We start from the raw sequence: 72,089 nt of genomic DNA, 5'->3' as shown, positions 1-72,089 counted from the left end.
TCAAGAATGCAAACAGTTGTATGCGTTGAAAAGATCCCACATATCAATGACTCTCAGCAGTAGGATTAATGAATTGTGATGCAAGATGGAAAACATTTCAGCGACAGGGCCTACAAAACTGTGGATGAAATGATTGGTTTGTTTGAGCCCCCACACAAAAAAAAAAAATCATATCTCCCTGTATAAACTGGCTCTACAGCGACAATATGTCATCGTCACTCTTCATCATCCTCTGATACCTCGCCCCCTTCAGTGTGTACTTCCTCATCCTCACAGATTATCAATTCGTCCCCGCTGGACTCCACAATCACAGGTCCCGTTATAATCTCTGGAGGCAATTCCTGGTCTTCATTGAATAATTGATCATTCATTTTTATAAACATCATGTTCTCCAAATTTTTCGGAAGCAACCTCCTTCGCCGCTCACTGACCAGGTGCCCTGCTGCACTAAAAACTCTTTCGGAGTACACACTGGAGGGGGACAACTCAGGTAAAATAGAGCCAGTTTGTACAGGGGTTTCCAAACTGCCTTTTTTCCTGCCAGTACAGGTATGGACTGTCTGACATGTCTACTTGGATGCTGTCACCAAAGTAATCCTACACTATTTTTTCAATGGTGACAGCATCCAATGCAGCGACAGTAGACATGTCAGCAATCGTTGCTATGTCCTTTAGTCCGGACCAGATGTCCAAACTACCTCCTGCCTGCCCTGCATCCCCGCCAACAGGTTGTGTGGAAAATCACAGCACAGGTGTGGGAGAAAATGAAGGAGGAGCTGGGGCAGTGTCATGGTCCCCTTCAGATGACAATCTCCTGACCAGCAGGTCTTTTGTACCTTTGTAGACTTGTGTCCGCCGGAAACAGAGACATAACATATGCTTTAAAAGAAGGATCGAGCACGGTGGCCCAAATGTATTCCTCTGACTTTAACAGCCTGACCACCCTTGTATCCTGGCAAAGCAGATGGAGAGCTTCATCCACAAGAGCATCATGCTTTGTGGAATCACTACGATTTAGCTCCTCCTTCACTTTCTCCAGCTGCTTCTGCAACAACCTGATCAGGGGAATCACCTGACTAATGCTGGCAGTGTCGCAACTGACTTCATGCGTGGCTAGTTCAAACGGCTGTAGAACCTTGCACAAAACGGAAATCAGCCTCCACTGTGCTTGAGTCAGGTGCAGCCCCGCTCCTCTGCCTATGTCGTAGGTGGCCATGTAGGCTTGAATGGCCTTTTGCTGCTCCTCCATCCTCTGCAGCATATAGAGGGTGGAGTTCCAGCGTGTCACCACCTCTTGTTTAAGCTGATAGCAGGGCAGATTGAGGATTTTTTGCTGCCTCTCCAGCCTTCGGCGGGCAGTGGCAGAATGCCGAAAGAGTCCGCAAATTTTGCTGGCCACGGCAAGCATCTCCTGCACGCTCCTGTCACTTCTGATGAAATGCTGCACCACCAAAATTATTATTTATTTAAATCCCCAGGAGAGTCTAAGGGGGGTAAGCCACTGGGAGATGATTTCCCTCAGTTTCTCTAAGGTTGTCTGCATTGTGCCTCTTCCTGAAACCAGTTATTCCTGCCTTGGAAGGAGCTGGCTTGCAGGAGATGCTGCTGCTGCTGCTGCTGCAAAAGGCGATGCATCTACCCAGTGAGCTGTCACATAGTTAAGTGGACAGTGGGTACAGCCGCATTTTTCAGGGCACTGAGGACACTTTTACCGACATCCCTGTACATCGCAGGTATCGCCTGCCTAGTGAAGTGGACACAATACCTCCATCTGAATCCCACTCCACTGATGGCTGACACCGGACGCACGTCTAACACCAACATAGCTGTCAAGGCCGCAGTTATCTGCTTTGCCATAGGATGACTGCTTTTCCTCATGGCAAATGACTGTTGGACGGTCAACTGCTTAGTGAAAGACGTAGCGGTGTTACGACTTCCCCTCTGGGATGATGACCGACTCCCAGCAGCAGGAACAGCAGTATTAGGCATAGCGCTGCAGGATCCTCTGGAGAAATCTTGGATAGAAGACAAGTCAGTCATGCTGGTGCCATGGCCTGTAGGACTCCCCCCGATCTGGACCAAGGAGGAATTTGACGAGGAGGGAGTTGGTGGTGTGCTTTTCAGGCGCTTGGCTCCAATAGGAAGACCAAGAGATTTAAGTATCCCTGGACTGCTAGCCACAGTTCCTGAACTAAACACTGATTTATGAAGGGTGTTCAGGTGACATAGAAGGGAGGATGTCCCTAGGTGGGCAAGATCCTTACCCCTGCTTATTGGAGCTTTACATAAGCTACATATGGCAATACATATGTTGTCCAGATTCAGATAAAAGAACTTCCAGACCGTAAAGGTGGATTTATTGGTCCTCTGCCCAGGCATGACGATTGGCTTTTTCATCCCATGGACAACAGCTCCCCCCCCCCCCCCCCCTGGTGCCTCATTCCCCCCTGGTGCCTCATTTAAGCAAACCGCCTCTGCATCCCCCTCTTTAACTTCCTCCTCAGCGCCAGCTACATCAATATCCTCCTCTTTGTGTACAACATCACCTTCATTATTAAAATCTAGAACTAGACTGTGAGTGATCCCTCCAGCATATGAAGAGGGCATACTGCAAATGGTTGAAGGAGCCACCTCTTCACATTCAGTGATGGAAAGGTCTGGCATCTCAACCACCGACACCCTTGGACTCTCCTTGGGGATTTGGGATATGTCTTTAGAAGGCAGAGTTGTTTTCTGAGTTTTTTTAGTCTGTGTCAGCCTAACTCTCTTAAATTTACTATAGGGCAGGGGGAGAGGAGGACTTTGATCGTCATGTGAAGCTGAACCACTAGTCATGAACTTAGGCCATGGCATTAGCCGTTCCTTGCCACTCCGTGACGTAAATGGCATATTACCAAGTTTACATTTCTCTTCCAACGATTTAAATTTACATTTTTAAATCCTTTTACCAAACTTTGGGTTCGATTTTACATGCCCTCTGCTGTCACACTGAGCATCGGCCTTGGCAGACGACGTTGATGGCATTTCATCGTCTATGTCATGACTAGTGGCAGCAGCTTCAGAACAATGAGGAAGTGGATCTTCATCTTTCCCTATTTTTTTATCCTCCATATTTTGGATCTCCATTATTTTTGTGGAGTTATGTCACAGGACAGCACCACTGTAGTGCAATTATATACGTCAGTAGTTATGCACCAGCAGGCAGGTATTACAGATACGACAGTACTAGGGACCAGACGGTAGATACTGCAGTACTAGGCAGTGGGCACCAGACGGTAGATATGGCAGTACTAGGCACCAGACAGGTAGATACGGCAGTACTAGGCACCAGACATGTAGATACGGCAGTAATAGGCACCAGACGGTAGATACGGCAGTACTAGGCACCAGACAGGTAGATACGGCAGTACTGGGCACCAGACAGGTAGATACGGCAGTACTAGGCACCAGACAGGTAGATACGGCAGTACTAGGCACCAGACAGGTAGATACGGCAGTACTAGGCACCAGAAAGGTAGATACAGCAGTACTAGGCACCAGACAGGTAGATACGGCAGTACTAGACATCAGACAGGTAGATACGGCAGTACTAGGAACCAGACAGGTAGATACGGCAGTACTAGGCACCAGACAGGTAGATACAGCAGTACTAGGCACCAGACAGGTAGATACGGCAGTACTAGGCACCAGACAGGTAGATACGGCAGTACTAGGCACCAGAAAGGTAGATACAGCAGTACTAGGCACCAGACAGGTAGATACGGCAGTACTAGACATCAGACAGGTAGATACTGCAGTACTAGGAACCAGACAGGTAGATACGGCAGTACTAGGCACCAGACAGGTAGATACAGCAGTACTAGGCACCAGACAGGTAGATACAGCAGTACTAGGCACCAGACAGGTAGATACGGCAGTACTAGGCACCAGACAGGTAGATACGGCAGTAATAGGCACCAGACGGTAGATACGGCAGTACTAGGCACCAGACAGGTAGATACGGCAGTACTGGGCACCAGACAGGTAGATACGGCAGTACTAGGCACCAGACAGGTAGATACGGCAGTACTAGGCACCAGACAGGTAGATACGGCAGTACTAGGCACCAGAAAGGTAGATACAGCAGTACTAGGCACCAGACAGGTAGATACGGCAGTACTAGACATCAGACAGGTAGATACGGCAGTACTAGGAACCAGACAGGTAGATACGGCAGTACTAGGCACCAGACAGGTAGATACAGCAGTACTAGGCACCAGACAGGTAGATACGGCAGTACTAGGCACCAGACAGGTAGATACGGCAGTGCTAGGCATCAGACAGGTAGATACGGCAGTACTATGCACAAGACAGGTAGATACGGCAGTACTATGCACAAGACAGGTAGATACGGCAGTACTACTAGGGTTACCACCTAGTCCCTTTAATTCCGGACACATGTTAATTACACAGGTTCTGTGGCAGTCTAAAGTGGAGTCTTGAAGTCAGCCAGCCACAGAACCTGTGTAATTAATATGTGTCCGGAATTAAAGGGACTAGGTGGTAACCCTAAGTACTACGCACCAGACAGGTAGATACGGCAGTAATAGGCACCAGACGGTAGATACGGCAGTACTAGGCACCAGACAGGTAGATACGGCAGTACTGGGCACCAGACAGGTAGATACGGCAGTAATAGGCACCAGACGGCAAATACGGCAGTACTAGGCACCAGACAGGTAGATACGGCAGTACTGGGCACCAGACAGGTAGATACGGCAGTACTAGGCACCAGAAAGGTAAATACGGCAGTACTAGGCACCAGACAGGTAGATACGGCAGTACTAGGCACCAGGCAGGTAGATACGGCAGTACCAGTAAATAAACTCTACAGTGTTTATAATTATGAATGTAATGGCACACAGCATTGCCTTGAATACACAGACATTTTTTTATTTGCCTCCAAGAGTTTAGCCTCTGCATGGGAGGGACATATATTAAATCCAAAACACAGGTTCAAACACACTTATCAAGAGTACATGGTCTATTCAGCTTTCTTCACCAATATGAAACCACATATGTAATAATATTTTTCAACAATATTAATGTTATTTTCAGTGTGAAGACACCTGGAGATTTAAAATGTACCACAAATGGCAAACAAAAATCTTTATAAATCCAATGCTGAAGCTTGGCTTGAAGAGACCTGCACAGCAGCTTTGTAAGAATGGGCTGCTAGTCTCATACTTTGGCGCCACCAAGTGGAATTCTGGCAAAATTGTACATTTCCTTGACATTTATAGGCTTAATTCACTAAAGGTCGATTTTTGATTGATTTTATTCATTGGACGATTTAGTGTCTTTTCGGCGAATCAGAGATTTACTAAGATCTAGACCAAAAATGAATATTTCTTCATAATTGTTATCATCATCAATATCATAATTATCATCATCATCAATTGTTATCTGTCATAATTACAGAAATCAGTGGCAAAAAAGGACAAAGCAATAAACCTTTAATTGACATGTGTGTTTCACTTAAACCTATACCATATTCTGTTGGGCCAAACTATGGGCCTTATTCTGGTTCACTCTTAGAGGAAAATTCCTTCTCAAATGGACAAAACCATGTGCACTGCAGGGGGGCAGATATAACATGTGCAGTCAGAATTAGATTTGGGTGGTTTTTTTTTTCAAAGTGAGATCTATATTGCAGTGTAATAATAAAGCAACAATTAGCCCGAAGGCTAGAATAGAAGCGCTGGTAATATGTATCAAAAGATCCCCTGTTGCTATACACGTTTGCAGCCCCTTGTTAGAGGGTGTGTACCTCAAACAAAACAGAGAAAGAGAAATAAAGCTCATGCAGTTTACACTGACAGGAGCTTCCAAGGGGCGCAGCAGTGTTCTAGCACAATAATGAGTCAGTTCATTCAAAAATCAATATTTTTTATTTTCTAAAAAATAGTAATAATATGATTACAATATCAAAATATCAAAAAGCGAAGTGCACTTCAATATTTAAAAACAAGACAATACAAGACTTACAACATAAAGACAACAGAGGCTATTAATTTGTATATCCCATATGAGGCTTAAATCAACCCGGCATCTTTTGTGAGAACAAACACCCGCAGCATATAATTACCAGTCCCGTAGTATGAGAATGCCTGCTGTTTAGGGTAACTCCAACCTCCTTATACGGACAGTTCGACCTCTAATTCAATGGAGGTATTCCCCTGGTGTAAGGGAGATAGGAGGGGATTCCTCAAATGTCCAGCAGTAGCCGTTTAGTATAGAGCTGTTTCTCCGGCAGTTCTCTTTCAGCAATCTCTGGGTGTGGATAAACAAGCAGGTGCAGGGTTTCTGGCACAGCAACAAATTGTTGCTGTGCCAGAAACCCTGCACCTGCTTGTTTATCCACACCCAGAGATTGCTGAAAGAGAACTGCCGGAGAAACAGCTCTATACTAAACGGCTACTGCTGGACATTTGAGGAATCCCCTCCTATCTCCCTTACACCAGGGGAATACCTCCATTGAATTAGAGGTCGAACTGTCCGTATAAGGAGGTTGGAGTTACCCTAAACAGCAGGCATTCTCATACTACGGGACTGGTAATTATATGCTGCGGGTGTTTGTTCTCACAAAAGATGCCGGGTTGATTTAAGCCTCATATGGGATATACAAATTAATAGCCTCTGTTGTCTTTATGTTGTAAGTCTTGTATTGTCTTGTTTTTAAATATTGAAGTGCACTTCGCTTTTTGATATTGTAATCATATTATTACTATTTTTTAGAAAATAAAAAATATTGATTTTTGAATGAACTGACTCATTATTGTGCTAGAACACAGCTGCGCCCCTTGGAAGCTCCTGTCAGTGTAAACTGCATGAGCTTTATTTCTCTTTCTCTAATAATAAAGCAGTCAGTATTTTCCATTGAAAAGAAACAAAATAACTCACCCCTATCTAATTCTCTCTGCACAATTTACATCTGCCCCCTGCACATGTTATACCTGCCCCCCCCCCCCCCCCTTGCAGTGCACATGGTTGTGTCCATCTGAGAAGGAATTTGCCTCTAAGAGTGAACCAGAATAAGGCCCTATTTGCCTTATTCTGGTTCACTCCTTCTGGCAAATTCCATCTTAGATGGACAAAACCATGGGGCCTTATTCTAGTTCACTCTTTCTGACAAAATCCTTCTTAGATGGACAAAACCATGTGCACTGCAGGGGGGCAGATGTTACTCTGTGCAGAGAGAATTAGATTTGGGTGAGTTATTTTGTTTCTGTGCAGGGTAAATACTGACTGCTTTATTTTTACACTGCAATATAGAGCTCACTTTGAAGTAAAACCCCACCCAAATCGAATTCTCTCTGCACAAGTAACATCTGCCCCCCTGCAGTGCACATGGTTTTGTCCATCTAAGAAGGATTTTGTCAGAAAGAGTGAACTAGAATAAGGCCCCATGTGCACTGCAGGTGGGGTAGACGCTACTTGTACAGAGAGAGTAATGGGCCCCATACATTAGAAATCACAATTAATAGTTTTCCAGATCCAGTGATCTTTTGGCCAGATAAATGGTTTCTACAATCTATTTGACTTGCCCACACATTACATCGGCAGATTGGCAGATTTTTCCCATCTAAAGATTGCATCTTCATATCTGGAAAGTGCCCATACCTCACCTCAATCGATTGTCATTTCAGATGTTACTTCTTTTCATAATGTAAATAGAAGAAGAAGATGAAACGGGAATGCCCACACATATAAAAAACAACCGCATATAATACCAGATTATTAAACGTGTTTAAAAATCTGATTCAGCAATCGATTGGCGATCCCTATTAATTGTTTATTGGGATTGCCAAAAGGGGGAGCCCACACATTAACGATTAATTATGACAATCATCTCCAGATCTGAGGATTGTCACAATTAATAGCTGATGTATGGGGTCCATTAGATTTGGGTGGGGTTTTACTTCAAAGTGAGATCTATATTGCAGTGTAAAAATAAAGCAGTCAGTATTTTCTCTGCACAGAAACAAAATAACTCACCCAAATCTATTTCTCTCTGCACAAGTAACATCTGCCCCCCCTGCAGTGCACATGGTTTTGTCCATCGAAGAAGGAATTTTCCAGAAGGAGTGAACCAGAATAAGGCCCTATATTATGATGCTTTAAAAAAGGGACACAAGCAGTGCCACACAGGGGAAACACCTGATGACCACTGTCTGTTTTCAGATTGTGCATTGGAATTATACAGTACATACTGTCATCATCTGAAGTTTTAGGACCCAGTTGTGACCTTGATGATTTGGTGGCAGATACTGGAGGAACACGTATGATAAAGTAACTTTATTCATAAACCAAGTTCAAAGATGATTCAGGTGAATTGCAGAAATTAAACAATGATACTGGAACTAGGAATATACAAGGACTGGACTGGAATGAGGATTCAGGCTTAAATTTTAACTCTTTGAATGCCAAAGGATTTTGTCAAAATACTGTAGGTGTAAAAATTGCGACGCAAACATATTTATTCATCATAATGACCTGTAATGTTTACCGTATGTAGGAAATATAATCTTTTTTTTACACAACATTTCTTATTTGAAGTTATATAGCAAATGTGAGTGATGCTGGCATTTTAGCGGATATTTAGCAAATATCTCACAGACATGTTGGCACTCAAAGGGTGAAGCAAAGTCAGACTTTAATATAAAAGTAACAGGAATAGGCTTGTATCAAAAACAGTGCTAGCGTTGTGGCAAAGCAGATTTAGGCAAAAACTAGGTACTTCACCAGACAGACTGGACTAGATTGGAAACACAACAGGTTTATAATACGGATGACCCAGGCTGAAGTTTAACAGAAAGCCGACTTGAATCGGATAATTTCATCAGGCTTACTGGACCGGATTCGGCAGAGAATTGTACCACCGGAGAATGCAGGCTGTGGTAACAGGAGAGGCAGGCTAATGACACAGAAGAATGCAGGTTGTGACAATAGCAGAGGCAGGCATGTATCACAGGAGACGTTACCAGGCACACTGGACCGGGTGGAACGGCTGAAGAAATGCAGGTATGTAAGCAGGACCGTAACTAGGGGGGGGGGGCTGGGCGGTCACGTGCCCCGGTCGCTGCATGGGGGGGGGGGGGGCGCTGTCAGGTCCAGGCAGAGGGGGTCCGGGGATGGGCAGCAGAGGTACGGGGATGGGCTGCGGGGGTCCAGGGGATGGGAGTAGCAGCAGCTGGAAGCAAGCTACGCCATTTGCCGGGCACGGGAAGCAGATTTTGAAAAGGAATTAGTGGAAGAACATCTAACAAATGGTACAATAACAAAGAGGGAAAAGGAATTTTTATGGGTTGATAACCCAAAAATACCAACCTTCAATGCCCTCCCAAAAGTTCACAAAAATCAAACTAAACCTCCGGGAAGACCGATTGTGTCAGGCATAGGGGGCTTGACAGAGAATGCCAGTATCTTTGTGGACAAACATCTTAGGAACTTTGAGGTGGACTACCCTCATACACGAGACACAATGGATGTCCTCAAAAAGATAGAGAATCTCACTGCCACCACAGACACATGGCTATGTACCTGCGATATTGAATCGTTATATACGAGTATCAGCCATGAATATGGGGTACAGGCCATCAACTAATTCCTGAACTTCAGAGAAAGAAATGAATTTGACGATTTCCTAATTTCCCTTCTACAGTTTGTCTTAACAAATAATTACTTTGTCTTTGATGGGAAGTTCTATCTCCAGACCCGAGGTACAGCTATGGGCAGTACGTGTGCTCCGACGTACGCCAATCTGTACCTCGGGTGGTGGGAGAAGGAGATAGTATTTGCACCCGAAAATGACAAGTATACCTGTCATGTCAATAGCTGGTTTAGGTACATAGATGATGTACTCATTATTTGGGAAGGTGACTGTGAACTATTCAAGGAGTTTATTCGGACCTTGAACATCAACCCATATAATCTGAAACTCACTATGGAGATGAGTCAAAAGAAAGTCACCTTTTTGGACCTTACAATAGAAGTAGATGAGGCTGGAAATATCACTTCAGATATGTATAGAAAGGAAACAGCTAGCAATAGCATTCTCCATGCCAAAAGCTCACACCTACCAGCAACTATACGGGGAATTTCTGCGTACTAGGAGAAACTGTACTAACAGGAATCAATTTGAGACAAGAGCAAAAGAACTCACGGAGAGATTACAACAGAGGGGTTATAGTCAGAGAACTATCAAGAAGGGCTACAAAAGGGCAAGCTCAAGTAATCGTGAATCCCTTATATCACCTAAAACAAAAACCCAAAATAGAGATGAACAGATCCGATATGTGGGAACCTTTTGTGATGAATGGCAGCAAATACAGGAGATACTGCAAAAACATTGGAATATACTTACCACAGATCATGAGCTGGCAAAGATCCTGGGGAACCGGGTACAAACCAGCTGGAGGAAATCTCCAAATTTAAGAGATGTATTGGTCCATAGCCATTTCGAGAAGAACAGACAGAGAAAAAGAAAATATACAGGAACTTTCAAATGTGGCGACTGCAATACACGCAGATATATTTTACCAACAAAGGAAATTACGGACAGATATGGAAAAACACATAAGATTTACGATTTTATCAACTGCAAAACGGTCTGAATAATATACTGTCTTCTCTGTCCATGTGGGATGCGATACATTGGGCTGACGAGTAGACAACTAAGGATAAGGCTAATGGAACACATTAGAAATATAAAAAATGCCGAAAAAGATCAAAAAAATTTCAAACAACTGACAAGTGTCGCGAGACACTTTTTGAGGAAACATGGAGGAAACCCAGACAAATTACAAGCATTTGTGATTGAGAGGCTACATCTAGGTATCAGAGGAGGAGATGTGATGAAGGAGCTTCATAAAAAAAGAGTCAAAATGGATATTTCTGATGAATAGTGTGGAACCAAGGGGCCTCAATGAGATGAATCAGTATACATCTTTTCTCTGAATTAAGAAACAAAACAATAATAATAAAAAATAAAAAATAGATGAATCTATTTTCCTCTCTTCACCAAAAATCTATTAAGCCTCCCCCCCTTCCCTTCTTCTCTTATAAAAATCCCAGGTACTTAAACAAACATATAGAATATACCCTTCGACATCTCCTAGGAGAGAAAATTAGTAAGGTCATGTGACAATTAGACCAAATGATATAATGGAACAAGATGTAATAATAGAGGTATGTATTACTCCAACATAATAGTATCTAAGGAACAAGAGGTATATATATACACACTTTTCATTGGAATAAATAAATATGATGATACTGTAGGTAACAAAAGACTAATAATTTTAGAGAACTCCCGTCTATACTTTATATTTAAAATACTAGATCGTTGTATCCAGTGTCCATCATGTTCACATTTTATATCACGTTTATTAGGGTTGTTTTAGAAAACATATATTTTTCACGTTTTTGCACAGATGCATTTTTCTTTGATAGACAAATATATAAGACACACACATATAAATGTGCACCTAGAAAGTCAAATTGATTTTTATTATTTTTTATCTCTTTAGTAGAATAAAAATTATACATTTTTTGTGATTTTTTTGATATTTCATAATGCTATAATTATAGCACACTCTTCTATCATAGTAATTAGATCTCTCCTAGGATAGGAGACACTATACGAATTATTTACACTTTCTGGCACACAACACAAACATTAAAAATGAGGATACAATGAACATGAGATAAACCTTTACCAATATTAATAAAAGAAGGAGATACACTAAGTATGGGATGACGATTAGGAGTGAATATATAAGACAACCTAACAGTTAAAATTATATATTAAGCCCCTTAGCACCTGAGAATAATAGCACAATCACAAAATATATAAAATACCAAATGACCACTAGTTATGATATATAAAAGGTATGGAATAATATAATACATTATCCAGGAAGGGACCTAGCTATAAGTACATGCTAGAATGAATATGCAGAGGAGATGAGTTTGAAATATATATTGCATTGTAAAAAACAACTAGATAAAACAGTGCAATATTATTTTACTTTCTACACATTTTTATAATTTTTTATATAATTTATAAATGCTTCCCTTCATCTCTCTATTATAATAAGAGGAAACAGGACGGCTGATTTGGAAGGACACGCTCAATTATTTTTTTATTATTATTATTAATCCTCTATAGTGACTTTCAGAGAAGGAATAAATAGAGAATATTCGAAAGGATTATAATAATACTTGAACTCCGTATTTGCGACAGTGGAGATTCTTTCTCCCTTTTTTTCAAAAATTCTGAACAACCAATCAGAAAGGTAGGCGGGGGATTTAAACCCGCCTGAGATGACAAACGGGTTGATGCCTTGACAAAGCAGGAGTGAAACGATCATAGGCTGTTAGAGAGGACAGACAAATGTGTTTATGTAGCTTAGTATAACATTGTAGCAACTGTTGAAATGTGTATATGAAGAGATTAGCGCTATTGGTAGTAAAGCGCACGAAATATAAGATACGAACAAACGGCTGCTATACACGCCGGGACACGCTTCCCGAGCGGACACTGACATAGCGGAAAACAGTGATAACAGTTATATATTTCAGCCAGCCTTATCTGTTTAAACTGTTGGAATATGTGTATAAAGAGATTAGCGCTATTGGTAGTGAAGCGCACATAATATAAAATACTGACAAACGGCTGCTATACACGCCAGGACATGCTTCCCGAGCGGGTACTGACATAGCGCTAAACAGTGATAACAGTTATATACCTGAGCAGTACTATATATGCCGAATGAACCCCGCATATGGGTAGCCAAAGTGGGCAGAATATGTATTAACATACAGACCCCTTGTGAGCTACAAGTATACGGAGGGATATGAAAGGTCTATTCGGCGTTGCCTGCAATGATATATGACAGGCGGCTCTGACCAGTGTAAAGCGATAGATCTGTGATATATCATATGTGTTAAATTACATCAATAGATTATGAGCATACATCTATTCTATAGGGGCAGATTAATGTAAGGATCATGTCATTGCAATGCCCGGCGGACATACCGCTTATTTACGGGTAATCTGCTTGTACAAATACGCCAGATAGGTCCAGTTATTGCTCTTCCTACACTGGATAATATCAACCTGCCTTTTAATATATGAGGCAATTCTCCTTTTCTGCTAAACCCTGCACACTGAAAGTGGCAGGGATGACTATACATTAATCCACACCCGGCAGTATTCTGCTAAATTTTCGGGTATAAGCAAGAAGCTAATAGGAGATCTGGAGAGCTCTGGTATTTAGTAGAGATGAGCGGGTCCAGATCCCCGAGATCCGACAGATCCGAATATCTGGGATCCGGGCCATATACGAGCCGGCTCGGGTGTTCCCGCCTGAATTCCGGACCAATAACGAGGCCGAACGTCATCATCGCGCTGTCGGATTCTCGCGGGAGCGGGATCTTATAAAAGACGCATGCGCGCCCGCCATCTTCACTCCAATCTTGGAGAGGGAAGAGGGTGGTTGGGAAGCTCCGTGTGCTCCGTGCTGTGCTCTGTGCCATCTGCTCCGTGACCTGACCTGTGCCCTCACTGCCCTGTGCTGTGCTCCGTGCCATGTGCTCCGTGCTGTGCTCTGTGACCTGCCCTCACTGCCCTGTGCTGTGCTCCGTGCCATGTGCTCCGTGCTGTGCTGTGCTCCGTGACCTGCCCTGTGTTGTAGACTTGTGGCCTGAGCCCTGTAGTGTGATTTAACTAACTAGGTGCTGCAGTGCTCACACGCAGGGGCTGCAGTGTCCACTGTCCAGGGGCTGTCCTGTGGCCCGTGCCCTGATGTGATTTATTTAGCCCTAAGCCCTGTGTTGTGATTTATTTTATTTAGCCCTGAACCCTGTGTTTTTTTTGTGATTTAACTAACTCAGTGCTGCAGTGCTCACACACAGGGGCTGCAGTGCTGCTGAGTAGTACACTGTGTACAGGGGCAGCATTAATACAAGGGGCTGTGTCCAGTGTGACGGCCTATATCTTATCCATTGTCCAGTGTCACAAGTCACTCACGACATATATCCTGTGTCCTGTCCTGTGTGACGACTGACGACATATCCTGTGTCCAGTGTGACGACATATATCCTGTGTCCACTGTGACGACATATATCCATTGTCCAGTGTGACGACATATATCCTGTGTCCAGTGTGACGACATATATCCTGTGTCCAGTGTGACGACATATCCATTGTCCAGTGTGACGACATATATCCTGTGTCCAGTGTGACGACATATATCCTGTGTCCAGTGTGACGACATATATCCTGTGTCCAGTGTGACGACATATATCCTGTGTCCAGTGTGACGACATATATCCTGTGTCCAGTGTGACGACATATATCCAGTGTCCAGTGTGACGACATATATCCTGTGTCCAGTGTGACGACATATATCCTGTGTCCAGTGTGACGACATATATCCTGTGTCCAGTGTGACGACATATATCCTGTGTCCAGTGTGACGACATATATCCTGTGTCCAGTGTGACATATATCCATTGTCCAGTGTGACGACATATATCCTGTGTCCATTGTGACGACATATATCCAGTGTCCAGTGTGACGACATATATCCTGTGTCCAGTGTGACGACATATATCCTGTGTCCAGTGTGACGACATATATCCTGTGTCCAGTGTGACGACATATATCCTGTGTCCAGTGTGACGACATATATCCTGTGTCCAGTGTGACGACATATATCCTGTGTCCAGTGTGACGACATATATCCTGTGTCCAGCGTGACATATATCCATTGTCCAGTGTGACGACATATATCCTGTGTCCAGTGTGACGACATATAACCAGTGTCCAGTGTGACGACATATATCCTGTGTCCAGTGTGACGACATATATCCTGTGTCCAGTGTGACGACATATATCCTGTGTCCAGTGTGACGACATATATCCTGTGTCCAGTGTGACGACATATATCCTGTGTCCAGTGTGACGACATATATCCTGTGTCCAGCGTGACATATATCCATTGTCCAGTGTCACAAGTCACTCACGACATATATCCTGTGTCCTGTCCTGTGTGACGACTGACGACATATATCCTGTGTCCAGTGTGACGACATATATCCTGTGTCGTGCTGCAGTGCTCACACGCAGGGGCTGCAGTGCTGCTGAGTAGTACACTGTGTACAGGGGCAGCATTAATACAAGGGGCTGTGTCCAGTGTGACGGCCTATATCTTATCCAGTGTCACAAGTCACTCATGACATACAGTATATCCTGTGTCCTGTCCTGTGTGACGACTGACGACATATCCTGTGTCCAGTGTGAAGACATATATCCTGTGTCCAGTGTGACGACATATATCCATTGTCCAGTGTGACGACATATATCCTGTGTCCAGTGTGACGACATATATCCTGTGTCCAGTGTGACGACATATATCCTGTGTCCAGTGTGACGACATATATCCTGTGTCCAGTGTGACGACATATATCCTGTGTCCAGTGTGACGACATATATCCTGTGTCCAGTGTGACGACATATATCCTGTGTCCAGTGTGACGACATATATCCAGTGTCCAGTGTGATGACATATATCCAGTGTCCAGTGTGACGACATATATCCTGTGTCCAGTGTGACGACATATATCCTGTGTCCAGTGTGACGACATATATCCTGTGTCCAGTGTGACGACATATATCCTGTGTCCAGTGTGACGACATATATCCAGTGTCCAGTGTGACGACATATATCCAGTGTCCAGTGTGACGACATATATCCAGTGTCCAGTGTGACGACATATATCCAGTGTCCAGTGTGACGACATATATCCAGTGTCCAGTGTGACGACATATATCCTGTGTCCAGTGTGACGACATATATCCAGTGTCCAGTGTGACGACATATATCCAGTGTCCAGTGTGACGACATATATCCTGTGTCCAGTGTGACGACATATATCCTGTGTCCAGTGTGACGACATATATCCTGTGTCCAGTGTGACGACATATATCCTGTGTCCAGTGTGACGACATATATCCTGTGTCCATTGTGACGACATATATCCAGTGTCCAGTGTGACGACATATATCCAGTGTCCAGTGTGACGACATATATCCAGTGTCCAGTGTGACGACATATATCCTGTGTCCAGTGTGACGACATATATCCAGTGTCCAGTGTGACGACATATATCCAGTGTCCAGTGTGACGACATATATCCTGTGTCCAGTGTGACGACATATATCCTGTGTCCAGTGTGACGACATATATCCTGTGTCCAGTGTGACGACATATATCCTGTGTCCAGTGTGACGACATATATCCTGTGTCCAGTGTGACGACATATATCCTGTGTCCAGTGTGACGACATATATCCAGTGTCCAGTGTGACGACATATATCCAGTGCCCAGTGTGACGACATATATCCTGTGTCCAGTGTGACGACATATATCCTGTGTCCAGTGTGACGACATATATCCTGTGTCCAGTGTGACGACATATATCCTGTGTCCAGTGTGACGACATATATCCAGTGTCCAGTGTGACGACATATATCCAGTGTCCAGTGTGACGACATATATCCATTGTCCAGTGTGACGACATATATCCTGTGTCCAGTGTGACGACATATATCCAGTGTCCAGTGTGATGACATATATCCAGTGTCCAGTGTGACGACATATATCCAGTGTCCAGTGTGACGACATATATCCTGTGTCCAGTGTGACGACATATATCCTGTGTCCAGTGTGACGACATATATCCTGTGTCCAGTGTGACGACATATATCCAGTGTCCAGTGTGACGACATATATCCAGTGTCCAGTGTGACGACATATATCCTGTGTCCAGTGTGACGACATATATCCTGTGTCCAGTGTGACGACATATATCCTGTGTCCAGTGTGACGACATATATCCTGTGTCCAGTGTGACGACATATATCCTGTGTCCAGTGTGACGACATATATCCTGTGTCCAGTGTGACGACATATATCCAGTGTCCAGTGTGACGACATATATCCAGTGTCCAGTGTGACGACATATATCCTGTGTCCAGTGTGACGACATATATCCTGTGTCCAGTGTGATGACATATATCCTGTGTCCAGTGTGACGACATATATCCTGTGTCCAGTGTGACGACATATATCCTGTGTCCAGTGTGACGACATATATCCAGTGTAACGGGCTGTGTCGTGCTGCAGTGTCCAGTGACCAGGGGCAGTGTCCAGTGTCACAGGCTGTGTCCAGTGTAAAAAATCAGAAAAATAAATAAAAGTATAAAAAAAATTTTTTGGGGGGAGGATGATGGAGGAGGAAATAGTGGGAGATCAGCAACCTGATAGAACTTCTTAAGCTGCTACCACCAGTCAGATTCATGATGGCAAGGCCGATGGTCAAAGGCCTAGAGGCCATGTAAAAGCAAAGCAGAAATTTTACAATGGTCCATAAAAAAAAATTAAGTCACGTGCGGAGAAAAATAAAATTGGCAATATGCCGTTCACCACACACAGTGGGAAGGAAAGGCTACGGCCTTGGCCTTTGTTTCTGACTGATGGTACAGCGTCTCAGAAGAATGATGGTAGCCCTTCTGCTACTACAAAAAAAAGAATGAAAGTTTTTAAGACAAAGGCGAGTTCACAAATGTCACAAATCCCAGAGGAGAGTCTAAGTGTGTCCGTGGATGCCATATGTGAGCCGGACCTTTCAAATACTGTTTGTGAAGAGGAGGTTCATTCCACCATTTGCATGCCCTCTGCAAGTGTGTGCAAGAGCATCCCCAGTCAAGATTTTGACCTGGTTATTGAGGATGCTTCTGAGGAATTGGATGTGGATTCTGTTGGTGAAGCTGGCACACAGAGGGATGCGGATGATGACGATGTTGGGGATGATGTTGTTTGTTTTAAGGCACCGACGGAGACAGTTGTTGTCCGGGGTGTGGAAAAGCCCATTGTCATGCCAGGGCAAAAGACCAAAAAATCCACCTCGTATGTATGGAATTATTTCTACCCAAATCCGGACAACAACTGTCAGGCCGTGTGTAGCGTTTGCAAAGCTATTGTAAGTAGAGGTAAGGACGTGCAGCACCTTGGGACCTCCTCACTGTTACGGCATTTGCAGCGCATCCATCAGAAGTTTTTGTCAAAAGAAACTGTGAACAAACATGTAGCAGCCCGCCCAGCGTCACCGTCCTGCTCCCCTTTCTCTGTTAAATCCAAGGTCCTGCAATCTCCTCAAACAACTGCATCATCCCCATCCTCAGAGATTATTGGATTGGGAAGTAGTCCTGCACCCAATGTCATGATCCTGACTGAATCCTCTCCTATCCTGGATTCCTCAGAAGCATCCTTATCAGGTACACCTGTTGCTTCTGCTGCTGCTGCTGGTGCTGCTGCTGCTGCTTCAAGGAAAGAGACCAGGAATGCTAGTCCTGATCACTTAGCCAAGCAACTGACTGTAAGTCAATCCTTTGAAAGGGGGATGAAGTATGCCAGCAGTCACCCCGTTGCACAGCGTATTACTGACGCCATAACAACTATGTTGGTAATAGACGTGCGTCCAGTATCCGCAATTAATTCTGTGGGTTTTACCCAGTTGCTAGAGATCCTGTGTCCCCGTTACCAAATTCCATCTAGGTTCCACTTCTCCAGGAAGGCAATACCCAGGCTGTACACGGACATTAAAAAAAGCGTTGTTACTGTCCTTAAAAATGCCTCTGTACCCACTGTCCACTTAACCACGGATATGTGGACAAGCGGAACAGGGCAAACAAAAGACTACATGTCTGTGACTGCTCACTGGGTGGATGTATTGCCTTCAGCAGCAGCACCAACAGCAGCAGCAGCAACAGCAACATCATCTCCCATTGCTATTCAGAGGCAGGCTACACTGTGTATCACCGGTTTCAGTAAAAGGCACACAGCGGAAAACCTCCTAGAAAAACTACGGGAAGTCATTGCGCAATGGCTTACCCCACTTGGACTCTCCTCGGGATTTGTGGTATCCGACAATGCCACCAATATTGTGAGTGCATTACATGTGGGCGAATTCCAACATGTCCCATGTTTTGCTCACACAGTAAATTTGGTGGTGCACCATTTCTTGAAAAAGGACAGGGGTGTTCAAGAAATGTTGTCCGTTGTTCGGAAAATTTGTGGACATTTTCGCCATTCTGCAAGTGCGTGCAGGAGATTGCAAGACTTGCAAGAAAAGCTAAATTTGCCCTGCCATCAGCTGAAGCAAGAGGTGGTCACGAGGTGGAATTCCACCCTCTATATGCTTCAGCGGATGGAGGAGCAGCAAAAGGCCATCCAAAGCTACACCTCGACCTATGACATAGGGAGAGGAACGGGAATGCACCTGAGCCAAGCTCAGTGGAGAATAATTTCCGTGGTGTGCAAGATCCTGCAGCCCTTTGAGGCTGCTACACGCGAAGTTAGTTCTGACACTGCCAGCTTGAGCCAGGTCATTCCCTTGATAGGTCTTTTGCAGAAGCAGTTGGAGAAATTGAAGGAGGAGTTGAAGTACACTGATTCTGCTAGATATGTTGGGCTAGTGGATCACGCCATTAGTTCCCTTTGCAACGATCCAAGGGTCGCGGATGTCTTACAATCAGATCTTTACATTTTGGGGACAATGCTGGATCCTAGATTTAAGTCTTACATCGTGTCTTTGTTACCAATGGGAACAAATCTGCAGAGGTGCAAAGACCTCTTGGTCCAAAAATTGTCAGCTGAAGCGGAACGTGGCAGGCGCACAACTTCTCCTTCAATTTCTACCACAGGGGTTGCGAGGAAAAAGCTAAATTTTCCTAAAAGACCGACTGCTATTCAGTCTGGAAATCTATTTGACATCTGGTCCGGACTGAAGGAGCTTCCTAGCATCATGGACACGTCGACTGCCACAGACTATGATGCTATCACCATTGAAAGAATGGTGGATGACTACTTTGCTGATAGCATCAATATAGGTATGTCAGACTGTCCATTCCATTACTGGCAGGAAAAAAAGGCAATGTGGCATCCTTTGCACAAACTGGCTTTGCTTTATTTAAGTTGTCCACCCTCCAGTGTCTATTCTGAGAGAGTCTTCAGCGCAGCTGGGAACCTTGTTAGCGATCGGCGTAGGAGGTTACTTCCACAAAACGTGGAGAAGATGCTCTTCATAAAAATGAATTTCAAATTCCACGAACTGGACCTCCTTCGCCAACACTTACGTCCTCCTACTGCACACAGTCCTCCTGTATTGGTTGATTCCAGCGACGACGAATTAATTGTGTGTCAAGAAGAGGATGAGGCTGAGGAATCTGACGCTGAGGATGACCTCTTGTAAAGCCAGTTTGTGCAATGCCCATTGCCTTTTATTTTTCGTGGGGGCCCAAACAAACCAATCATTTCAGCCACAGTTGACAGTCCCTCCCGCTGCAGTCCCTGTCGCTGAAATGATTGGTTTGTTAAACTGTGCATGTCCTGTATTCAACATAAGGGTGGGTGGGAGGGCCCAAGGACAATGTCATCTTGCACCTCTTTCTGCGTCGTTTTGTGGGCTCTTTGGAGCGTCATTAATTTTAAAATCTTTGATGGATGAATGGTGGGGAGATGGGCGATTTATCTCGCCACCTCATCTATTATAGATTCAATGATGTCATCGGGGACATCCATGAACTCACCCTAACTATTATTATCGTACTTCTTTTTGGATGGGATGTCCCGGATGGATGGCTGGGTCGGAGGGCCCCAGCAAATGTTTTTTTCTTCTTTTTTCATCTTTTTTGGGCTCTAGCCAGCCATACCAAACAAATTAACCTTAGCGGTAAATTGGGTGACAGATGTCGCAGACTCATTGACCTCACAAACACCACAGTCTAGGGTGGACTAGATCTCCAAACCTGGGGTCCTAGAGAGGTGGAGGAATTTGTTCATCTGCCACCAACTACCCCCCTCCCCTCCACCAATTAGGTGATAAATGAAGAGGCGACTGGAAATGTTCCCAGAGTTCACCGATCAGTTTATTATAGCAATTGATAATTAATTAATCACTAATCAGAAAATCAGGTCAGATAGGGGTCTTATTAGATTTTAAACTGATACAAACAGATACTAACTCGAGATGAGCGGGTCCTGATACCCGAGATCCGACAGATCAGAATAACGGGGATCCGATAACGAGCCCACACGTCATAATCGCACTGTCGGATTCTCGCGGGATCTTATAAAAGACGCACGCGCGCCCCGCCATCTTCACTCTTGGAGAGGGAAGAGGGTGGTTGGGAAGCTCCGTGTGCCCTGTGCTGTGCTGTGCTCCGTGCCATGTGCTCCCTGCTGTGCTGTGCTCCGTGACCTGCCATGTGCCCTCACTGCCCTGTGCTGTGCTCCGTGACCTGCCCTGTGCCCTCACTGCCCTGTGCTGTGCTCCGTGACCTGCCCTGTGCCCTCACTGCCCTGTGCTGTGCTCCGTGACCTGTCCTGTGCCCTCACTGCCCTGTGTTGTAGACTCGAGTCATTTAACTAACTAGGTGCTGCAGTGCTCCCACGCAGGGGCTGCAGTGACCACTGTCCAGGGGCTCACTTATTTACTGCAAGCAGAGGCGGATTAATCTTTAGAGGATGTAATACATAAATAACAAACTTTTGCAGCACTAAACATCACTATCTAATAGTAGGATCATTGTGACCAATACAAAAAAAAACACATCTTGCACTACAGTAAGCGATGACAAGCGATTCATACCTTACAAACAGTTCTCAATAACTTAAGTGATTTTACTGTAATGGGAGCTCCCTCCCAATAGTCTGAGTATTAATAAGCAACAACTTTATTAATAAGCAACAACCACCCTCTCCTCCACCAATTAGGTGATAAATGAAGAGGCGACTGGAAATGTTCCCCAGTACACCAATCAGTTTATTATATTATCAATTAATAATTAATCAGAAAATCAGGCCAGATAGGGGTCTTATTAGATTTTAAAGTGATACAAACAGATACTAAATATATCTTTTACATATTCTCGCCTTTTATTTTTTTGACTTGAATTGACAAGCGCTTTGCTTTCCTTTTGTGGTGAGTCTTTTGTAGGACTCTTGTACAGAATTTTTTGCAGGACTCTTTTTTACAGGACTTTGGTCGATACGTTGGAAAGCAGTTGGTGATTTTGCACTTAATCGACGTTTCACCCTGGTTTCCTCACTTTTCTTTTCGGAAGACTTTTCTGAAGACTTCATCACCTTTTGCTTTTTGGGCGTGGAGTAAGTTGTACTCTCTGCAGAGGTTCCATTGCAGATCCTTTTCCTGGGAGACTGATCATTTGGTAGATTTTTCTGTTGCATTTCTGTACTATGGCTTGGTCATTTTTCTTTCTGTTTTGTACAATCGGACATGTAAATGTCAGGCTGGGTGGTAGGGCCCTACCTCGTCTTTTGGTGCCTTTTGGCTCTTTGGAGCAGAGACATCCGTGGTCTTCGCCATTCCTCTAATTATCATATATATTTATTGGATGGGATGTCCCGGATGTCGGGCTGGGTGGGAGGGCCCCAGCCAATCTTTTTCTACCTCGTCTTTTGGTGTCTTTTGGCTCTTCGGAGCAAGAGTAAATATTTGGCCATCTGATGGATGAATGGTGGGGAGATGGGTGATTCGCTCTCCATCATCATCCATTATGAATGACAATATGTCCTCAGAGACATCCGTGGTCTTCGCCATTCCTCTAATTATTATATATATATTTATTGGGTGGGGGGGCCACAGCCAATCATTTCCTTCCTCGTCTTTTTGCGTCTTTTTTGGCTCTTCGGAGCAAGAAAGACTTTTTGGGCATCTGATGGATGAATGGTGGGGAGATGGGTGATTCGCTCTCCATCATCATCCATTATGAATGACAATATGTCCTCAGAGACATCCGTGGTCTTCGCCATTCCTCTAATTATTATATATATATTTATTGGGTGGGGGGGCCACAGCCAATCATTTCCTTCCTCGTCTTTTTGCGTCTTTTTTGTCTCTTCGGAGCAAGAAAGACTTTTTGGGCATCTGATGGATGAATGGTGGGGAGATGGGTGATTCGCTCTCCATCATCATCCATTATGAATGACAATATGTCCTCAGAGACATCCGTGGTCTTCGCCATTCCTCTAATTATTATATATATATTTATTGGGTGGGGGGGGCCACAGCCAATCATTTCCTTCCTCGTCTTTTTTGGCTCTTCGGAGCAAGAAAGACTTTTTGGGCATCTGATGGATGAATGGTGGGGAGATGGGTGATTCGCTCTCCATCATCATCCATTATGAATGACAATATGTCCTCAGAGACATCCGTGGTCTTCGCCATTCCTCTAATTATTATATATATATTTATTGGGTGGGGGGGCCACCGCCAATCATTTCCTTCCTCGTCTTTTTGCGTCTTTTTTGGCTCTTCGGAGCAAGAAAGACTTTTTGGGCATCTGATGGATGAATGGTGGGGAGATGGGTGATTCGCTCTCCACCTCATCCATAATGGATGAAAAAATGTCCTCAGGCACATCCATGGTCTTATCCATTCCTAGACCGAGTGCCTGGCTTTGGGAGGAACACACATGAATTGGTCATATCATTGGGATATGATGGATGGATTGATGGATGGTTGGTTGGGAAGAAGAAGGCCCAACAGCTGCTGATGGTCAGCGTACTAGACCAAGCGCGTGGCTTCGGGAGGAACACACGTCAAGTGGTGAAGTGGTGGAATGCACGCCTATCCAGTCTGTTCAAGCTTGATAAGCAGGCAACTGTTTCCAGCATCCAGAAACCACTTGACCTCACGCCAGATAGTGGTCTTATTAGATATTAAACTGATACAAACAGATACTAACTTGCAGACACAGTCAATGCTGCACAAAACGCCCACTGTTCCTTGGCTGCACATGCCAAACTGCAAAATCAATCCACATTGGGCTCTTGGTACTTGTGTGGAGGTTCTTCTAACAGAGGAGCGCAGCTACAAGGACAATTTCAACTGCCACCCTATCTGCCCCTGCAGTGCTGCTCTGCTTCTAACATGTGCCAGGTTGGAAGTGTAAGGTCCACCTGTATGTGATGCCCACTGCTGTCGCCTAGCCTAGACATCCAGCTACCTCAGGATAACCTTTTGGCCCTACTACAGTAAATGAAAACGATTTTGTGAGCTGTGAGGTGATCAAAATTGACTAGAAATGAGTGGAAACTAATGTTATTGCGCTTAATAACACTTTAGGGGCAAAAACAGGCCTGAAAACTATTATTTTAGCAATTTTTAGCATTTTTCCAAATAAATCCAGATCCAAAACCAAAACCAAAACCCGCAAGGGTGGTTTTGCCAAAACCAATCCAGATCCAAAACACGAAGGGAGATCCAGATCCAAAACCAAAACCAAAACCCGAAAAAGTGCCCGCCGCACATCTCTAGTATTTAGATACAGTGAGATCTGTGTAATATTGAGCTATAAGTTATATGAGTCCTGGCAGTTATACTGCTTACTTTCGGGACTTATAATATCAGTTAAATACCAGACACGGGACCCTATATACACATGAGCGGTTATATATTAGCCCACATGGGGTATGAATAATATCCAGACATGATCTTTAAAAACTTGCCCTAGGAATATAGCAAGATAAGGAGTATATACACATAAGAAATCACTGTGTTCAAAACCCGGCGGATATATAGTACCGCTTATTGACGGATGGAATACAAGTGCATAGCTCTCTTAAAATACGAGGGCACTGTGATATTTACCAGATATACACAGCAATATCCCCGATGGTGCACAGTGTGAAATTATTTCAGGAACTGACTGACACCTATCAATTGATATTTTTCACCAGAAAACATTAACTATACTGTATGTTACTGGGCTGGTTTCCCCGTCATTTAATAGTACATACAATCATATAGCAATGTTTGTATACCAATAAACATTTCAATAAGCTTGCTACAGAGGCTAAGAGACCATTGTAACAAACTGGTAATACTGTTACAGTTTTAGCTGTGCTGGAAATCACAGAAAAATTGTAACAAGCTAACTTTGACAGTAAGCTGGACAAAGCTGTGAAATTTAAACAGCAGCCTCAAAGTGATAATAAAAAAAGGGCAATAATAGCCCAAGAATATTATGAAATAGACTGAGCAAATACACATTTGTCTGTCCTTCTCCTTTATTTTAAAACTCATAATTTCTTATTCTTTATCACACATCTTTATTTTTAAATATTTCACTGAACAAGGTAAACTTTTCTCCTGATGACAACAGGAGACCATTTTATATAATAATAATAATAAAGGTTACATTTTAGAGATCATTAGATCCTCAGTGCACCCTAGAAGGTACTTACTTTTTCTTTTGTGGGTGTTTTAGGTCTGTCAATAAGTAGTGGGTAGCACCTCCCAGTCTAATATTAGGGAAGAATACGTTACCCTAGTACTTGAAAATAACTGGGAGAGAGGATTAAATCGAAACGATATACTGGTGCGGGAACAATTTCTTGTAGTGTCTGGACGTTACCAGGCACACTGGACCGGGTGGAACGGCTGAAGAAATGCAGGTATGTAAGCAGGACCGTAACTAGGGGGGGGGCTGGGCGGTCACGCGCTCCGGGCGCTGCATGGGGGGGGGGGGGGGGGCGCTGTCAGGTCTGGGCAGAGGGGGTCCAGGGATGGGCAGTAGAGGTCCGGGGATGGGCTGCGGGGGTCCAGGGGATGGGAGTAGCAGCAGCTGGAAGCAAGCTACGCCATTTGCCGGGCACGGGAAGCAGATTTTGAAAAGGCATGCCGGACGCTGATTGGTTGAATTATCTCAGCCAATCAGCGTCCGCAAAGACTTTTCAAAATCAGCAGCGCTTCCCACCGCCAGGCAAATAGCATAGCTTGTTACAAGTGAAAGCCGCCGCTGCCCGTCCACGGACCCCCGCTGCACATAGGTATGTCTGCGGGGGGGGGGGGGGGTCGCTCAGCCTCCGGCGCCAGGGGCAAGGCAGTCATTTAGTCCCCCCCAGGGGGGAGGCGACCAAATGACTGCCTTGCCCCGGGCGCCGGAAAGCCTAGGTTCGGCCCTGATGTAAGTGAGGCAAGGAACAACAGGCTGTAGCATAGAAGACTTTACCAGACACAATAGACCAGGTGGAACAGATAACAAAATGCAGGTTTTCAGGATCCACTGCAGGACAGCTACCTGGGAACACTGAGATGAACCAATGAAGCAGCAGTGCAGCTACTCATGCTAGCTGTGGGAGCCAGGTGGTACTACAAATGGTAATAGTACTAGTGTCTCAGGAGCAGGATAACTTGCAGGGACGACAAGGAATGAGCACACACAGCAACTGAGCAGAAAAGGGACGTTGCTCAAGGAACTGGCTGTAAGTTTGAGCATGATAATTACCCCTTGCCTAGTTTGGATTGGCTGCTGGGTAACTGGCATGCTGGACTGAGACTATGGAATGCAGCAATTTTAGGAAATTTCAGAGTGCACACAGGAGTTAGACTAACCTCAGGTACGCAAATGGTTAATCACTGGTCTAAGAACATGCAGTAATCAGGACTCTGTGGATTTAGTTTGTCAGACACTGGAGCATTACAGGTGTGTAATCAGGGAAATTGCGCAGTCTCTCACTGAGCAGATAACAGAGCAAGAGGACAAGCCATATGTGCAGGATCGTAATGTATGTTACATTATACTGTGCATTTCAGTGACACTGGGGCAGAAGTTAAGCCAGGAGCATTAGGTCTCAGCTGCAGTGCAGCTTATAGTGGCCACTGGTTGCCACCTGCCAGCCAATGCTAGCTTACAAACTGCCTGCCATTCAACAGAAGGAATTATAGAAACCTGTTGTGAACCAATCACAAACTACCAGCCAATAAGAAACTGTCAAGCTGTGCAGTTTCTCATTGTCTGGTGGGCCACAATTGGCTATAGGTGCACAAAAGATTCCAGATTTAAAAAAAATTCTTATATGAAGGTTTTATAAGAATAAAGGGCCTTATTTGCATCTAGCTGGAAATGTTTAAGGGCCTATTATGAAAGTGGAGGAGGGATTGCAATGCCATATAGGCATGTAGGACCCATTAGCCCCGTGTCTTCCTAAATATCTATAAGAAATGCAATTTTAACACTTATGATTTATGGCTAAACATGTAACCAGCTGGTGTCTGTCTGGTGATCATCATTGATGGGCCTACTTTAATGTGGAGGCCTGGAGCCATGGCTCCTTCCACCCATTGTTAATCTGACCCTGCCAGCAGCCCCCATTGATACATGCCCAGACAGAGTCCCTGGTGCCCGCATCATAAAGGACAGCATTCATTAGGAGAGCTGTCTTCTCATGAAATCTTCAACATATGGCATTAATAAATGCTGACATGCATGCCATGAGTGGTGGGATGCATTGCATTCATGTATTTTCCCCATTGTCTGACCAGTTCAATAATTGTATAGGTGTTTATATATTTTCAGAGTATATATATGATTGGTCATGCCTTTAAAAGCTAATACCTGCCATTGCCCTATAAGTTGGGGTAATCACATGGTTGCTTACCTGACCTCCTCCTTCAGGGAGAAAATGCTCTGTTCCTGGACTTCCCTGGTAATGAATGATTGCCATCACCTGTGGGGAGCTAGGTAATACCCCTTTCACACCGGCCACCAAAAAATGCCGGGTCATTATGCCAGGTGCAGCCGGACCCTATTCACACCACCTACATATTCCCGGGTTAAAGCTTTTCAACCTGGTAATTTACTGAAAATCCCAGGTTTTCGGTGGTGTGAAAGGGCAACACGGGTCTTAAATCCCAGCACTCCAACCCTGCTCAAGAGCTGTATTCCAACTGTATTGAACCTGTATTCCACCGTATTCAATATGAAATACTTTTACTTACACACAGGGCTATAAACCAACTACACCAATATACTCTTCTCTTATGTCATAATATCTCCCAACTTGGGGGGTGATTCTAATCACCACCCTCTCCTGTGTGTTCACGCAGTGGAGCGATGGTGAATGACTGCGCATATACTTTTATACTAACAGTGTGGGAGGGGGGCGTAGGGCTGCGCCTATGTGAGAGCCCAGCATTTCATGGGCATTCCCATGAAAACACTGGATGTTCCCATGTGCATGGTCCAGTGACACAGGTGCGGGGGGGGGGGGGCGGACACCTGACATCATCGGATGTCTGCTGCCTGCCCATTTCCCTACAGGGCGCCCGCAGATGTAAGACACCAGAGGTAAGTTCATTTATCAGAAACCTGTGCCAGCTGCCCCCTTAGTGCGAATTCAGGAGTTGTATTGGGGATTGTCTCACCTTTAGAAGCCATAAGGTAGTTGGCAGGTGATGCCACACAAGGGGGTTATTCTGGTTGATTTGCAAGGCTACAAATTCGCAGCCTTGCGAGTCCACCAAACCCCACCTTGCAAATGATTGGCTGCCAAGTGCTATTCATACGCAGGGCATGCAAATGGATGTTACACCCCCTTCAGCTCTGGGCCCCATAGCAGCTGCACCCCTTGCAGCTACCGTGTTTCCCCGATAATCAGACCTCCCCCGAAAATAAGCTCTACCCCAGATTTTGGACATTTGTCCAAAATAAGACCTCCCCCGAAAATAAGGCCTATTAAATTTCCAATGCAGTCAGCTCCATACAATAAATTCTAACCCCCGCTAACCTCCGATCACCTCCGCTCACTGCTGAGGTATTTAGAGACCACAGGCTTCTACAGAAGCTGCTTCTGCTCCCGGTCCCAGGGATGCATTTTGGGAGGCGGCGTGACATCGCCACGCCCATCATGCGGCTGCAGCAGAGCGGCTGCAGCAGAGCACGGAGCGCTTGCGTTGCTGAGACTGAGAGAGAAAGGAGTTGTGTTTAAAGGCGGCTGTTATGGTATGTTCCCTCTATTTAACGGAGGACTGAGGGCATGTTTAAAAGGAACATTGGGGCATGTTTTCCGTATCAAGGGGGACTGGGGCATGTCAAAGATGGCGGACTGGGGGCATTTTTAAGATAGCGGACTGGGGCACTAAGCATTTTTAAAAGGAGCACAGGGGCATGTTTAAAAGGAGGACAGGGGCATGTTTAAAAGGAGCACTGGGCCATGTTTAAAAGGAGCACTGGGCCATGTTTAAAAGGAGCACTGAGCCATGTTTAAAAGGAGCACTGGGCCATGTTTAAAAGGAGCACTGGGCCATGTTTAAAAGGAGCACTGGGCCATGTTTAAAAGGAGCACAGGGGCATGTTTAAAAGGAGGACAGGGGCATGTTTAAAAGGAGCACTGGGCCATGTTTAAAAGGAGGACAGGGGCATGTTTAAAAGGAGCACTGGGCCATGTTTAAAAGGAGCACTGGGCCATGTTTAAAAGGAGCACTGGGCCATGTTTAAAAGGAGCACTGGGCCATGTTTAAAAGGAGCACTGGGCCATGTTTAAAAGGAGCACTGGGCCATGTTTAAAAGGAGCACTGGGGCATGTTTAAAAGGAGCACTGGGGCATGTTTAAAAGGAGCCATGGGGCATTTTTAAAATGAGGACAGGGGCATGTTTAAAAGGAGGACAGGGGCATGTTTAAAAGGAGGACAGGGGCATGTTTAAAAGGAGCACTGGGGCATGTTTAAAAGGAGCACTGGGGCATGTTTAAAAGGAGGACAGGGGCATGTTTAAAAGGAGGACAGGGGCATGCTTAAAAGGAGTACAGGGGCATGCTTAAAAGGAGCACTGGGGCATGTTAAATAAGGAGGACTGGTGGCATTTTTAAGATGGGGATAAAAGCAGGGATGGGGGAGCATACTGGTAATGGTCTTCATTTTATTTATGGTACCATAATGTATGGTATTTTATGTGTATTGATTCCCAGACATGAGTGCAAAGAGGAAGAGCTATACCGTCGAGTACAAGAAAGCTATTGTAGAAGACTCAGAGGGCAAGAACCTTGCAGCTTTCTGTAAAGAAAAGATGTTGGATCTCCGAATGGTCTGAAAATGGAGAGCAGATTACAATAACCTCAGTCAGCAGGTGGATGAGGGAAAAGCTAAGAAGCGCAGGTCTGGATCAGGTCGGCAACCCTTATATCCTGAGCTGGAAGACATTATTGGTGAATGGATTGCTGACAGGAGAGCAAAGGCATTGGTTGTGCGCAGGGCTGATATTCAAGCATTTGCCCTTGCAATGACAACACAGTTCGAAATGGTCCCAGAAGGATTCAAAGCATCACACCACTGGTTGGACGGTTTCCTTCAGCGATATGAACTATCTCTAAGAAGATCAACAACACTGTTTAAGCTGGAATATGGTACTTATGTAATATCTGGGCTCCCATTTTTCTTATGAGACCGCGTCCCCTCGCGGGGCTCGCTGCGCTCACCACGCTTCGGGCACAGTGGCTCGCTGCGCTCGCCACACTATATAAATTCAAATCCATGCGTAGTTGGATAGTAGGGGTTTGAAAAAATGGGGTGCATTTAACATGGGAGCCCAGATAATACATAAGTACCACTGAATTTATTAAACGTGCACTTGAATCCTTTGTTGATGGGATCGACTTTTCTAAATACCAAATCTGCAATATGATTGCTATGGATGAAACTGCAGTGTTTATGGGTCAAGCGTCTCAAACAACAATTCATCACAGGGGTGCCACATCCATCTACATTCCCACCACTGGCTGCGAAAGTGCACGGGTTACCTGTGTTTTGGCAATTAGTCTGGATGGAAAGAAAGCCACGCCTCTAATCAGTAAGGGCAAGAAAGATAAGATTGAACGTGTATCAGGCATTTACATTCTTGAAACCAAAAAAGCCTGGTCAAGCAGTTATAAGGAAGCGGATAGATTTAATGCTGCCACTTGTTTTGTGAGGTGACCAAAGAGGTCTGCTAGTCTGGGATTCAGCCAGCACCCACCGCGCTAAAGACATGAAGAACTTAGTTGCAGAAAGAAGAATAGATCAAGTAATGATTCCTGCATGACTGCCTATCTCCAGACTCTTGATATTGCAATAAACAAGCCATTCAAGGACTATTTGCGCATGGAAGTCAATGTCTACATTGAAAATAGAATGGAAAGAAATCAGCGTGGAAACTTTGTGAAGCCGCATCTGCAAGAGGTCGTGACTTGGGTGAAGAAGTCATGGGATAAAATTACTGACAGCTGTGTCGCCAAAGCACTACGAGCAGGCTACCTGGACAAGACCTCATTTAAGGAGAGCTATCTTACTGGACATGACAGGTTGGGTCCACTTCTCCTGAAGGCAATGGAGGCAGAAGAAATCCAGGCCGGAATTCAGGGTACCGGTATGGACACTTATGATGATGTTATCGAAGTAGATGACATGACAATTTTTGATTAAAGGTACCATAGCTTTTCTTTGTTTACACTGACGGTAATGTTACCTTAACACTGACAGTAACCTGTTCATTTAAATGTCTGGCACCTGTTTTTTGACATTTGCTGTCAAATGTTCATTGAAATGTCTGCCTGGCACCTGTTTTTGACATTTGATGCCATCTGTTCATTGAAATGTCTGCCTGGCACCTGTTTTTTTACATTTGATGCCACCCGTTCATTGAAATGTCTGCCTGGCACCTGTTTTTTTTACATTTGATGCCACCTGTTCATTGAAATGTCTGCCTGGCACCTGTTTTTTGACATTTGCTGCCAACTGTTCATTTAAATGTCTGCCTGGCACCTGTTTTTTGACATTTGATGCCACCTGTTCATTGAAATGTCTGGCACCTGTTTTTGACATTTGCTGTCAATGTCTACCATATTAAAATAAGACCTGCCCTGAAAATAAGGCCTATGGTGTTTTTTGTTGGTTGAAAAAAAATAAGACAGTGTCTTATTATCGGGAAAACACGATATGGTAGTTACACCCTTGGTCAGACTGGAGTACAAAGTGTGCAGTGCTTGTTCCTCCTGGACCCACGGTCCAATGTGCACATATGCCACTTTTGATAGATGCACCATTTCATTGTTCCAGCATCTGAATCCACTGAACAGTTATAAGCCTAGAAATGTTATTGTCAAAGTCAGATGTGTCATCCACTTTCTGTAATCATGTGCATGCTAAATAATTACAGCACCTTGTTAGGTAACCAAGGTCAGTCCAACGGTAATTGTTTCAAAATTTCATTGCAATAAAAGAGTCTTATACAATAAGTATTGCACCTGGAAGCGGAGAAAAGATAATTATTATGGCCTTAGTGAAAATGAATAACGTAAGAGCATTATTATGTAACTGTAAGAGGATATTGCTTTATTGAAATGAGATTCTAAGATAATCACAGTGGGATAAATGTCAGTTATAGAAAGTGCATTGAATGGATCTACTTCTGTATATTCCTGTCACTAAGCTTACTTTGGCTTATATGTAAACATGTTGGCTGAATTCAACAATAAATTGAACAAGACAATTTGATATGTAGCTCTTGACCCATACTGACTGGCATCTATGAGGGTACTTTTGCCATATAGGGGAGAATTAACCACTTGAGTGGTATGCCTGGAAATTGAAGGTGTGTGCCAGTGGTGCCTGCAGCTGTGCACCACTGGCGCATCACCTGTCCGGGCACCCCCCACAGTGACTTCTTTCCGCTCCCATTGCTCCCCCTTACCTCTCTGCTCTGGCGATCCTTCGCCGGAGCTCCCCTGCCGTTGCCCCTGCCGCCATTAGATGCAGTGAACAAATGGCAGGCTTGGAGATGGTGGGAGTGGCTCTGGGGGACTCAGGATGCCCGGTTTGGGTGCAAGAGTCCTCCAGAGCCGCCCCAAACATCCCCGAGCCTGCCGCCTGTTGTGAAGGCAGCTGGGGCAGTGGCATGGCCCTGGAGATCCACTGTATGATCGCCGGAGCGGGGGAGTGACAGGAGGGGGGAGAAACGGGGGGGGGGGGGGGTCCTATGCTCTGTGGTGGGTTTTGCTGGGGTCCTGTTAAATTGAAGACAAAGCATTTAGCAGAAGAAGAGAGAACTGTTATTTGAGAGCGCACTTCAGACACAAAAAATATACATAAAATGTCACTTTTAATATGTTCTAAAGGATCCCATTATAGGATATGATGGGAGGCCGCAGTGAATTTATAGGGGTTAAAATCACACATACAAACATATATACACACAGATGGTGTTTTTTTGAACAAATAGAGGATAAAAGTGATCCTAAAAAGATGTATAACTGAAAATGTCAATTTTATTTATTTTAGCACAACTTTAATGTATAGGATGGTTTATTACCAGGAAGATGTCAATGCTTGATAAATTTCCTTGATAGTGATTAAACTCTTTTTTCAAACAGTGTACTCATTGGGCCAAATGTAATAGGGTGAGAGTTTCAGAAAGTGAGAGATTTTGGGAGTTTTCCCATGTTCTTTAAAGCAGCAATCAATTACATGGCAAAATCAACCTGGTTTTGCAGTGTAATTGATTCTATAGATTGTAAGCTTGCAGCAGGGCCCTCTAACCACCAAGTCTGTCTGTTGTTACCCAGTTTGTTTTATCACTGTTTACTATTGTAAAGCGCAACGGAATCTGCTGCGCTATATAAGAAACTGCAAATAAATAAATAAATAAAAAATTGCTGCTTTAAAAAAGGGGGAAAACTCTCCCAAAATCTCTCACTTTCTGAAACTCTCACCCTATTACATTTGGCCCAATATGTCTACTGTTTTTACTAGTACTCTGGATTTTGAGATATTTATTGTGATTTTACTGCCCTCTACTGGTCAGTTGAAAAATATTAGGCACTTTTGTATACAAGAGCCAGGAATAGATATATATTTGTCCCCTGTTGTATAGTCTAGTACAAACAGCTATATTCGGTCATATATATCAAGGACTGTTTGTCTTAGTAATTCTGGCTATATTGCCTCTATTATTGCCACCAAATAGCTGTTTTATAAACAGATCTGGGTATACACAGCAGTCAGGACTCTGCCACCTTCTATTGGGCAGATATGATTGTCTAAATTGTATGTATATTTTTTGTGTCTGAAGTGCGCTCCCAAAATAACAGTCCTCTCTTCTTCTGCTAAATGCTTAAATCTTTACTGTTTGGGAACTGCACCCCCACCAACTGATTGATTAAATGTGGGGAATGGATCTACGGCTCATATAAATATAATTTCTCCTTAGTGTGCAGACATACCCCCAGCTCCGGTAAGGAGCAATCTGTCTATGTGTAAATTGCAGACAAAGACAGAAACATTTTACAAAAAAACAGCTCAATACCATATAGGCACTGTTGTGCAAATTTAGAAGTCAGCCTGGCAGACAGGGGTGCGAGATATCCTGCTGTTGCCAGAGGCGTAGCTAGGACGGAGCCGGCGGAGCAAAAGCTCCGGGCGCAGACATGTCACCTTGTGCCGGAGCCGTGCACCCTGCCGCCGGTTCCCCCGCCCTGCTCACCTGCTCCACCGCCAAGAGTAAAAGAGAAGACTGCACAGCGCTCGGAGAGGGAAAACCCCTAGCAGCCCTCACTCCTTGGTGGAAGTCTCGGTCCCCCTAGTAGTACAATTGAAAAGGTAGGAGAGTGGAGTGCTGGCGCTCAGGGGTTTGGTAAGGATAGTTAGGCGAATGGAAAGTCAGATGCTGGGAGCAATAAATGTGGGCTGGGTGTTGTAATGATGCGGCTGTGAAAGAAACAAACAGAGTGTATAATAAGAAGCAGGATTCAAAGCTGCCCAATGTAATAAGACTATTCTGGCATATTGTACGAATATATATACAACCTGCGACTAGGTTTAAAAAGTGGCAGTGCTTTTCAACACTGCACACTGGGTGAACAGGTGACATAGTGAACAGTGGGAGATGTCAAACTATGCTTTACTAGTACAGACATAACTACTGTTCTCTTTGGTTGGGGTTGACTGATCTATTCGCACCTAAGGCTGGGGCCAGGGGTCCTAACGAATGGGTGGGTCATGTGGGTAAGGTGACGGGGGACTGTCCCCCTACAACAACAAGAGGCTCGATTTAACTGGCAGCCTAGTATACAAAAACCCTGGGTTTACTCCTAAAGGCCACACGAGTGGCTGCATCAAGTGGGGACTCTATCAGGAGGGTTCTCAGTCATTGAGGGGCTCCTGTCTGGGAAGAGAGAAATGTCAGTCTCCTAAACTCATACTATGGAAGTTAGGGACATTTCATTTGAAGATGTTAAAGGAGAAGCGTTCATTGAGTCCCAAGGGTTTGCAGGTGTTGATGTGGTAAATCCATCGTGCTTCTCTCTCCAGGAGTGCACCTTCACGATCGCCGCAACGTAACGATACAGGAATATGGTCTATGACCATATGCTTCAGATCTCCTATAGTGTGTCCTTTCTCCACAAAGTGGCGGGCTACGGGTTGGTCGGAGGATTTCCCCTTTAATGCATTGTTTATGGCCATTCTTTGGCGCATGGTTCTCACCATTTTTCCCACGTACTTAAGATCACAAGGACATGAAATCATATAGATGATGTGCGTGGAGAGACAGTTCAAAACATGTCTCATCTTAAAATGCGGCTAACAGGCGGATAGAAAAGCGGACCATCTAAACTCCTGAATCTAGCAGCGCCGCACTGCTAGTTTCAGGAGTTTAGACGGTCCACTTTTCTATCCCTTGCGGTCCCGAGGTGGACCCCGGTCCACCAGTTGCCGGTCCCTGGCCTAGAGGTAGGCAGAAATCCTACCCTCAACCATCATTATAGCACAAGTACCAACATGCAGGTGGTCTGTGATTGAACACTTTAAATATGTCATGATTCCTACATCCTCCGACAGTCTGCCCTTTATGTCAAATTTGAAGCAGGACAAATGCCAGATGGGTGGCTGCTGGGTAAGTGACACTATAATTGTAGCTTTAATTATGCTTTCAATTGGGGGTTAATGGGTTGTAAGTGGCTTCCAATACATTGAATTTGGAGGTTTAAATTGTTCATTATCCACTTTGGCACAGCCCAATAATTGAACCCGAAAAGGCATCTATTTTGTAGGGGTGTGACAAAAATCATAACACTGGCCTATGGCAAGGGTAGTGGATTCAATTATTTGCATTTGAAATGTTTTATGACACCTCTCACTTGAATCTCTGCCTATAATTCAACCTAACAAAATATTATGCTGTGAGATGCCTATGTTGTTTTCTTAATTCAAATTTTCTTTTTCAGGTGATGGTGGGTATCCGTGGTTTGCCTTGGCATATGACTCCACTGTCTGCCCCTGATTCTGATGCCGAACACAATTACCAACATGCACAGAAGGCCACTCGACGTGTGATTGAACAGTGTTTTGGCATACTAAAATCTCGCTTTCAATGTCTAGATAGGTAGGGAGGCCTTTTGTTGTATAGCTCCACCAAGGTGGCTAAGATTGTTTTCTGCTGCTGCTTTCTACATAACATTTGTGTACAACAACATCTGCCACATTATGACAATGGAGAAGACCATTAGCAAGCAGAGGAATGAGTTTCATCTGGCGACAGTTGCAGTACTCAACAAGGGAGGAAGGTAAGAAAGCAACTAATAAAGGATCGCTTCAGTGGTAAATACTTTAGCAACCAGGTATCACCCAATATACTGGCACATGTTTTGATAAGGGACACTGGGGCAGATGTATTAAGCCTTAACAAGAGATAAAAGCAAGGGTGATAAGCAGAGATAAACGTCCAGCCAATCAGCTCCTTACTGACTTTTTTCAAACACAGGCTGTAACATGTCAGTTAGCAGGTGATTGGCTGGATGTTTATCTCTCCTTATCATCCTTGCATTTATCTCTTGTTAAGGCTTAATACATCTGCCCCTATATACCAACAACCATTGTGCGACTGTTATATGACCAACACTGGCAATACCCCTTCATTAATTAGGGTGACCGATTCAATTGTACAACATACTCCAATAATAACATATAAAGTCATTATTTTCTCCATGTCGACATTTTTGGAGCCACATTATTTTTAAAAGAAGCAGACTTGATCATACTTTCCCATTCCAGTTCTCTGCTAGTTTAAAAATTGTTATTTGTTTAGTCCAGCAATGCACCATTGCCAAAGCATGTGTAGCACAGCTAGCTGTGCTAGGGGATGCAGTTTCCTTATAGGGTGTCCAATGTTGACCTATGTCGCTATACAAACCCAATATCCTTCAGGAGCACATGTTGTCATGTTGAAATATATAATGATGTTATCTTAAATATGTAGTAAATTAGATTTTGTGACCATAATGAATGTGACAATATTGTTAGTCTTGGTTTTCAAACAGTCACTAAATGAGTGTTCTAATGTCAGTTAAAAAAAAAAATCCTTAGTTAATTCTGTTTGAGGCATAATTTTAAAAACAATAAATACGCATGATTTTTGAAACATCACTACTGTGTAATAATTTGTGTATGGAATTTCAATCTTAACCATAAATATTGTGTGATGCATTTGTAAACATTACATTACAGACATTATTTCATCAAGACCTATTTGTGTATTTCAGGTAGGGATGGTAAAATCCTCATCAATGTATGTCATGTTGTATGTAGATGTAAACTTTCATATTGCCACAGATCTCTCCTGTTCCCCTGCAACTCAGGTGATGCAAGACTCGTTATCCTGTGCATGCCTGTGCCTAAAGTAACAATCACATTTCATATTGCAATGCAATCCTGACCACAATCATTGAGCCACTAGTATTGAGCACAGATTGCATTGTATATGCAATACCATAAGAATTGTGTTATTTAGTAACATACATGTTCCCACTTAAGAAGTATTGTTTGTAAAAATGTGTAAATCAAAGGGGTTTTTTTTGGTAACCAACTTTTATAAATGGTTTGCTTGTGAAATACAGTATAATGTATATTATTTAAAAAACAACACTAACTATTTTTATTTTCCCACATTTGTAGGTGACACCCAGGTGAGAATGAATTTTTGGGACCTTTCCCTCTGGTGGAGACTGGTTTGGAAGGCTTCCTCCTTTAGTGTTCGACTGAATCTTCTGGCTTCTGGCTTCTGGTGAGTGTATGGGGGTTCTAGTTGGGGTTGTCCCTGCTGAAGTGCTTGACCCATCAACACCATGGGTGAACCAGGGTACCAGTAATTACCTTATGCCCTGTGCTTGGCTCTCCAAAGTACCCCTTGATTCATAGTGGAGTTACTTTCCAGAATTGATAGAAGCATATTGTGATGGGCTATCTGATCTTGATGGAAGTCCAACACGAAATTTCATATTTTGTTGGTTACGACTTGTGGTGCGCTGCATGCGTATCATATGATGTGCCAGACACTCAGGGGTAGATGTATGAACAGGGCCGGCGCTACCCACTCAGCAGCTCAGGGCCGGCGCTACCCACTCAGCAGCTCCTGCAAAACAGGGAGGCGCCATGCTGAAAAGGCGCTGTCTCCCTCCCTGCTCTGCTAAAGCTGCCTCAACCCTCGCTCTCACTGCCTCCTGCACGCCGCCCGCAGCGCCTGTCTGACTGGCGGACGGCAGTATAAATAGCTGCTCCCTGCACCGCGCACACACTGTCCTCCTCCGGCGACCTGCCCCCCTCTTCCTCACGGACACTTGTGCTGAGGCATGAAGCACTCTGTGAAAACCTGGATGACATGTCATGTCCGGATCCGCCCCTACCCATTGCTCCCTGCGCCTGTCAGCTGCCAAACAAATGACGAACAGGCAGCAGTGCCGCCCTTCCTTCCCTCTTCTCAGTGTGCTGTGCCAGTGCCAATGCCAGTCCTCAACACTCCGCCCCCTCTATCTCCTCTCCTCTTCTTCCATCTCCTCCTTCTCTCCCTCCTTTACACCTCAGTCACGAGAGGGGTGTAATGGCGTCCTCAGCGTCCTGCCTACGCAGCTAGAAGAGGAGGGACTGCACAAGAGTTAAACAGCAAAATAACAGTGAGTCTTTTATTATACATGTTTATAACAATTTTTTTAATAATTGTAGATTTTTTTTAATATTAATTTAGATACTTTATAAATAATGGGCTGGGTTATGTGCCTAAAGGTGGCCATACACGCTGCAATAGCAGCATGCGATGAGATGTGTGCTCCTGCGAGAATTGCATCGCACAGTACAAAAAGTATGTGCTGCACATACTTTTTGTACTGCTTTTGGATCGCATCGCACACACATTGCATGCATGCCGTGTGATGTGATCTAACCCATAACGTATGCGATTCTCGCAGCGTGTATGGGCACCTTTAGTACCTGCAACATTTTGTGGACACAGCACTGAGCTGTACATGCACCCGAGAGCCTCCATAGGCTTGCTTGTTGCATATGCTTCCACAATCTGGCTGCAGCTTGTTGCAATGGCAATGTGAAAGGGCGCAAAAATTATGGTTTGCAGGAGGGCGCCGGACACCCTAGCACCGGCCCTGTGTATGAAGCAGTGATAAGGGAGGAGAAGTGATAAAGTGCCTGGTACTTTATCACCGGCCAATCAGTTCCTGACTGTCCCTTTTGAGACCTAGCCTGCAACTTTAAAGTCAGGAGCTAATTGGCTGGTGATAAAGTACCAGGCACCTTATCACTTCTCCTCCCTTATCACTGCTTCATAAATCTACCCCTCAATACTTTTGGTCTGCCTTAACAGCAGGGCATGTGATGCTGCTTGGTGTGTGTTCCATGTGTGCACAAAGTTGGTGTTGATGGTTGGATGTGGTGGAGAAGTACTGAACCTTGGTTGTGATGACCTTGATGGTGGGGGTGTGGTGGCATCATCCCCAGGGATCTCAGACAAATTTAGTATATATGTTTCCTACTCCATTGCTCTTTAGGGCTGTGAAGGCTGCTGTTCTGCAGGTATTGTGAATAAATGTTTGTTTAAAAAATTATTTTGTAAATATTTTATATTTTAAAACAAATATTTGGGTATACAACATTTGAGAGACTGGCCTACTCTCAAAAAAATAGAAGCAGATCACCCCAAAAATTCAAGAAGGACTTGTAAAAATTTAAAAATATATCCGATTTGACCAAACATTTCACATTTTAACCTAATTGCCCAACATCTGATTCTGCTTGCATAAATAATGTCGTACTTCAAACTTTATTTTTTATCAAATTATTTTTTATGTATTTTTAATGTTTCTGAACATTACAATATCAATAACCAAAATAATTTTGGTGGCAAATGTAATGTTCTCAACCTATGTTGTTTTTAAAAGCCATTGTCTAACAACAAAATAGACTTATTAAAGAAAAATGCAGTAAAGTGCAAATTGCAGTAAAATTTGCCAATTTTGACCTGTCTAAAAAAATTGCACATTCTAAATCGCATCCAGATGTTTTCACATAGAAAACATCAAAATCGCAAATGTAATAGGGTGGGAATTTTTCATTCGCACCTTTAAAATGTCCAAAAATCTCAAAACAAATAGACCAGGTCCAACCTGGAGAGTTTCACAAAACCATGCACAGATCATAAAGATCTGTGCATGGTTCTGTCAAAGAAAGTGTTTTAAATGTAAATAAATAAATAAAAAAGGTGTGGGGTCCCCCCTCACAAGCAAAACCAGTCCTGGGCTCAATGAGCCAATCCTGCTTCCCGAAGTGCAGAGGGGAAAAATCATGGGGTTCCCCCTTATTTAAGAAACCAGCACCGGACTCTTGGACTGGTCCGAGTTCCAAAAATATGGTAAACAAAAAGCATAGGGGTTCCCTATATTTAGGAACCAGCACCAGGCTCCAACAGCCAGCGGTGTATTTCCTTAACATGATGACCATGGATGGTCAGGACTGTACTGGTCCATGAGGGGTGAAGCCTGAGAGGACCGGCTCAATGAACCCTGGGCTGGTTTTGCCTGGGAGGGGGGACCACAATAAATTGAAAAAAAAAAAGTTTATATAAATCCGCACACTCCCATGTCTAAAAAAATCTTGTTATTGACAACCAGCACATGTCTAAAACTTGCACATACTGTAGTTTGACAATTTATCATAACCTGGCTCTAAAATGAATAAAATCTCTAAACTTTAAAAAATAAGCATCAGTGTTTGAAAATGATCATATGGCTGATATTGGATGTCCATTGCTCAATTACACATTGAATTCTGATCAGTAACTTTACACATATTACATGGATGAATATTATAGCTCATTGACCAGGTAATTAAACATCAAATAAACAACACACCAACCAATATTTCTTTACAACCAATATTTTTGTATGGTTTGAGATTAATTTGAAAATGTTGGTTTTAATTTAAATGTATTTTTATTTAGGACCAATAATGCAAACTTATATGGATACATTTTTTTTTAACCAGTATTTCTTCATTTACAATAAAAATTAATTTTGGGTGACTTTGGTCCCCCATGTTGACATAGGTCGACATTAACAAGGTATAAATGCTATGGATATCTTTGCATGTCTCACTACGCTCAACACACTATGTTAAAATAAAGAAAAAAAAGAGAAAAAGGGGTGACCCTAAGGTCGCACAGAAGCGCTAATATGTCTACACAATTAAGAACTCTCTATAATTGTATCTAAAAAAAAAACCCTTTGGGTATAACTGCCGCCTCCTGTCAGAGGTATTGTGTTCCTCTGCTAGTAGAACAAGGTTTGGGAGTGATAGAATACTATCACAAGGTGGCGCTGTTTTACCTCAAAGTAAAATTTCCACAGTATTATGATATCACTTTGATTTAATAGGAAAAACACATTAAAATACAATTCATAACACTCAAATATACATATAAAGTAAAAACAAACAACATACAACATATAATAGCATATATTATGCAGAGCGAGGCATTATCAATATATGAGGCTTTTGGTACTGTTCAAATGTATTTTGTGAGGCAGTATGACCATAGTTACCAGTCCCTTAGATGCTGTTCCTTTGGGCTTTATGTATTTAAGGAGGTAATGTTCACTCTATTCCTTTCTCTGAGCAATTCAAATGGGTCCTGCGGTAGTTGGACCGGCTCCAGGTATAAGTGTCCAATTTATAACTCCTTTTAGGCTCTCTTAGCCAATTTCAGCTCACCCAAATTCAGCAGTATGCAAAGCTGGTAATTGCAGTGTGTAAAGCTGGTAATTGCAGCGTGCAAGGCTGGTAGTTGCAGCGTGTCAGGGTGCTGGTACCGGGCTGTAACGGGCTCCAATACGCGTTTCTCCGCCTTAGTAATGCTCGGCGGCTTCCTCAGCTGGATGCCCGACAGCATTAGAGTCTCCCTTTTTATGCGGTGTCCGTTCGCGGGTATTTTTCCGGGAACTTCCGCATTGTGCGCTCCAAGCCTCGTTTTCGTGTCCTCTATTTATAGAGTATCGCGGCCATTTTTGTTTTTGCGCGTCAAGCCTCATTCTCAATTCTTCTCATATTGTATTATACGGTGGCCATTTTTATTCTTCCAAGCCTCATTTTCGTATTGTCACCATTTTGTAATCCATTACATATGTATTGGTAGTAAAAGCCTCATATTTACGTTTCCAAGCCTCGTTTACAAACCCGGAAGTCATTTAAAGCCTCATAGTTAGAAAATGCCTCTTATTTACTCCATATGCCTCGCTCTTATATACATATAATTTATACAGAATAAATATCTAATACAGTTGCATATTCTCAATTTTTTCATGTGTATACGAAACGTGCACTTGCTTAATTAGCGATTTTTATCATTTAACAAATATCGTTTTTATTGTACTTTTTTCACCATTGATTATTATCTGCACATGCGCACACACATGATTTTTTGATATTACATATATTAGTAAATATTCTAGGGCCCAACACCCATATTGACCCAAAATTAATTATTAAATCAGACAAAAATATAAATATGAAAAAGTATAAAAAATAAAAAATATATATAAAATATAAAATATAAATAAATAAATAAAAAATAATAATGAATAAAAATAAATAAACAAAAAATATATATATATAAAAATATATATATATCTATTAACCTAACCATATTTCATAATAACTACAGAGACATACATAATTATAAATTCATATTGACTATAGAGTAGGACATAACTTCATATTAAATATAAAAAATAGATAGCAATTTCATAACAGTGGGGATATATGACACTAAGTTTGAAGGGATACCCATATGAATACATAGAGAGAGGGGGGAAACATATTCTCTCCATGCACACATGGTCTCCTCCATCTAAATTTCCTATATGTTATTCATTTCAATGGTGTCATTAAGACCTTGTGGTACTAATGTTCTTAATCTAAAAATCCGAAAATCCAGAAACTTGAAAAATAGACTTGCCCCCAGTTTCTTTAAGAATATGGATAAACATACACAGAAACCCACCTGGCTACCCGAAAAACCAAAAGGATATCATACATGTGGAGGGGAGAAATGTATGTCGTGCAAATTTACAAATAATAATAAAAAAACCATTAATTTTACATCTGAAATATCAAGTGAGGTGTTCCCAATAAAAGAATTTATTAACTGTAGAACAGAATATATTATCTATGTATTAAGTTGTAAATGCGGCCTACAGTATGTGGGTCGCACGATAAGAAACTTACACATCAGGTTTATGGAACATAAACGTAATATCTGTAAAAGGATACAAACCAACAGTTTATATAAACATATGTCAAAATGCCAAAATGGGGACATGAGAGGAATCACTATGATAGGTATTGAGCATATTCATCATACTGCCAGGGGAGGGGATAGGTACGTCCAATTATGTAGAAGGGAGGCATATTGGATTTTTAGATTAAGAACATTAGTACCACAAGGTCTTAATGACACCATTGAAATGAATAACATATAGGAAATTTAGATGGAGGAGACCATGTGTGCATGGAGAGAATATGTTTCCCCCCTCTCTCTATGTATTCATATGGGTATCCCTTCAAACTTAGTGTCATATATCCCCACTGTTATGAAATTGCTATCTATTTTTTATATTTAATATGAAGTTATGTCCTACTCTATAGTCAATATGAATTTATAATTATGTATGTCTCTGTAGTTATTATGAAATATGGTTAGGTTAATAGATATATATATATTTTTATATATATATATTTTTTGTTTATTTATTTTTATTCATTATTATTTTTTATTTATTTATTTATATTTTATATTTTATATATATTTTTTATTTTTTATACTTTTTCATATTTATATTTTTGTCTGATTTAATAATTAATTTTGGGTCAATATGGGTGTTGGGCCCTAGAATATTTACTAATATATGTAATATCAAAAAATCATGTGTGTGCGCATGTGCAGATAATAATCAATGGTGAAAAAAGTACAATAAAAACGATATTTGTTAAATGATAAAAATCGCTAATTAAGCAAGTGCACGTTTCGTATACACATGAAAAAATTGAGAATATGCAACTGTATTAGATATTTATTCTGTATAAATTATATGTATATAAGAGCGAGGCATATGGAGTAAATAAGAGGCATTTTCTAACTATGAGGCTTTAAATGACTTCCGGGTTTGTAAACGAGGCTTGGAAACGTAAATATGAGGCTTTTACTACCAATACATATGTAATGGATTACAAAATGGTGACAATACGAAAATGAGGCTTGGAAGAATAAAAATGGCCACCGTATAATACAATATGAGAAGAATTGAGAATGAGGCTTGACGCGCAAAAACAAAAATGGCCGCGATACTCTATAAATAGAGGACACGAAAACGAGGCTTGGAGCACACAATGCGGAAGTTCCCGGAAAAATACCCGCGAACGGACACCGCATAAAAAGGGAGACTCTAATGCTGTCGGGCATCCAGCTGAGGAAGCCGCCGAGCATTACTAAGGCGGAGAAACGCGTATTGGAGCCCGTTACAGCCCGGTACCAGCACCCTGACACGCTGCAACTACCAGCCTTGCACGCTGCAATTACCAGCTTTACACACTGCAATTACCAGCTTTGCATACTGCTGAATTTGGGTGAGCTGAAATTGGCTAAGAGAGCCTAAAAGGAGTTATAAATTGGACACTTATACCTGGAGCCGGTCCAACTACCGCAGGACCCATTTGAATTGCTCAGAGAAAGGAATAGAGTGAACATTACCTCCTTAAATACATAAAGCCCAAAGGAACAGCATCTAAGGGACTGGTAACTATGGTCATACTGCCTCACAAAATACATTTGAACAGTACCAAAAGCCTCATATATTGATAATGCCTCGCTCTGCATAATATATGCTATTATATGTTGTATGTTGTTTGTTTTTACTTTATATGTATATTTGAGTGTTATGAATTGTATTTTAATGTGTTTTTCCTATTAAATCAAAGTGATATCATAATACTGTGGAAATTTTACTTTGAGGTAAAACAGCGCCACCTTGTGATAGTATTCTATCACTCCCAAACCTTGTTAAAATAAAGGATGCACATTTGCATAGTAAATAGATGTTAACATATTATTAACACTCAAAATTGTGTACTTGTTTCCTAGCATGGCGCCCGTCGTGGGTCATGAGATGGACGCGACCAACGCGATATTTGGGCTATTGTTAGCCTTTTCCCCGACACTTAAAAAATTCCTATGTAAAATCGGGTCCATTGTTTGCAATTATAATGGCATACAATGCGACCGATGCGATGGACCCAATTTTACATAGGGAACAATGTTAAATGGCCCAATGGACCCGATTTTAGATTGTATACCCACCCTGATGGGTAATTTGTATGTAAAATGCCCCCCCATTCTTAACGCCACCCCACGATGAACGCCAACCCGAAGCTTGTACGCGTCCTCCGACCTTTTCATACCCCCACTATCCACGTCGGCGTGGAGTTGATTTTATATAGTGTGGCGAGCGCAGCGAGCCACTGAGCCTGAAGCGTGGCGAGTGTACGCGTAATACCTGTAAAGTAATGCGCATCCCCTTGCGTGGCTTGCTGCGCTCGCCGCGCTTTGGGCTCGGTGGCTCGATGCGCTCGCCACACTATATAAATTCAAATCCACGCCGACGTGGATAGTGGGGGTATGAAAAGGTCGGAGGACGCGTATGACTGCCCCTCGTGGGCTCGCTGCGCTCGCCACGCTTCGGGTTGGCGTTAATCGTGGGGTGGCGTTAACAATGGGGGGCCATTTGACCCATCAGGGTGGGAATACAATGAAAATTTGGGTCTGGGGGGCATTTAACATTGGGGCCAATGTAAAATCGGGTCTCAGGGACCATTTTACATTGGTTCCAATGTAAAAATCGCGTCGATCGCATCGCATGCGATTTGGTTGCATGCGATGCAATCGACGCGATTTTTTAGGACGCGATGGATACAATTTTTATTGCTGGCGCCGTGCTAGGAAACAAGTACCCAAAATTGTATTAACATTTGCTGTGCCTTTTGACATAAGATATCACAACATGTTTTGAATGTCGAACTAGGGTATGTTGGCAAACAGCTGTCAACATGACTGACAAAGTCGCAACCACACCCCTCACAAAGTTGTAGGACAACAGGTTTGTTAAGGAAATAAATGTTTCTTAAAATAACAAATGTCTAGCTTCCTGTTAGCAACAGACAAATGACCATTACTGTAATATTGCCGTGCTCAAACAGAAGTACTCAAATATTTTACCATACATTTAGTCTAATGTTCTTCCTATTTGTCATGGGATGTTGCTATGGGCAACCAAACATAGGACCTTATTCTGATTGACTTGCAAGTCTGCGAAATTCGCTGTATATATAATATCGTCCGCGCTCAGGTTTCCGAACAAAGCTGGAAACTCGCAAGCACAGCTCGCGGGACATTGGGCCAGCTACGTTCGGAGTGGTTCGGATTCCACGGAATCCGAACCGCTCATCTCTACTTTAAACTACACAAGACTATACAAATACAAAAGACAGCTATCAAACACAATACAACTCAGATATCACACAAAAAAACACCAACTCACCAATCATCTCTGCAGCTTCAACACTCTTCATTCTCTCCTCACCTAATTAAACCCACAAAGAACATGGGGGTTTGGGGGCTGTATATATGCCTGTGTAAAGACACTCCCATGTCTGCAACTTTAAACCAATCACAAATAGACATGTAAGAATCGAATGACATCGTCTGAGTAAAACAAAAATACAAATGTATATAAACCGATGCAAAATACGTCCGAAATTCACAATCCGAAGCAAATTACGAATGATAAATACGAATGTTTAAAAAATTTTATGAGTACAACATCAGAAATTATGAATGGTGGGAATTCGTCAGCTTAGTAAATAATACTTTAGCACTCATAAAATAAAGACCAATGTAATATCCTGTATTAATGAATTATGTATTAACTGTGTTGGCATAATATTGAGACATTGTGGGCATATGACGCCCTACTTTATAGTCTTATTATAAGAAACTGTTGTGGTGTACCATCCCCATAGGGGACATTAATGTTATATGGGTATGTATAGGACTGCCTTCACAGAAGGCAACACAGACTCCCACAGAAAGTAGCTAACACTTGATTAATAGGTGGAGCTACAAATACCCTCATGGAGGGCAGCATGGACTTTAATGTAAAGTTATAAGTGTATACATGGACACTTTCGTGGAAAGCAATGCAGAACACCCCTTCTAGACATTACAGTGGACTGCCTGCCTGTGTTATAGCTAACTGGACTGAGTATTCGGCGGCAGCAGGGGAGATCAGCCAATCAGCGGCCGCTGATTGGCCGGCCGCTGATTGGCTGAGAGTGCGCTATCTCAGCCAATCAGAAGGCGGATAGTCATTTGACATGTTATTTTAAAGATGTAATAGCCGCCGCTGCCCGCCCGCTGAGTGACAGCATGAGGATTATCACTGCTGCCCGCCCCACTGTCACCGGCATCCCCCGCTGCACCGAGACGCTGCTGCCAGCAAGCTGCACAGTGAGAGCACGGTGATTATCACCGCCGCCCGCCCCACTGTCACAGGCATTCCCCGCGGCACCCAGAGATGCTGCTGCCAGCCCCCACTACCGCCGGTGAACGTCCCCCCCCCCCCCTGCTCCTCACAGCCCGCCAGCTCCCTGGTTTATTTTATATGTGATAAATCTTATGCGAGCTTGTATGTGAGCTTCCCGGGGAGCTGCCGGGCGTCTCGCAGGAGAATTGGGTCCGACTTGTCCCTAGGACAAGTCGGCCTAATGTATGGGGGCCTTTAGAGTAAGACTGCAGTGAAGAAGAGTAAGTTTGAGGCACTTGCAAAGGGGGATTAGGCTGCACAGCGGGGGGGAGGGGGGGTTGCCCATATGGAATACCTACTGTATTATTAGCTACCTCTGCAACAAAATCATTATATATATCAATCAAGCTTCAGTATAGTTTTCTCTCACTCCAATTGTCAACCGAGGCCCTTTATAGTGCACCATATTATTATTACTATTATTATCATTTATTTAAATAGCACCACAAAAGTTCTGCAGCACATGACAATATACAGATGAGCAAAAAAAAAAGAAAAAAGATTTACAGTACAAATGCCAATTACAACAAGTACATGGTAAATAAAAGACAGCTGCAACAGCGGACACTGATGCAATTCTAAAAATGGCAGAGATATATTCTTAGAAGAGTACATGAGGAGAGGGGGCCCTGCTCGTGAGAGTTTACAGTACATTCTAAAGGGAAGGTGCAGACACAGTGGGTGACAGCAAGGATAGGAGCATAAACAGAATGTTAGGATGAGAAACAAGAGCCCGTTTAAATCAAATCGGACAGGCCCGGCGACAGGGGGGGGGGTCAAGGATGACAACTGTGATGGGCCCTGATGATCTGAGGAGCCCCAGAGGCAGAGCATGGCTGCGGACTGCGGTGGAAGTGATGTACACCATCTTTTGTGTGCCCACAGCCGCCTGTCTGAGCCCCGTTGCCACTTGGCTTTCTGTGCCAGGGCTGGCCCTCTCAGCTCTACTGTCTGTGCTACGGTTGCTCTTCCATCTGTACTGCGCCTGTACTGCGCGTGCTTCTGGCTGCAAACTCAAATGTCTCTTCCACGCCCTGGCTGCTCAGATGTGTTTTGTGCAGGCCGCAGGAGAAGTCCTGGGTCTGGCACTGGGTGTGGAGGTAGGGTCCAGGTAGGGAAGGAGAAGAGGATTGAGAGCTTTTATGAGTGAAGTGAGAGCAGGGTTAGATATCAGATCTATCCATATATCAAGAGTGGAGAGCTAAGGTTACTTATGTCAGCTGTGAAGGATGTATTTGATCCTGCTGTCATAATGCTTTCCTTTCAGGCCTTAAAAGAAAAATACAATAAAACCTACAAACAATCCTTTATGTATTTTCAGGGTCGTTCCTTTCACTCTCACACTTCCTAAACCTTTGCCCTCTGATAAAGAGACTGATGACATTTGCCTGCTTACTTACATCCTCTTCTTCTGTAGTATATGGGACAAGATTATTGTCTTTAGTGGACAAATAAGGCTCCTTCTCTTTTGAGCTCTGTTAAACGCTCCCTACTGCAAGTGATGTATTTTAACTCTGCAGATATTGAACAAGAAGTCATTAAGTTCCACAAAAAATGGAGCTGTTTCAATAACAAAATGGAAACTCAATAACAAACTTATATATACAAACTATTTGAATCTACTAATTGGTACCTTTTGTGACAAGGATCACAAACACGGGGACTCAGATGAAGACTTTATTGTTTCTTTTGAACAACCGGTCACAGCATCTCAGAATAAACCATATGCAAATCTTATTTCAGGCAGTAGCATACAGGCAATCTCAGCATCACAGACTTTTGCAAAGGCTCCAGTGGTTCCTACACACACCCCAGGCCAATTTCTTGGGCGGCTAATCCACCACCATGAGCAAGATGACTCTGCCCTGGAAACCCTTGTATCAGGAAATCCCAGGTGCTGCTGATTACACACCTGAGATTTTGCTACTGATTCCAAAACCTGGTCAGGATCAACCACGTTACTTTCATGTGGGGAGATGCTGTCTCTGCCACACTTTGTAGACAGCTAAAAAGGACCTACAGTACTGAGATTAATTATTTTTGCTACAGCATACTTATATTAAATTGTTTGACTTTATTGGCAAGGACTGAGCTAGTGTGCCTATTCCTTTAAATCCCCCCCCCCCCTTTTTTTTTCTGTTGAACTTTCCTAATTTTCTCCCTTTTTAATAACCACCTGCTCAACGACTGGTTGTTTCCCATTATCCTTCAAAATTTTTCAGTTATTATGACATATGATTTATATAGATATGGTAGTATAATGTTTATGAATATGTATTGTTTTGTTATTTACATTGTTTTGTATTAGTCACAGGGGCACACAGCCTTCTCTCTCTGATACACATATGCTGTACAAATTCGCAAGCGGATCGATTATCGAATGACAGGGTATGCGTATGGATCGCAGTACTCATGCACAAGGCAGTCACAAAAATCCGAGATTATTTTTTCTGCAATTCCCATTTGTGGGTAAAAAAAACACAGGTATCCCCAGGGAGAGTGTGTGACATCAGGTCCGGCTTCGAACATACTAACTCTGTTGCGGAGTTATGGAAGGGTCAGGTTTACACACTTGCACAGACTTGGACAATCGTTAGATGGTGAGTGAATTGTGAATGGATTTGCAGCTGGCCGCTGGTTGGCGATATTTACAAAAGACATTCTCAGACCTGAACTGGTGGGTTTTCACTCTGGGTGGCAACTATCTGATCATAAATTCGCACAGCAGCAATAAAATATGAATATCCCCCATTATTTTATATTTCTAGTGTATATCTTCTAGTTTGTTAAATCAAACAGCTTTAACCAATATGTCTGAATGACTATTGTCTGTCTGTATAGTCCAGCATTTGGTACCTAATAGTTGATTGTCGTATCTTCCTATACATTGCCAGATGTTTGTTCCCACCAGACAGATTATTGGACAGATACATCTCTAGGTGTGTATACAGCCTTGACAGTTTGCAAATCGCACATGGGGCCAAATGTCTCTGAATGTCTCTCTGCCATCTCATCTTGGATGTCTTCTCGTCAACTCAAACTCAATATTTCCAAAACGGAATTACTTATATTCCCACCAACTAAGAACAGTTACCATCCGGATATCTCCATCGCTCAACAATCTACCCTACCCCACAAGCTCGTTGCTTAGGGGACATCCTCGACTCTGAACTGTCCTTTCTTCTCCACCTTCAATCTGTCTCCAAATCATGTTACATGCATCTAAAAAACATATCCAAAATACGACCGTATCTCACATAAGACACTACTAAGGGTGACATTCTATGGGATGAGATGTGTGTTTTTTGGCAAATATTAGTAAAAAAAAATGGCGACATCGCATTTTTCCTTGAAATCGCATATTTAATAGGATGCGCTAAGGGACGGATATCGCATATTATGTGCGATAACTCATGCGGACCGAAAGTGTGTGAAAAATTCACATTTTTATCGCATCCAGATGTTTTTGTACAGAAAAGTATACAAATCGCTTATTTAATGGGATGCCTTTCCGCAAATCGCACTTTTAAGGTGCCTAATAATCGCACTTTTTTCAGACCAGGTTCTGTGGGGCGATTTGGCCCAGAACTTACTTTGGTCAAGTGCACAAATGGTTAATTTCAACACAGGTGCACTCAATTTCACTCAGAAACACTCCTACATATACCCCAACATCAATAAGGACACCTGTGAGGGTTTGAAACATGGAGATTTTGCAGAGTGGTTTGGAGTTGCTCATTTGCAATGTGGCCCATTTGGAGGAGCTGCGCAGGAGGGAGGAAGCTGCACACCAGATCCAGGTAGCCCCCCGACTACTGCGTACCCCACGTATGTATCGTGCTCGGCTGTACCTGGACTCCCTCTCGGATCAACAGGTTGTGGGGATGTTGAACCACAATAACCTGTTGGACTTATATGAGCAGGTGAGAGATGATTTGGACCCTTCCGGGGGAGGCAACTATGCAGTGTCTGGGCTGCAGAAATTAATGTGTACCCTCTACTATTTGGCCACAGGCTCCACTCAGTCTGTGACCTCATGGTCCTTGGGGGTATCACAGCCCACTTTCTCTAAGCATTTTACTCAAGTGTTACTTGCTTTAAAGAAGTTGTGGAGGACATACATCAGATTCCCACGTTCTGAGTTGGAGTGGCAGGACCTCAGGGGGTATGATTCACTTTAACTTGACCTCATAGGATGTGTAGCAAACAGTGGTGGGGCTTCCTCCGCCAGTCTTGGTGGCCTCCTCCAACTCCATGGCCATTTTACTTTTGAGCTGTCTCTTGATATCGTTGAACCTCTTCTTGACATTTCTGACCAGGCGCTTGTGCTGACTTACAGCGTTCACCACCTGGGTGATGTCCTTCCACATAGCCTTTTTCCGCTGTGCAGTGGTCTTGTGGTGACTTTTCCCCAGTAACCGGTCAAACACGGGTATGATAGCCCGGACAAGCGCAGCATTTTCCTCGTATGAGAATCTGACCTTTCGGACACTTTTTGTGCGGCCAGCTTCTACCTCCTCCTCCTCCTCATTTTCGACTCCAGCCATGTACCCCTCCTCCTCCATGCCAGTGTCTTCCTCCTCCTCACCTCCATCTTCCTCCACCTCTGACATGTGGCCCTCCTGCAGCTGCTCTGGGGTACGGAATAGGTCCTGGGTATAGGATGGGGATGCCAGCGGATCCTCCACCTCCTCCTGCTGGGGCTGGTCCGCCAGGGCCTGGTCTGGGTCTGGCCTTGCTGTGGTCATGCTGCCTGCCACACTGCTGCCACTCCCTGTAATGGAGGACGACCTCAGCAGTCCTCTGCTGCCTCTCCCACTTGGCTGGCTGCTGCCACTGCTCCCTCTGCCACTTCTCCCTCTGCCACTGCTCCCTCTGCCACTGCTCCCTCTGCCACTCCTCACTCTGCCACCAACACCTCTTCCTCTGCTCACAATGCCACTGCTCCTCCATGCTCCTTACTTCCTATCAAAGAGTGAAATGGTGCCAGTGCCCCTTTATATAGGGGGTGTGATGCATAATGGAGGGGACAGAGGTGGGCCAATAGGTTAGGGGGTTCTTAGTCATGCGGAGCCAGTCTTGTAAATTGCACTCTGGTTGGTCCAAAACTCGCACATGACCGGCGGAAGAAATCACACTTTTTTGTGTCATAAATTTCCACCACTTCACCGCAATTCGCACTACATCGCACTTTTCAGCCTCCAAATCGCATCCCATTAAATATGCGAATCATTACCAAAAAATGTGATTTCAAAAAGTGCGGAGAGCGGCGATGTGGTGCGAGATAAAAAAGTGTGCATTTATCTCATCCCATAGAATGTCACCCCCAATCTCTTATCCATGCACTCATTATGTCCCACATTGATTATTGCAATAGTCTCCTAACTGGTCTTCCCAAGAACAGGCTCTCACCACTGCAATCCATTTTAAATGCTGCTGCTAGGCTGATCTTCCTTGCAAGACGTCATCATCTGCTGATCCACTCTGCCAGTCCCTTCATTGGTTGCCTGTATCTTACCGTATTCAATATAAAAACACATCTACTCGCATATAAAGCTATTAACCATACTGCACGAGCATATATCTCTTTACTTATCACAAAATATCTCCCATCTCGACCACTCCGCTCTACACAAGATCTGCGTCTCTCTTCTGCACGGATCACTAGCTCCCATTCACTATTGCAGGACTTTCATCTGGCTGCTCCCATCCTATGGAATGCCCTTCCACGCACATTAAGACTCTTCACCAGTCTCCAAACTTTCAAGTGTTCCCTGAAAACTCACCTCTTCGGGCAAGCCTATCATATTTAAGTTCTACACGCATAACCCTCTGAGGCACTTCTGTATTATATAGCTTCCCTTCTGGGCTTGTAACTTGGTGGGACTGCTATGCTATTACTGGTGCCTGCCCTTGTGTTTCCCTCCTATATCCCTATAGATTGTAAGCTTGCAGCAGGGCCCTCCTACCTCCAAGTCTGTCTGTTGTTACCCAGTTTGTTTTATCACTGTCTACTATTGTAAAGCGCAACAGAATCTGCTGCGCTATATAAGAAACTGTAAATAAATAATAAAATGTAATAGCCTGCAAGTTCATCATGCAGGATGCCAGCCAATCCCGGAAGTTTTTCAAAGGTGCAGTCATTTACAAGGCAGGGTTTTGCCTTGTAAGTAATTACCCCTTGAAAAAACCTCCAAATTTGATTGGCATCCTGCATGCCAAACTCGCAGGCTATTACATTTGGCCGATAAAATCAACTGAAAAGTGCATTTTTCAAATCCACACTACTGTAGTGTATTTTTTATATGGCCTAACTAGGATCTCATTATGTGCTGTTTATATGAGATAGATTTGATACCTCCAACTGTCCTGATTTTCATGGGACAGTCCTATTTTTTTGGGACTGTTCCGCATCCCACCCAGGGCCGGGAGTCCTGTCAGTGCTGCTCTGCTCAGCAGAGCAGCACAGAATTTAAGCACCTCATCTATGTATGGTGGCAGTAGACATACAAAGCCATCACTCTGACTACACCAACTTATGTCTTTGCTTATCTCAAAATATATCCCCACCCAACCTCTCCGCTCTGCACAAGATCTGCCTCTCCCATCCACACTCATTACTCACTCCCACTTACACTTGCAGTATTTTTGTCGGGCAGCACCCACCTTTTGAATGCCCTTCCACACACACTAAGACTCTCCTCTAGCCTCCCAAATTTCAAGCGTTCCCTGAACACTCACCTCTTCAGGCTAGCTTATCATATTCAGGACCCCCACACAACCTCCAGTAGCATTCATATCTAATTGCATCCCATCAGGACCATCTAGTAATCTGGGATTGCCATGCATGGAATTCTATCCTTATGTATCCCTCCTATTATCCCTATAGATTGTAAGCTTGCGAGCAGGGCCCTCCTACCTCCATGTCGGTTTGTATCTACCCAGTTTGTTTAATCACTGTTGTTTCCAATTGTAAAGCGCAACGGAATCTGCTGCGCTATATTAGAAACTGTAAATAAGTAATAAATAAATAACCAACAGCTCAATGCGCTGGCAGTGCCCCAAACAGTGACAAATTAGGGGTGTGGCCTTGGGACAGCTGCATTGCCATGAAGCCACACCCTTTTCTAGAGGCCACCCCCCCTTTCCTGGAGAGCATTGTATGGCCGCTTCTTGAGGTCCCGTCAGCTCAAGGTGAAATGTTAGGAGATATGCAGCTATGTACTGTATATACAACAACTACATGAACTATGGTAACGATACTTGCGGATACTTGCTTGGTCATTAAAGTTTGCATAGTGCAACCTTTACTCAAGCAAGTGTCAGTTTACAAACTGTTCTGACTGTCTCTTACATACTAATAAACAATGGGAATTGCATAATTTTTGGGGAGTGTCTTCTCTGGGAGGGGACTGTTGAGGAAATAACAGAACTCTCAGCTGAAATAGTAAAGTTGGATGTTATCTGTAAGCTATTATACTGGATTTGCCATAAAGACAACAGATCTCATCTAAATACAATCACTGATCTTTGTGTACCAGAGGAAGGTACGTGCAATGCTTTACTTATTATCTACTTGTTATTAGTTACAGTTCACTGTTAATAAATAGGTTCCAAGTTCATTTTATCTCTGTATTTATGAACTAGTGACCTGTCAATGCCTTATCTATAAGATACACAATTAGCAGATTGTAAAGGGAAAAGTTTAGTCCCTTTACCAAACGCACATACACAGTAGAACTATTATTGCCATACAGGATTTGTATATTTAGCGTATCTCTATCTTTGATGTGATAAATCACCACAATCTGCAGTGCAATAATTACATCACATGGCTGTGATAATTATTGCAAGCAGGGAAAAAGGGGTATGGGTAAAGACCGGACCTGGACAAGATCCCGGGGGGGGTGTCCTGTCCGGGGGTGTCCTATACGGGGGGGGGCTGCCTGTGACAGCTGTCACTAGGAAGAGAAGGAGGGGGAGAATAATGGTCCGGGCATGTAGCAAAAACTGGAATGGTCCGGACCACACGGAGAGGCTGTAAACTCCCCTTCCCCATGTCCCTGGTGAAAGCTATCACAGGGACACCCCAGGATGGGAAAACCCTGGACCGGACACTACAAGCTCCAGAATGCACATTTTGATGTCAGATCTTGGGTCTTGTCCGGGTCTGGTTTTTACATAGTCCTTGGAAAAAACTTTGTCCCTGAAAATAGACTCTGCCCAGGCTTTGCGCATGTGCTGCCACTACTACCGCAGCCAGGTGCCCTTTTTCACATTCATAAATTATATATTATTTATTTTTGTTGCGCTTTTCTTGTGTGTCCAAGATCACATAGAATTTGACGGCAGATAAGAACAATTGACCCATCTAGTCTGCCCCCTGGCCCAGCTAGTCTGCTTCTCCTGCAAATTCTTAAAGGGCCATACATACGGAGAGATTGTGAGCTGAAAGCAGCTGTTTTGTGGTTTGAGCTGCTTTCAGCTCAGAATCCACCCAGTGTGTGTGACCTTTAGAATCTTGGTCTTCATACAGTATGTTTTCCATTTGTCTCCTTTGCAAGCCCCCTGCTTCATCACACATACCGTATGCTTGTTGATACTTTCTAATTCTATATTTGACTCCTTCAACATTTCTTTCACAGAATCTGTATTTTATTTGCATAACTTATATAATTTTATTTGTATAACAAGTGAGAGAGGGGGCGTAAACGAGAGGCAAGAGGGGGAAATGAGAGAGTGAGAAATAGTGAGAATGAGGGAAAGAGAGGGGGGAGAGACAGAGAGGGAGCAGAGAAGGTGGAGACAGAGAGAAATGGGCAATGAGAGACAGAGAGGGGGAATACGAGAGGGGGAAAGGGGGGGAGAGTGAAGAGTGGGGGTAAAGAGAGGGAGGGGGTGACAGAGATATTGTGAGAGGAGGGAAATAGAGAGGGGTAAGTGAGAAAGGGGGGGGGGGCGAAAGTGAATGAGAGACAGGATGTGGTGTAGTGAAAGACAGATAGGGCGGGATGTACTAAGGTAAAATGCGTTAAAACCCCTGTTTTCGGGGGTTTTACCTCATTTTCAAATGTACCAATACTTGTCGGCCGCGTCTTCGCAAGGCAGGGTATTGCCACCTTTGGGTGGCGATACCCTATAGAAGCCTATGGGCTTCTATCACCACCCGCTGCAAACTGCCGCCCCTGCCGCAGATGCCGGCCGACACTGCTCCCCCTGGCTTACCTTCCTCCAGGTCCTCCTGCACCCCGAAGGTAGACTCCTCTGGGGGGAGGAGGAGGTACCGGGGACAACCTGCTTAGGCTTCCCGGGATGAGGGGAGAAAGAGGTACCCAGGGATGTGACAGAGACCCCCTGCACACCATATCACAGGTATCGCGGGGGGTAGTATGTGGGTTGTCTGGCTCCCAAGAGAGGTGCTATGTGGGTCGGCCAGCTCCCGCAAAAGCTGGCATGCAGGTCATTTGCCTCCCACAAGAGGTGGCATGTGGGTCGGACGGCTCCTGTTAGAGGTGAAATACAGTTCGGCTCCTGCATTAGGTGGTACGTGGGTCAGCTGGCTACACGAGATGTGGCATGCGGGTAGTTCACCACATGCACCAATTTAAAGCCGAATTTAATGGTGTCTTATTAAAAAAGTACAAAATTAAATAAACAATTAATATAAAAATATATAACAGTATTTTAAAAATATACCTACATCTATTTCTGCCATGCTTTTTACATTAATTCTGGGGGCGGGCTTCAATGCGATGACAAGTTGGGGGCAGGGAGAGCTGCACCAGCACAAAAATAACCATTGTGTGTGAAAGACCCACATCTCAGCACACACTAGCATTTTAGGAAGGGGCAGTCACGGCCCAGCAGCCATCCTTTCCAGTGGATAGATCTGGCTGCTACCCAGCGGCCGGGCCATAGCTGGCACATGTAAAAGGACACATAAGCTGTCAATGCTGATTTACATGTCTGGTGCAGATTTTTCCCATCCAGCATTTTGCCCATCCAGCGGGGGAAACCGTTCAGTGTGAAATAGCCCTAAGAGGGTCAGTCGGCTCTGGTGAGAGCTGCTATGTAGGTTGCTTGAATCCTGCGAGAGCTGGTATGCGGGTCGGCCAGCTTCCACAGTAGATAGCTTGAGGGTCGGCCTGCTGCCGGGATAGATACTATGAGGGTCGGCTGGTTCCTGGGAGAGATGCTATGTGGGTCAGCCGCCTGTTAAAAATGTAAAAAAATATAAATAACCTAAATAACAGAGGGGGTCATATGCTTTGGTGCCCCCTATAAATCCACCACTTACAGTTGAAACACGGAAACTCGTGGCCATCGAACAGAATTTTATTGAATGCTGACTATATTATTACCAGATGATTTTTCTAAAATTCACCCCACGAGTCTAATTTGTAGGAGTCTATTTCTCTCAACATCAGGGTTTGATGGGACAATTTCTCCTGTGCATACTCTGTTTCAATTTTATTTTAAGCATTGTATTGACTTTTCTTTAAGTTTGCTGAATGACGGACTGCTTGGTCCTGCACTGCCTTCATCATTTATCTTTATTGATTCTACTTAATGTCATGGCCTCCTCTATACAGTACACCGCTACGCTCTAACTCAGAATATGCCCTTCCCCTTTGATTACATATATTGTACAAGGCCATACATCTTGCCCCTCTATTCTCTTCCATTTACTGTATCTCTATCTGTCTTGAAACTCTATCCCTCCCTTCTATCCCTATATATCTTTCCTCTATCTCCCATCTATCTTGCCCCTCCTTCTTCTCCCATCCTACTACACCTCTCCTGCCTTCCTACCAGTGGCGTAACTATAAATTTTGCTCCCCCCTGCCAAAAAGTTTGTGGCGCTTCCCCTCCAGGGTCCTCTCCAGCGTGTTTCCCCAGCGTGTGATGTGATGACGTCACGCACATAATGGAGAAGCTGAAGCAGAAGAGAGGAAGAGAGACCAGCATACACTGCTGCTTCCCTTGGCTCCGACGCATCCCAGGCTGCCCTAGCATGCCCATCAGCCCGCCCATCCTGTACACAGTAGCCAATAGCCGGCTCTGTGTACAGTCAATTGAATTAGTGGGGGAATTTGTCATCTCTGCCATGGCCCCACCCATGCTGCAGCTGACTCTCCTCCAGTGCTCAGTCAGTGGGCAGTGGCAGGCAGCAGCATGTCAGTGCGTCGAGCGGGTGCCGGCGCCCACACAGACCCTGCTGCTGCTTGCTCCCCCAAGCGACTGCTGGGGCTGCCTTACAGTAGTTACGCCACTGCTTCCTACCCTCTTTCCACTAAAATACTACACAAGCCCTTCACTTCGCAAGGAGCAACCAGAACCCTAGTAATGATCGGAAGTCACTTGTAGTCACATACATCCCAACATGTGATGGCTGCAAACTGGGAGCTTTGCTCAGCAAAGCCAGGTGCATCTGAAAAGGGAGACGGTCTGTATGGCTTCACAAGACAGACACACCTGCTAGCTGGAAGAGCATTTAACACAACTGATTATTCAGTCATCTTGCCACAATATGTATTTTCTGCAAATGTGTAGCACCATGAGTCATATTAATCAGAAATTCTATATTGTAGTTCTTATTATTACTATTTGTTACAAGTATCAAAAGAGTTCTGTGGCCAAAGATCATGGGTGAGATTTAATAGGATGAGAGATTCAGAAAGTGAGAGATTTGGTGGGAAATCTCCAGTTTTTTTAAAGCGGCAATCATTTACACTGCACAATCAAACTGGTTTTGCAGTGTAAATGATTGCCGCTTTAAAAAAACTGGAGATTTCTCAACAAATCTCTCACTTTCTGAATCTCTCATCGCAGTTTCAAAGCATGTAAACATCCTAAAAGAATTCCGACAGAGACACAGGAGATAAATCACATAGTGGTAAGTAATCATACAAACATGCACAGGATAAAGCATGAACATAGATAAAGTAGACAGTTTCGACATCCTTTACTTCTAAGGATATAGTGGAGTACCCGAAGGCGCCATCCGGGCACATACACCAGTATAGAAGAATAGGTCATAATCACATAGTATTTTTAGAAATGGTACTGTAACAATATGTGAAAGATTTATCGGAAAATTAGTCTACTGTCGGAAAGTCTAAACCCACTAACCCTAACAAAATAATACCCCCAAAAACCCAAATCAAACCTCCCATAAAACCCCCCACCCTGTACAACCCTCCCCCAACTAAGGCGTACCTGGATCCCATTACCTACCCTACTAGCTCCCTAAACTATACTAAACTACCTGACTCTCCCTCCCCCCTCCCCCCCCTCCTTAATTACAGGATATTATATCAAGGATACATCGGGGTAGTGGTCTCAGACCTAACATAGTAACAGGCCATAATGTGACTCCCCTACCCTCTCCAACAATGATAGTGCGCACGTCATGTAGAAAGTTTAGTGCAGGGTTACACTTTGTACACGACAAATGCCCATGTCAAGGAAATAAACAGGATATACATATTCACAAGCAACATTAGGGATAAAAAATATATATATATATATATATATATTAGTATTGCTAAAGGAGAAAAAGTATAGGCGTTCAAAATACATCTCACTAAGCAGTACTATCAATCCAGCCAGTTCTCAAAACCATATAATAAGGAGCAAAATCAGTGTGAATAAGAAAAATAATAAAGTCTTAAGCAGAGCAGGAGAGGCGTCTTAAATGACCATATAATTAGACACTAATCCGGCCAAAACTCCAGCTCCTGAAATGACAGAAATAAGCAAATGACAGCCCAATTTATTTGGGAATAACCAGGAGAGCGTCCAGGATATATTATCCAGTATTGTAAGTCCCACATATCTAGCGTTAGAGGCTGATGGAGTATATATGGATGAACAATGTCGGGAGTAAGGTAGTCGGATATGGAGAAATATGGAGCCACGTAATTGGAGGAGATCACTGTGAAGAGCATAGATGAGGGGTACCAAGGAGTCTCAAACCCAAGGGGATCCATCACAGAGAGCCCATCTGAGGAGTATGCATATACAGGCACTGCAGGGGTCACAGGGGCATGACACTTAGATAGGATCTTCATATCTCCAGCAATAGGCTTATCAGGAACATGGGGAGCAGAGGAATCAGCCCCCTGCATATCAGCAAGCACATTAGTAAGCCGGTCAGAGGAGGCACATACAGCCAGCAGAGTGTGTTGAACAGATGCTTCCATCATTATGGGGTGAACAGTAAGAGGACATTTGTCTGGGACAGGAGAGGCAGAAAGGGTTATCTTCTGGACATCAGCAATCCTGTCAGCAAGTCTGTCTGCTGAGGCAGATATAGCCCTGAGAATCAGCTGTACATCCATTACAACGTTTGCAATGTACACAACCAGGGTGTTGAAGAAGAGTAGGCAGGCTGCTGTATACGGATCTTAATAGATTGCAGTTTGGTGATGGCTAGCACATCACCAACCATTCAGAGAAAAAAAGGCAGCAGCAGGATAACTGGTGGTCTCACCCAGGCGCAGCCAAATGGTGTGTAGCAAATATTATATGGACCCTGCACATTCAATAGATCACACAGCAAAGGCACCCACTGAGCTCCGTGCAGGATCAAGATGAGGAACCCAGCGGTCGCAGGAGTAGGTTAGCGCAGGTACCTCAGCTCAGGGGCCCGGTGGGCAAGATGGCGCCGGCGTCTCCGTGCGTCCGAGCAGCGCGCCTCAGGAGGCGACTCCCGCTCTCCACCGCCAATCTTCCAGAGGGTCACCAGGTACCTCCACCCCCCGAGACACCAGCCGCGGCACCAGCGCAAATAAGTCACAGGGCCGCACTTCAGCCGTCAGAGGATCCAAGATGGCGCCCGCACACGGAGAGGGCGCACAAAGCTCAGCAGGCAGCCCGTCCGATCTCCGTGCGCCGCACAGGAGGATCACAGAAGGCGCGGGGGACACAGGAACAACTCCGGAGGCAGTGGAGGTAAATATGGAGCGTCCAGGGGTCCCGGGGCAGGATATTTATATAGGATTGTGTCGGAGCTCACACTCCCCGCACCCGCTCACGTTGCCGGCCAAGCCACGCCCCCCTTCTGAATCTCTCATCCTATTAAATCTCACCCCTTGTGTTTTTCCTTTAACTCTAGGAGACAACTCAATTGGTTGCAAGGTTTTATCTCTTAAAAAACCTTGTGCCCATCACGCCCAATTTTATATTACGCTCCCAATCCAATTTCTAACCCTTTCAACAGCCCTAGCGCTAGTAGCAGATCCAATGGTGAGCCACTTTAAAATAAGAACATTAACATCGTTCAACTTTCAATGTAGACCATTTTTTAATAAAATAAAAATTACAATTAGTTTAAACATTTAAACCAGACTGTTTGAATTGCATAAAAAAATTTCGACTGCAAGGTTAAAATGCACACACGGTTTTTAGCTCTGATAACCTAACGGTGCATGAATAATAACAAGTGTAAAGCTAACAGTACAGTCACAATACACGTAATGTACAGCTGTATTTGTCATGATGTCTATGGTACATTAATCATTTTTTTTTTTTGCTTTTTCTTTCTCTTTAGACTCATCATAATGGGAAATTTAAGCCAAGGTTAGGATTATATAATATCAATCAATCGCATTTGACTTTTGTGTTTTTTTCTAAAACAATATTATCACAGAGGATTTATGTGCATATGATTGGCCTTCTATATTGCCTACCAGGATCTGGCCAACCGTTCTTCAAAGGAATGTTTTGATCAGCAGACCTCTTCTTATAAGGTGTACACACGGTTAGATTTAGTCTATTTTCCTATTCGATTTTGCTTATACAGCCAAAGGCGAATCAAAAGGGTTTAAGCTGCATTCGATGCCGATTTGATCCATTTAGTCTATATCGAAAAGAAAAATAGACTGTGCCAGCAAGACTATATAGTACAGATATAGTGCAGACTATATAGTACAGATATAGTGCAGACTATATAGTGCAGATATAGTGCAGACTATATAGTGCAGACTATATAGTGCAGATATAGTGCAGACTATATAGTGCAGATATAGTGCAGACTATATAGTGCAGATATAGTGCAGACTATATAGTGCAGATATAGTGCAGACTATATAGTGCAGATATAGTGCAGACTATATAGTGCAGATATAGTACAGACTATATAGTGCAGCCTATATAGTGCAGATATAGTGCAGACTATATAGTGCAGATATAGTGCAGACTATATAGTGCAGATATAGTGCAGACTATATCTTACAGATATAGTGCAGACTATATAGTGCAGATATAGTGCAGACTATATAGTGCAGATATAGTGCAGACTATATAGTGCAGATATAGTGCAGACTATATAGTGCAGATATAGTACAGACTATATAGTGCAGATATAGTGCAGCCTATATAGTGCAGATATAGTGCAGACTATATAGTGCAGACTATATAGTGCAGATATAGTGCAGACTATATAGTACAGATATAGTGCAGACTATATAGTGCAGATATAGTGCAGACTATATAGTGCAGATATAGTGCAGACTATATAGTGCAGATATAGTACAGACTATATAGTGCAGCCTATATAGTGCAGCCTATATAGTGCAGACTATATAGTGCAGATATAGTGCAGACTATATAGTGCAGATATAGGCCCTTATTGTGATCGGTGCGGATTATTCCGCATGCGGTCGTACCGCCGATGTTTTAGGACTGCGCATGTGCAGAGGTCACTCTGCGCATGTGCAAGCGGTTTCGCCGCACGTATTCTTTAGACGCCGCACAGGGGGCGGAGAGGGGCGTGAAGGGCTACTTAGCCTCATTACCCTATGCATACACCCCGCGTTTCATGGGCGTTCCCATGCAAACGCGGGGCGTATGCATGGTAATGAAGCCATGACGCTTGTGTAGGGGGCGGGCATCTGACATCGCCGGATGTCAGCTGCCCGCCCCCATACATGATTTCATACGGACAAGTGTCCGTGTGGTCTAGGGTGGCGGGAGCTGGTGGAGCGTGCGGCCCTGCATTCGATGTTTGGCGACCATCGAATGCAGGGGCTGCTCCCAAGACGGAGGAGGCGTATCCCCGTCCACTTTCATGCGGACCGCCACATATCCGCGTACGGACGGAGGTGGCGATCCGTATGGAAGGCGGGGATTCGCCAGCACGGTCCTGGACGCATATTCTGATCGGGCCGCACCGATCAGAATAAGGGCCATAGTGCAGACTATATAGTGCAGATATAGTGCAGACTATATAGTGCAGATATAGTGCAGCCTATATAGTGCAGATATAGTGCAGACTATATAGTGCAGATATAGTGCAGCCTATATAGTGCAGATATAGTGCAGCCTATATAGTGCAGATATAGTGCAGCCTATATAGTGCAGATATAGTGCAGGCTATATAGTGCAGATATAGTACAGACTATATAGTGCAGAAATAGTACAGAGCTGTAGTAAGGGCCTGATTCTGGTTGACTCGGTAAGCTGCGAAGTGCCCGCCCTGCCATATCTCTTCGCAAGCATGCGAGGGAATGTGTTATGAAAACACATCCCCTCACATGTGCCCGCTGCTGGAGAAATCATTTGATGATCGCCGACCATCGAATGATTTCTCCAGGCGCCCAAATATCCCCCAGCCTTGGGTGCGGGGGAGAAATCATTCAATGTTCGGCAACCTTCAAATGATTTCTTCAGTGATGGCAGATCTGAGACACCTCTATGGTGTCTCTGATCTGCAGGCGTGAAAACAGTACAGGGCGGGCAGCTGACATCCGCTGACGTCAGCTGCCTGCTGCCCGCACTGGCGTCATCAGGGAATTTCCATAGGAATGCACATTAAATGCTGGGCATTCCCATAGGCAAATATTATTATATCTGTTGTAGATACATATTTGAGGGGAGTTGCAGTGTAAATCCCGGCGGTCAGGATCCTGGCGTTCAAAATCCCGACGCCGGAATCCCAACCGCTGAAATCCCGACACTTTCTCCCTCCGTGGGTGTCCACGACACCCTCGGAGGGAGAATAAATTAGCGTGCCGAGCGTAGCGAGGCACCGGGCCCGCTGCGTGGCGAGCGCAGCAAGCCCGCAACGGGGGGCGATCCACGTCCCCCGCCTTGTCGGGATTTCGGCGGTCGGGATTCCGGCGTCATGATTTTGAACGCCAGGATCCCGACCTCCGGGATTTAATACTGAATCCTTTGAGGGTAAATTGCTTATTTTAATCACTACAATGAATTATTTGATTAATATCTGTATTTCTATTAACAATGAAACTCGTACTTATATCATGTGTAGCATGTTGTGCTTTAGGACCAGATGGACACCGCGACCACCACCACCACCACACACCCCATCACATAGGTCCACAATTGCACTTTGGACATCATGGACACCATGGGCTACATGGACATCATGGACACCTTGGACTCCATGGACATCATGGACACCTCGGACTCCATGGACATCATGGACACCATGGATTCCATGGACATCATGGACATCATGGACACCATGGACATCATGGGCATCGTGGGCATCGCTAACATTGTAAATCTAGCCTTTGAAAGGTGAGTCTTAATAATACACAATGTATTGATACCATTGTCAGCAGGATGCACAGCCTAATATGGTGGTGATCTCATTGTAAAGTGCACAAGTCCTTCACTTTGCAAGGAGCAGCCAAAACCCTAGTTATATGAACACTGCCTTCAGGGAAACCCAGCAGTCGGCGGATCGCTTGTACACACAGCCCGATGTGCCGATATATCTTTAGATATATCAGGCATTGGCTGTGTTGCACAAAGTCCTTTGGACCAGTGATATATCGGCCGTTCACTAGAACATCCGATACAGTATATCAGCCAGTACTCAGGATCAGACTTATTTGTGAAAAAATTCTCTCTCTCTCTCTCTCTCTCTCTCTCTTCCTCTGTCAGGCAAATTTACTGAGATCAGAGTTCTATTGAAGGTGGGATGTTGCTATGGGCAACTAATTACATTCTATTTATTATCTTCTAGAGGGTGCTAAATTAATAAGGAGTAGAACCTGATTGGTTGTTATGGGTAACATCCTATCTTCAATAGAACTTCCATCTTAGAAAATATGTATCCTTGTCTCTTGCCCCCCCCCCCCCCCCTCTCTCTTGTAAATTGGGTGGACTCGGGACCTTATTGTGGTCCATTCGCAGGCCTGCATACGTTCTCACAGGGCCATGTGCATGCACTTATTGCATGTGTCCACGGTGACAAAACTGGTCACACCCATGCTTGGGAACGGAGGGTGGGAGTGGCATGGTGCTGCATTTCTTGGGTGTTCCCATGAGAACGCTGGCCATTCTCATGCTAATGGAGCCGTGACGGACAAGCGGGGGGCAGGCAGATGACATCACCGGATGTCAGCTGACCGCCCACTTTCCCCGGAAAGTACACGCATATGTAAGGTTGCTCAGAGCAACCTTACATATGCGTGCACGTTCCACATCTTTCAATGGTCGCGGACCATCGAAAGATGTGGGAGGCTCCCAGTGGTATACGAATGGATGTTTATGTAAAACATCCATTTGCATTCAGTGCGAAAGTACGCACCTTGTGAATGGTGGGCCGGTGTACCACCATTCACAAGGCGGGATCTGGGTCACTCGCAAAGATGCAAATTTGCATCTGAGGGAATGAACCAGAATACCCCCCTTAGTCACCTGTGCTAAGCATAAGCTGTGTCTGCATGAGGCCAGCAGGGCCATCTTTTTGTATGGGCTTAATGATCACTTGCCCAGGGGCCCCAGGTGTATAATGGCCCTATACTGATAGCTGATGACCCCCTTTTTCCAGGGATACCAGAATTTTGAAAATCGGCCCTGGGGAAATGGAGATATCCAACTTCAAAGCAGCAGTCCACATCCAACCTGTTAAGTGCAATTCCCAGTCAGATTTCTCAGGTTCTGTCTGACTTAGAGTATATTTTTCTGAGAGTATATGCTAAAAGCTAGGACTCTTCCCTTTCTGTGGACACTAGCGGCTTGTCTCTATCATACCCAGAACCAGAGATATCAGCCTTCCAGCAGCCGGTCCCTACTCCAGCTACAAACGTCTGGTGTACAGTTTTATATTTTTGTCAATGGATTGCTCTGGCTCCTGATCTCTGATCCCCAAATTCCCAGCATCTCCTGAAAGTTGGGACTCTAGGTTTTTAAAATATTGAAGGCTAAGAAATCTATTTCCAGATAATGGCGATATCTGCAGTCAAACAAGCTGCCCTTCCACGGGAATATTATGAATATTAAGTCCACACCATAATCCAACCCTCCCCTGTGTATAAAACACCCCCTACCTCCCTGGAAGTACTTTACAAGGGACGCTTCATTCAGCTCAGTGCCCCCTTCCACACGTTAGTGTTCTCCCTCCCACCACCTGTGCAGTAAAGGAGTAATTAGCAGAAGTTACTGCTCCAGGTCCTACATGTTGAGTGGAAGATAGAGCACCCCTGCCACCCGTGGGACATCACAGCTGCTGCTGATAGCACCCCCCACCCCTAGGAGGGGAGAATGGATAAGGGCCCCAGTGCATTGCTTTGCCCAGGGGCCTACACAGCTGTTAAGATGGCACTGGAGGCCAGTGCAAACCCAATAAGAGGGTCTGTTTTGTTGTGTCTCTGGGAGTTAGTACACAGCAGTAGCTGGCTGCTAGGTCTATACAAATGAAGATGACTTAGCAGTGTAAGTTAAAGGTCTGAAAAAAAATATGGAGGAAGTCCTTCTGACCATTATAAATGTAGCTACAGGTACAGCTAGAAAGCAGTAAGCTGATGTAATACTGAATTGGACCTGCCAAGGAGAACGGGTTAAGAGCCAAACGTGCTACAGAAAATGACAGCACCTGGTGATGGCATTTTGTATCTGCACATGTTTGAAAGAGTTATGACTCTCCTGGGTTGGCAGAAAGAAAAAAATGGGTCAATAACTTGGCACTATATGTAACTCGGGAGGCTGAGAAAGCTTATTCTGACTTGCCTGAGCAGTGACTCAGTTCATACTATATACTCTTTTAAAAGTAGCTATACTTGCTAGGATAAGGGAGACAGGACCTAGAAATGCTGAAAGGTTCCATATCTGGCAGTTTTCTACTGCAGAGGCCTAGTTGGCCAGACTGGGTGATGCGTGGTTCTAGCACATACAGTTAGCAAGGTTGTGGAGATAGTGAGCATAGATAACATGTAGGAGTAGTAGACCAAGGGATATAGAAGTAGAAGATATTTTACAGCTGATTTTTTCCCCTATGTATTTGGGAAGCACGTCGGTGTAATGGTTAGCATTACTGCCTCACAGTATTGAGGTCATGGGTTTGATTCTCACCATGTAGGTAACTGTTTAGAATTTATATATTCTCCCCATGCTTTAGTGGGTTTCCTTCAGGTGCTCCAACTTCCTCCTGCAATCCAAACATATACTGATAGGATAATTGACTTCCAACAATCTTAACCCTAGTGTGAATATGTATGCAGGTGCATGTGGTAGGGAATATAGATTGTAAGCTTCACTGGGGCAGGGATTGATGTGAATGGAATATTCTCTGTACAGTGCTATATAAATAACTGGTAATAAATAAGTAATGTTGCTTCAGGAACCATACCTGTATAGTATATTTGATAATATAATTTATATTTACAGTGATGAGACATGCCTGTAGAGTGCACTGTTTTCATGGTGCTGTACAGCATAATGATAGACATGTACCATGTGAAAGTTTCAAGCATTAGTAAAGGTTAGCATGTATTCCATATAGCAATCTGTACCAACAAAATGTATAACCAAACATCTGTTTGTGCGAATTTAATCCAAGTACTCTTTCTCTAAAGTAAGTACTTTTTCCCTAAAGTAAGGACAAAATTTGAAGTGGGAAGTTGGACAAAATCTGTAGTGGGAAGTTGCGTGGCAGCCTGACATTTCGTTTTGTAAAAAGACAGATTTTTTTTCTCTTTTATAAAGTGAAAAATGTTGATTGGCCAGCTTCTCACAGATCAATTTCAACTCCGACATCATTGTATTCAGCACCATAGTCTTAACGTGGAATATTTGTCACCCAGTGGTTAAACTATGTATTACATGGTGTGGGACATAAAGCAGGCCATAACGCAACCTACAACTCGTGACTCGGAGGCTTAAAAAGCTCGTTGTGAGTCACAATGTATGAGGACACATCTGTATATATAGCCTACTGCAGGGGTGCTCAAACTATTTTGCTCTGGGGTCCCTTCAGACAATGAAAATTATTACAGGACCCCAGCAAGTTACTACTGAATATGCGTTACATGTGTGGTCAGTGAAGTGACCGCTTTTGTGGCAGGGAGGCAGTGGGTAATGGGTGGGTGGGGTGTAAAAGGGTGATAGGAGGATGGGAAAGGGAAGTCATGGGTGTTTATTTAATGGGTTATACCCTGTTCCCCCTCCACAGACACTTTAGCATGATTCATCAACATAGAGTCGTGACCCCATGCTGAGGGGGTCAGGACCCACAGTTTGAGAACCGCTGGCCTACTGTATTGTTTTTGGTGATATATAAAAATTGTCATGTGTTCCTTTACATTGTCATTAGTGTCTTTTATCTTTTCAAAGATGGGTACGCACTGAGTTATTTGTCATCTGATCCGGCGTATCAGGGGGCTGATCCAGTCCTGTTCATACAGGTCTGAATTTGGCCCTGTCCCCGATGGTGGGGGAGTGTGCATGTGCATAGTCGCGAGCGTACGCCTTCAGCGAATTACACTTTGCATAATGATGGACAGGCAGGGGACAGTCGCAGGGGTCCGCCCAGAGAGTGTCTGCTTAAATTACAGGGTATATGGTCACTAGGTCAACAGTCATAAGGTCAACAAGCAAAAGGTCGACCAGTGATGGTCAGCATGGCTTTAGGGTGACAGGGTCATTGGGTCAAAACAAGCATCAGATTGACATTGGGAGAGTCGACAGTCAAAAGGTCAACATGGGTTTTTCACGTTTTTTTTACTGACATGTGTCGACAGGCATGGAGGTAGAATATAATAGTGTAGGCCGAGGCTGAAGCATAGCAAGCCATCTGAGAGGACGTAGTGCACTTGTTCGGTGCCCATGTCTTGGGACAAAAAAAAAAAACATGAAACCCCATGTCGACCTTTTGACTGTCGACCTTTCCAAGGTCTACCTAAAGCCACGTCAACCTTTTTTGTGTGACAACCTATGGCCTGTCGACTTTTAGTGGTTGACCTAATGCTTGTCGGCCTTAGTTCGGTCGACCCAATGACCCAGTTACAGGAGGTGCTGCATTATCCACTATATTGTGTACTAAACTATTCTTTCTTTTCCAGCACAGACATGAAGATGACGGCTTATGTCAGCACAGTATATGAAGAAAATTGCACTATATTTTGACATAACCAAGTTAATAAAGTTAATCAGAAAATAAAGACATACATTCAACACAAACTGTGTATACTGTACTGTCATTCCTTATCCCGTGGAGATCTGATCATTTCTGCCTCTAAACCACTGTACAATTAAAGCAGTGCCTCAATTAGAGGGAAGATTGTGGTTATGATTTAATAATGAATTTATGAATTCCAAGAAGCCCTGAACCTCCCTGAGCGGGGGATGCTGCAGAAGATAAGCTGGCATTTAGTGGTGAGTATTTCTGGGGCAGAAAAATCCTGCCCCGGTAGGTTTATCCTGCCCCAGGAAAACCCACCACTCAAGGGGTTAATATAAAATTGTTTAACCCTGGAGTGCCAAGTGGATTTGTCAAAATAGGTGTGAAAATTCCAAAGCAAACATTTTTATTCATCATAATGTTTATCTTATATAGAAAATAAAATATATATATTTTTTACGCATTTTTTATTGGAATTTATTGTGAGCGACGCTGCCATTTTCAGTGGATATTTTGCGCATCACTCACACAGGGCTACATGCACTAAGCTTCAAAAGTGATAAAATGGAGAGTGATAAACAGCCAACCAATCAACTTCTACCTACCATGTCACAGACTGTGTTTGAAAATTGCCAGGCAGGAGCTGATTGGTTGGTTGTTTATCACTCTACATTATTTTTATTTATTTTTTTAAATGCTTTTTATTGGGTATATAAGTTTACAATAACAATTATGACCTATCGGTGTGTATCGAACATTATCATAGAGTATTATACAGAGTAATGCTAAATGATACACATGTAACAAACATCAAGCCTTGGTGAATATTCCTTAAAGAACGAGAGGAACCAAAAGGGTATATATTCCTAAACAACAAGGCCGTATTACGCAGTACGGACAAAAGACATATGACATACATAGGGAAGTCATGAGGGATGGGGGGAGGGAATTCTCTAGACTGGAATGCTTATACAAGTTATGTTTTTGTTAGCAGCATAGGAAATCAACATTGTATAATCTGGTTGCACTCTACATTTTATCACTTTTGAAGTTTAGTGCATCTGGCCCAGAGAAAGAAAAAAGTTTCTTAGGTACAGTTTACAAGCCAGCCATCATGTCATGTCCCAGCGTTAAGGACAGTATCCAACTACTATTATTCATTCACAAGTTCTGTTCAAATATTAATAGACTCACTGGTAACCAGGAGCATCGCAGTATAGATAGTTATTACCTGAGAGAACTTTGGGGCCAATTCAGACCCATTTGGTTGGGTCGAATTCAGCCTTGTTTTCGCTGACGCAGTCTGCGTATGTGTGGATATGATTATGTGCAAACCCCCTGCCTAAAAGCCTTTGGCGAGTATCACACTTGCTGAGGTGTTTGCACTGTGAGGGGAGGGAAGGGCCACAGGAGGCAGCAGCAGGGGAACAGCCAGTGGCGGACGTCCCCATAAAAACGCTGGCGTGTTGATACTTGCGTGGGGCAGACAGCTGATGCCACATGACATCAGCACCCGCCCAGAATTTGGCGGATAACAGGAATCTGAAAAGTAAAGGGCCCCATACATCAGCAATTAATTGTGACAATTTTCAGATATGGAGATGATTGCCACAATTAATTTTAGATGTGTGGGCTCCCCCTTTTGGCAATCCCAATCAAAATCGCCAATCGATTGCTTAATCAGGTTTTTAAACATGTTTAATAATCTGGTATTATCTGCAGATCTTTTTTATATGTGTGGGCATTCCCAATTCGTCTTCTTCATCTATTTACATTATGAACAGCAATCGATTGGGCAATTT

General features: G+C 43.8%; 1 long non-coding RNA gene across 5 annotated transcripts; it reads left to right on the top strand.

The window, feature by feature from the left end:
* Positions 1-37,909: 37,909 nt before the first annotated feature.
* Positions 37,910-70,346, top strand: LOC146026079 (uncharacterized). Of its 5 annotated transcripts, none has more exons than XR_014454354.1 (4): positions 37,910-37,995; positions 62,467-62,495; positions 65,203-65,459; positions 70,229-70,346. It is a non-coding gene; the product is annotated as an uncharacterized LOC146026079 (long non-coding RNA). The 5 variants fall into 5 exon arrangements; XR_014454351.1 differs by lacking the exon at positions 37,910-37,995 and adding an exon at positions 55,048-55,106 and having other exon boundaries at positions 65,188-65,459; XR_014454353.1 differs by lacking the exon at positions 37,910-37,995 and adding an exon at positions 55,051-55,106.
* Positions 70,347-72,089: the final 1,743 nt, after the last annotated feature.

The sequence above is a fragment of the Crinia signifera genome, chromosome 8, assembly GCF_055691185.1.
Source record: "Crinia signifera chromosome 8, ASM5569118v1, whole genome shotgun sequence".
NCBI lineage: Eukaryota > Metazoa > Chordata > Amphibia > Anura > Myobatrachidae > Crinia > Crinia signifera.
The sequence above is the reverse complement of the archived record's forward strand: the minus strand, read 5'-3'. Positions and strand labels throughout refer to the sequence as shown.